The following is a 70,374-nucleotide window of genomic DNA, read 5'->3' on the forward strand; positions in this document are numbered from 1 at the left end:
TCAGTTTTGTCATCTGCATGAATAAAAAAGCAGGGTTGATTTAATAACTTTGTTAAGCAGACTATAAAGTTTTTTTTCTCGAACATGGCATGTCCATTTGTCGACAATCCCGTTGATGAGGAAGTTGTATTACTTCGCAGGGAGTTAAACATACGTCAGGAGATGATATTGAGACCCCGACTAGATGTATTTTCATTCCCAGGTAACTGCCTATTTGAGCGGTATCGTTATCTTCACAGTCTGTGAGATATGTACATAACCTTATCCATCCTCATATCACTAATGTCACCCATCGTGGACATGCTCTACCTCCGAGCAGATTCTTTGTCGCATTCCGTTTCTGGTGATGCGGAACACGTTAGTAAAGCCACTGTATGCAGAGCCGTCAGAAAAGTGTGCCTCGCTCTGAAACGTTTTTTTTTTTTAAACGTTTTTGTAGTGTTCCCTGGACACAAACCAGTGAGAGACATTAAAAAAGTTTCACAGGATTGCAGGTGAATGATGAAATAAATGATTATAAATTATAATTCTGTTAATGATGGTGCTGCAACCTCAGAATGAGATTAGTAGACCTAGGACTTTTTCGCCCGCAGGATTGCACCTAAAGGAAATAGATTATAGGTTCAATACAATTCCACCAGTTTTCAACATTAATATCATAATTGTGATTAAATATGAATACACTATTGTAACTTACGCTTTGACTCAAGCAGCAATTTTCTCCAACGCCAATTCTCGCTCTTTTACTACAGCAGCCGTGTGCTTTGTTACGAAATATATGTCCAAACTCGCTGTATGAGTATTTCCAGTTCCAGAGGGTAAAGTACGCCGACAGATTTTTTTTTTGTGGTTGTTGCCATGGTGAATTGTAGTATCATGGCTCCATTCATGCTGCCTTTTTATAGTGGTGGTGCACACGCTTAACTCTGAGTGAACCTAGTCTGAGTTGATTTGAAGTTCATGGTTAGACTCAGAGTTTGTGAAACCTCCTTCCTGAAACGATGATTGATGATCAATCTCAGTGGGTTAATGTGTCTCATCCAAATTGGCTTCAACACTTTTGTTCTGTAGACATAGAGAACACAGTGTACATCCACAGTGTGGGAAAGTGTGGCCATTTGAATGTGGGCATGGCAGGTGTGAAACCGATACTGTGTGTGTGTGTGTGTGTGTGTGTGTGTGTGTGTGTGTGTGTGTGTGTGTGTGTGTGTGTGTGTGTGTGTGTGTGTGTGTGTGTGTGTGTGTGTGTGTGTGTGTGTGTGTGTGTGTGTGTGTGTGTGTGTGTGTGTGTGGGCTGTAATACGTACTTTGAACTGCGTGGTGTGAGAGAGTTGATTGCGATATATGATCTCAACGCTAGATGGGTGAAATTCCTACACATTGGACCTTTAAAGTTGAGGAGGACAAATTATTGACATTTTTACAATTTTTTTTTTGGCGTGAAGTATTTTGTCCACCTTGACATTAAATTTGAGATGTGCTAAATTTTTTTGGAACATCTCATTGGATTTTGTTTCTAGCACTCTACTAAGAATTCCATTGTTAAGCGCAACCTCCTTCTCCTACTCAGCTCTTCAGAGTTGGGAGATCATGTGTAAACCAATTAATGAATTTTAATGAGCTATTAGTACCTGGACTCAGGAGTAGGGCTGCAACTAACGATTATTTTAATTATCGATTAATCTGTTGTTTATTTTTTCGATTAAGTGATGAATCGGATAACAAAAACAAAAAAGCATTAATTTACATAAACTCAATACATACTTACATACATACTTGTTGCTTTAGTTAATAGTTGTAACCCAAAGCAGATACAGACAAGACACACACACACACACACACACACACACACACACACACACACACACACACACACACACACACACACACACACACTTGAAGGTTATTCATTAAATTATTACCATCATTGTAGTAAGTGCAAGTTAAGTTCATTTATACAACACACACAAATATATTTGTCAACAATAACTGATATGGGACAAAGCACAGAATATATACCGTACATGACAACAGATTAAAAAATGTAATGGGCCAAAAAAGGCGAGTGAATGAAACCATGTCTTTAGTCTTGCAAACTATACCACTCCTGCTTTACTATGGTTCTTAACGAGCTAACGCTAGCTTGTCATGCTAGTCAGCTGGATAAGGAGTAAACACCAGCACCAGAAGAGCTACTGGAGGGACGTTACATTCCTAACTTCAAATCGGAACAAAAGTAGGATTCTGTTGTGACTTTACCCTGCTGTTGAACTCCCTTCCTCCTTATCAAGGACTCCAACATGTTTACGTTTTAGGTGCTGACTCGTCACCGTGGTGCGCCCGTGCCATGCCGTGTTGCTTTTGCTTATCTTGCAATTAACACATTTTCAATTTATTTAGTGTGACATGCTCCCACACCTTGGATGACTTAGGTCCTACTGATTTCTCTGCCTCCGCCGTGTGTTTCAGAACAACGTTACGGGTCTCTCCGGTCTTTCTCCGTATTTCCTCTACCCCCTCTCTGCTCTTTTTTCTTTTCTTTCGCTCCGTGCTCAACTCCAATTTTTTTTTTATCTCCATGACTGAGTGGCGTAATAGTTGCGCGACACAACGAATCGATAATGAAATTTGTTGCCAACTTTTTTAATAATCAAATTTTATCGATTTGTTGTTGCAGCCCTACTCAGGAGCATGTAGATGGTATTTTTATCTAACCTGTCGATGCGCAATTTACCTAGAATTAGGTTACAAGGTTCAAAGGATAAATCTGTATTTGAGATTATTTTATTTTAAGGTGAATTTTCTCTCGAATATCTCATATCATATCTTCCCAAAGATATCATATATTCGATTTTGGGCAAACCCAAAATAAAAGTATTTTTTGTATTGCATACCATTTTTATTGTCATTGCTTCTGTTATTCTCTGAAAAGTCAATGTTTTACTAGATATGTTTTGGTCTTATGTTGATCTCAAAATTGTGTGTGTGTGTGTTTGTTTGTGTGTGTTTGTTTGTGTTTGTGTGCGCTGCCCTTTCCTCATAAGTGGAAACTGTGAGCTGGCCAAGAGCGCTGACTAGAATTCTTTGACTGGCATCCGTATTCCCCTGCTCTGTGCTCTTAAGTGACCTCTCCTCTCTGGGATCTGGCAGTTGTTGATTTGTGTAGGAAACAAAAAAGAAAAGATTTGTTCCTTGCATCTGCACTTGCTCTTCTATCATCTATTTCTTTCTCTGTCTCTTTTTCTGATCCATGGAGATGGAAACTAACCTCTCTCCTTTTAGCAGTAACCCAAACTATGGCTGCAAACAGCCCTCTAGTGTAAACAGGTGCTGCTGTTGGGTCTGTGCTATCTACTGACTGAATGAGCCGAATGAGTGCTGGGCTCCTAGAAGCCCAGCACTGTACTAAGCTGAGAAATATCTCCTCTCGCAAAGTAACTCCATCATTCTTAAGCCAATACCAGATCAATTAGAGATTTTGTGTCCTCCAGCTTGTTTCCACCTGTATTTACAGTTGACAGCCTTTATTTTCCAGTTTGTCTGGTTTAACTCCATATGATCCTCAGCTAATGGATAAAGATGCTGGATTTTGGACAGTCAGCAGTGAGCTAATGTGTGAAATTACCGTGAGCTAATGCAGTACATTTATGTGGGAGTAACCCACCATGCATGTGCATAACTCCTACAAACACACAAGGATTATCGGTGTGTTATGTGTGCAGTGTAGGGTTTGTTTGTGTGTGTGAATGCATCCTAAGTATGTGCATGTGCTTATGCGGGTGCATGTTGATGTATGACTCAGTGGGTGTCCTGGGTATGTGACGGTGTTTACCCAAGCTGCAGCGTGGTTGGCGTTTCTCCACTAATCCAGCCTCTCTTGAGGGGCTCCTTATCCCAACCACTCAGTTTTTCCCATGCAGCCTGCTATTATATCAGAGAGAGAGAGGGTGAGCGAGAAACCGGTACACAGACTCCGTTTGCACTCTTTCACCACTCGCATCGGGCAGACGGAAATACACTTTCTCACTTTCCCTGAGAGGCTTCATGAAAATGTCATGCATCCTTCAACTCTGTCCTACCCTCCTTTTGTCTCTCCCTTTGTCATCGGATTTCTTTCCTTCTGTCGTTCTTTTTCCCTTTCTCTCATTCCACCCATCTCTCTGCAGCGCTGCACTGCTGACGTCAGCTGTACTTCTGTGCCACAAATAGACACAGGCTGATAAAAAAGCACCACTCTGCTATAAATAGCCCTGCATGTCTTTGCTTGAATTTGATCGAATGGAAATAGAGCCCGGGAGGGAGGGAGGGAGAGAGAGAGAGAGAGAGAGAGAGAGAGAGAGAGAGAGAGAGAGAGAGAGAGAGAGAGAGAGAGAGAGAGAGAGAGAGAGAGAGAGAGAGAGAGACGGAAGGGCAAAGGGGTAGAAGGACGCGAGGGCCGACGGCGCTGGCCTGGGACCCCCGGGACCTGCGGTCGGTCGCTCACTGACACATTTCCCAGCTCAGATGAAGGGCTTGGTGCAGCTTTGATATCACACAGTTCACTCCAATTGCTGGAATGTTTTGGCTTTGCATTTGGTGCAGAGGAGGAAAGGTGTTTGGCCATCTGGAAGTTTGGTCGGGATTGTTGCAAATTGTATGGCAAAAGTACAGTAGCTGAAGGTTTTTTGTAGGTTTTAGTTTTCTCAAGAGGTTGCTGTTGCAGTATTTTCAATAATGATACTATTTACGCATTAAAGGGCAGTTTTCACCCTCACCCTATTCCAAAAATTATAGCTATCTTTGACACAGTAATGTCTGAGAAGCTTGTCAAGTCTGATTTCATATTTATTTTAGTGTGAGATGAAAGATTTTTTTTTTTTATCATTTATGAACTGATATTAAAAATGACACCACCATCATTTATCTCTTTTTATAGTCCTCTATTAAACATTTACCATTCAAATTGTCATAGAAGTCCCAAACGTAAATCAAAATCAAACTACATCACGCTGAAAGTTTGCATTCTCTCTGTACTGTGGTCACCCTTTGTCAGGTTTGGCCATCTGGCTGCTGCATTGGAGGGACATCCTGTCCTCAGTCCTTTTTTAAAAAAAAATGTTATTTCTGTGATCAGCCAACCTTCAATCCAGTCATGTGAATAGGCAAAAACACTGCGCTCTATCATCTTCTTCCAGTGTTTATCACATCCGTGGGAAGTGTTCTCCTCTAAGGATCTGGTCATGTCAAACAGTGAAGGGCTAACGCGACCGGGGTAAAGCGAGATTTTCTCAAGGCATCCAATAATCCACTAGCTACACAGCCTATAGAAATGCGCAAGGTGTAATGAGTCTTTAACACAAAGACAAATATAACATCCTTATGTACACACACCGCTCTTTTGAAGCAATGAGCTCTCTCACCTCTGGCTGTCTACACCTGAGGCTACTGCGGCAGAATCATTACTTTCGCTCTGTCTCACTGGAATCGCCAACCACTACAAATATAATGCAAACTCTCCTCTGAATCTGCACTCCTGCAAATGGTCGATGTGCTCTAGTCCATCTCTTCCTTGTAATTGATTTATCCTCCAGTTAATTGTAATCACAGTTGTGTGTGTGTGTGTGTGTGTGTGTGTGTGTGTGTGTGTGTGTGTGTGTGTGTGTGTGTGTGTGTGTGTGTGTGTGTGTGTGTGTGTGTGTGTGTGTGTGTGTGTGTGTGTGTGTGTGTGAGCAGCAGTTTTTTTTCTCATTCTCAGTCCACGCACAGGTGAGTGAAACACCAGAGACTGCTGCTTGAGCGGATGTCTATTTGACAGCTTGTAATGCTCCTCGGTCAGAATACCAACAAGCTGGATGTGTCGTGTTTGTGCGTGCTGAAATAAGTACACCGGCTCAGGGGGAGACCAGCCTGCACTCTGCAGGATCAGAAATACCAGGGTAAATCCATCTTATGATGGTTTTAAGGAACACACAAACACACAAGACCATTTGTCTACTGGGGGCTTTAGCTGGGAGCCTTGGTCAAGTGCTGCTCCTAAACTGGTTGTTTGGGATTACCTGAACACTGGTCTCACACATAAAAATGAAACCCATATGCACATACCGTATCCCTAGATTCCCTCACGCACAGCTCGGGCAGGTAAGGTGAGTCCAACAAAGCTTTGTGTTGGCCTTCTTTCATGCCTTGGCAGAGACACAGAAGAGTTGGCATGCCTGCAGATTAAGCACTCTGCTCCTGGCCCACTTGATTAAAAGTTCTGTGGTCCAGAACCTCCATCGCTCCCTTCCAAAATGTAAATGTCTCCCCAGTGTTTCACACTGATGAACAGATTTGAGGAACAGTAGAATCGCCTCACAGAAACCGACTACACCCTGCATTTAGAGGGCTTGCCCCCCCCATCTTCTATATCATTACCACACACTTCTCCCTCTGTAACTACAAACAGATGTGCTGCAGTGAGGCTTTGTAGTAGGGCTGGGCGATATGGAGTAAATCAGATATCACGATATTCTTGACCAAATACCTCGATATCGATATTGTGGCGATATTCTAGGGTTGAAAATCTGTGCTTTAACAAAATATCTTCACACTTAGATTTTAGATAAATAATCATCAGTAATGTGGACATAATGTCTAAATGGGGAAAAGGCAAATAATAGAACAGCTAGAACAGTCTGGTAAGTTCAGAAGAGTACATCACTTTACTGTAATGCAGTCTTTAAAACCAGGAAAAGACAACACTTATGTCATATCACGATATTACGATATCCAAAATCTAAGACGATATCTAGTCTCATATCACGATATCGATATAATATCGATATATTGCCCAGCCCTACTTTGTAGTATAGTATTGAATGCATAGCTTTTCAGTTTGAAGGTCACATGTTTACTGTTTAGTATTAACGTCACATTTTTCTGAAGTGAAATTGTTTTTTCCCCCCAATAGGTAATAGTGGACACCCCCACCAGCCCAGTCACCAGTGGCCTACCCTTATTTTTTGTGATTACAGTAACCGCTATCAAGCAGGTAAGACACTGTCTAATGAGGCTTATGAATGTTGTTGTGATATGTATTGACATTTCCTTATTTCCTCATATTGGACCTCATTGTATTATACCCTTCTTCCCTCTCCATATAACATAATAAGTCCCCTTGCCTTCATAACTCCCTTGCTGTGAGTTTTGTATAAAGTACGTGACTAATGCTCTCTTGGGTTTTGTATTAATGTGTTCCGCTGGTGAATTCTGATTGGGGAGAAGACAAAATAGGCTCTTGGGAGAGGGAGAGAGAGGGAGAGAGAGAGACAGAGAGAATTACAAAGATACATATCAAGGGAGGGTCTATTTCGTTAACTCTGTTGCTTCCATGTCCCAGCTTTAGATGTATTGTTCTAGGATTGGCTTTTTAAGTTAGTGTACTGCTGAGGCTTTGAAATGCACAATAGTGGGTGGGCTTCCTTCCGAATATATATGGGACGCACTGATAGCGCTGAGGCCCCCTTCAGCCAGGCTTTGAAGTGGGACACCAAGACGGTCTGCCCGACTCTATTAGTCAGGCTTAGGTGAACTGTATAGTTCAACTGACCATCCGTGGAATGCCTCCCCTCCCTGTCTCCCCCTTTTCATCCACCTGGCATCATTTCTCTGCATCACTCAACCAGACACGCTCTCCTCCTGTCACCTTTCCCGATAATCCCGCTTTTTGGCTCGAGCTCTGCCTTGGCACACACTTTGGTTTCCCTCTCTACCCTCTGCTTCTCTGCACCATCTCCTCTATCTCCATCACTATCTTAAAATACTTATGAAGTCCACACTTCGCTTTATGACTTATGCTGCTGCAGCCCCAGGAATGATTTTGTTTTTACTCGACTCAGTATTATTTCATGGCATACTGTTCCAATGCACTGCTGGACAATCACTATCCCATTCTGCTGCTGCAGGCACTCTTTTTCACATAATGATGAAATACTAAATGTAAAGATTATATTTGTATGCACAGACATTCCTTTGTGTCTTACACTCTTCCGTTTTGATTAGTGAAAGGGCCTGTCAAACCTTAACTGTGTGTCAGTATGTACTGATGTCAATGCCCTGTCCATCAGAGACAGGATGTTGTACTTTTTGTTTTTGTTGCTGTTGTTGTACTGTTGTAAGCAAATAACCCAGTTCTGATTTTGATATGTTGCCGTAGGGCTATGAGGACTGGCTACGGCACAAGGCTGACAATGAGGTGAATAAGTACCCAGTGACCGTGCTGGAACAAGGCCGGAAGATACGGAAGGAGAGTGAGAAGATCAAGGTACCTTTCAGCAGCAACATCCACTGGATAAATATTTCCTTAGAGACATGACCAGGAAGAATCTGCTGGCAGCTTGGAAGCAGTTTTGTATACATGCACAGAGGAGAACATGCTTTGTATGCTGAACTGATTAGATGTTCAAACATGGGTGTGATGGTAATTCATGTAGCCAGGGTGGTGTTTGCAGGTTATTTCTCCAAATGCATCTGTTTGCTCACACAGTATTTCTAAACATTTATGAGTGTTCAAACGTTTAAACATGCGTTAAACAGTATTTTCCAATATGGAAGGTGAACCAAATGACTACTGGTTATGTTAAAGGGCCGCTAGTACTGCTGACACCACTGAGAATTAACATTAAGCTGTCAAAACCAAAACATTGTTGCTTTGTATAAAACTTTGTACAGCTGCTCCATGCACAGGAGCTCACACACGTTCACTGTAGGCTACCTCCTAGTGCTAAATGGACTACAGCTAAAATAAACATTTAGCAAGCCAAAGAGCCAGAGTTGTTTGTTAGTAGTTGGCAGACCTTACCAAAACTAAAAGGAGAGTATTGACCAATGGTCAGAATCTGCAGAAATGCACATGTTGTTCGGCCCCTGGTTAGCTCATCTGGTAGAGTGGGGGCCCATATATAGAGGTTTACTCCTTGATGCAGCGGCCACAGGTTCGACTCCGACCTGCAGCCCTTTGCTGCATGTCATTTCCCTTCTCTCTCCCCTTTCAAGTCTAAGCTGTCCTATACAAATAAAGGCCTAAAATGCCCCAAAAATAATCTTTAAAAAAAAAGAAGAAGAAATGCACATGTTGCTCAGTCATGCTATACAGTATATTAAAGTAGTAATTTGCTTGCTAACAAATTAGCCACAACAACTTGAAAGAAAATTGAATGCCATGTTAGTTTATTTTGGAGTCCTTCTGCTCCCTAGTGATACAAATGCTTCAAGCTGTGATTGTTTAAACTTCTGTCACTCAACCTGTTGGAAATCCTACTGATCTGGTGCAGAAAAGGAAAGAGAACTCAAACTGTGGTGTTTGGTTGTGTTTCTGTGATCAGGTTGGAGATGTTGTTGAGGTGGAGGAAGATGAGACCTTTCCCTGTGATTTAATACTGCTGCAGTCTAGCCGAGATGACGACACATGTTTCGTTACCACCGCAAGTCTGGATGGAGAGTCCAACCATAAGGTGAGATGAGCTGCTCTGCTTTCCCCTTTTTTCATGACAGAATGGTTAGGTTGTAATTTTTGTAAGTACAAATTAGTTTTGCATCAAAATGTTAGCTTTGAAGAATAAACTCTAAACTTGTTGTTTTTAATAAATGTGACTCTTATTAGGATTAGAAGGGAAGTGGGTATAAGATATATATCTTCTGTTATTCTTTTTTTATATAATTAATAGGAATTTTACTCAATCAGTTCTTCTCAAATATATTGAAGTTGTATTTATGACCCTTGCTTTGAAGAAGTTTCTCTCATGTGTAGTTCCTCCAAAAATGTGTTTTATGCCTCTTTTCTTTTTTGCTGTGTGAGTCACAATATCTGGGTAACTTTTGTCTTCCTATTTTCCTGTGAATGAGGGGTTTGACCTGAGCCAGTCAAGGCTCACACTTTTGTCTCTCTCTTGCCTCTTCCACTTGTCCAGACACACTACACAGTGCCAGACACGGAGAAGGATCTGGAATCTCTCAACGCTACCATTGAGTGTGAACAGCCACAGCCTGACCTTTACAAGTAGGCACTCATCATGTGTTCCCAACAGATTTACACCACGAGCATGTGTTGCCTGTGGTTTGTTGGGAAATGGATTAACTCAATGTTACTTGAAACTGTTCTGAATGACTCTAATAATAACATACATATTGTTAAGTGGAGAGGTTTTGGCAAGCCATAGTGTACTTTTGTTTGTTTCCTATTAGGATTGGTGATCGTGGGTCTGGTATCTCCAGTAATCTTTGCTCTGCCCAGCACGGAGTTTATTCCTATTCACTTGTAGGAATATCAGCTCATTCAACAGACAGCCTTTGGCTCCCCCTTGGGCTAAAGAGTAGGATTATTGTCATTTAGCCAGACATCAGAATGGTGTTCGAGAAGTGCTAGCGCTAAGTACGCCATGGCGCCAAATGCTTGCTATTCAGAGTCAATAAAACTAACAGCATGCTACTTGCTAACCACCATTAATTTGCTGGCTCCCAAGCCTTTCCTATGTACTGGCCATGGTCAGTACTTCCAGTTTTGTAAAGTAAATGAACTGAGCATGGATTTGGATTCCTCAAGATTGAATAATATATGCAAAACAAATATCATGTACTTTTTTACAAACAACTTCAGCTTCTGAGTGAGTTTGTCATTTTGTTCCAGGTTTGTCGGCCGTATGCACATCTACAAAAATGAACAGGAGACTGCAGTGAGGTGAGAGCACTCATGCACAACCATCTCAGCCCACTTTAAGTGAGAGCTAAATCAAAACACAGTTTCTTAAGCACTCATTTGTTTTCCTTTGCATCACCGACAACTCATTATTCCATTGATCCTTTATTGCAGACAAACATTAAAATTAAAACAGGCTGGCATGGCTTCAGCCACTGTTAAAGCACTCTCACAGGCATTTATCATTGACTGCTTTGTAATGATCATATAAACAAATGCCAATGTCCTTCTCAAGAACACTGGAACCTGTGTAAGCACAGACTGCAGTCATACTGTGTATTGTCACTGCGCATTTTAGAGTGGATGCCAGCTTGCCTGCCAGGTTTCCATTTAGAGAATAGTGTGTGGATTGCACAGCTTCTGTATGACTCAACTGTTTGATCTACTGATGTGATTGTGCAGGTCTTTGGGCCCAGAAAACCTCCTGCTGAAAGGGGCAACTTTAAAGAACACTCAGAAAATCTGTGGTGAGTCAAATGATATTGATTTTATTACAATAACTTACATAAGTGCAGATAGCTCACTATCTAAAATAAACTAATTCTTCTTCTTCTTCTTCTTCTTCTTCTTCTTCTTCTTCTTCTTCTTCTTCTTCTCCTTCTCCTCCTCCTCCTCCTCCTCCTCCTCCTCTTCCTCTTCCTCTTCCTCTTCCTCTTCCTCTTCCTCCTCCTCCTCCTGTTCTTTCTCAAGGTGTTGCAGTTTATACTGGCATGGAGACAAAGATGGCTCTCAACTATCAGGGCAAGTCTCAGAAACGCTCTGCTGTGGAGAAGTAAGTTTTTAGAGGAAATGATGTCCACAAGTTAAAAACATGATACCTTTGGGACTGATTCATTTGATTTCTTATATTTTTCAGGTCTATCAATGCCTTCCTTCTGGTTTACCTTTGCATATTGGTGAGCAAGGCCCTAGTGTGCACTACTCTTAAGTATGTGTGGCAAAGCAAGCCCGGGCAGGATGAGCCTTGGTACAACGAGAAAACCCAGAGAGAGAAGGACACCAATCTGGTGAGTGCATATTTTAGCAGCCCGCCTATCTTTGTTGTCAAAGCAATGAACTGTGAGTTAAGTATCTGATAGGCACCACAAACCAAGCCATACAGGAATTACCACTGCTGGGAGAAGAACAGCTATTAGGTCTTGATAGCATTGTATTAGTACACTGTATTATGTGTATTGCAAACATTACTGCACCTAGAAGACCTGTGTTCATGCGGTAAATACTTACCCTGTGGATGTGAAATCACAGTTCCATTGTATTTAAGTGTTTTACAAGCCCTAGCCTCTTCTGATCCACACTAATAAAACTCCTCTTAGCAAAATGGCCCATGCAGACCTTATTGTGACATGGTCCATTTAATTGGCTGATTACCGTGTGCCCTAACCTTCAATGAACTGTGAACATTGTGATACAACCTGGTGATTTTCATCACATCTTTATATTCGTTGTTGCGATAATCCAGGACTACTGGTCTCAATTTAAGTCAAGGTAGTCAAGATAAGATAAATATTTAGAAAAAAACTCCAACTTGAGTTTGAGTTGCTCCTCTCAGGGCGACGCTATAGAATAAAAAGATTGATAAGGGTTCTTTATCCTAAATGCAATTAGTGTGGTCAACAAACTACAGTAGACTTAAATATGAGAGTGGCTGTACACCATGGGTATGGATGCAATCACTGTTGTACAATTGAGAGATATTTGTTCTATTAAATATGATGTTTTTGTCTTGGTGGCATGTTTTGTGATTGTGTGGCATGTTGTTACAATATATTCCTGGGTGAGAGACAAGACAATTTTCCTGCTTAGGCTGGTCAATACATTTTATTCTATTCTTCTCGACTAAATATCTACCTGTGTTCTCATTTTTTTCCCAACAGTACCTAAAGATGTTCACTGACTTCCTGTCCTTCATGGTGCTCTTCAACTTCATCATTCCGGTGTCCATGTATGTGACGGTTGAGATGCAGAAGTTTTTGGGATCCTTTTTCATCACATGGGACAAGGACTTCTTTGACCCTGAAATCAAGGAGGGGGCACTGGTCAACACTTCAGACCTCAATGAGGAACTGGGACAGGTGAGGCCGACGGTCAAAATCAAATGAAACAACTTGTTTCATTTGCACAAACAACAACAACACAAATCTTGCGTGTTATTGAAAACCTGTAGTTCTTTAATTAATCCTTCCAGTCACTGAAAAGTCTTTCAAAATGACAGAATAGAACAAAATGTCCTGGAACATTGATTGAACCTGTAAAAGTTGTTAAATGGCCACTCCACCCATTATTCAAGTTTCAAGGTCTTTATCGTCATGTGCACAACAATTACAAAGAAGCAGTCCTTTGCAATGGACATCTTAGAGCTCAGGCTCCCTCCAACAAAGAAAATCACAAATGGAAAAATGGAAATCTAAGTCATAAAATACTGCTAAAAGTTAAAATATAGGGATAAAATATAACTTTTATGAAATTATAAAATAAAATATTTGTGGAAGACTGAAGAATGAAAAAACTAATGTAAACAGGGATGTAGTATGTATATGCATACTAAAGTTATACACAGAGATGTAAACAGGTGTAAAACAGTAAGTAAAGTATATAAAAGTAAACTGAAAATAAGTGATTAGCTCAAGAGTCTGTGGAAACTGCTGCATAATGTCTTCTGCGGCTCTAGAAAGCTGAGTGTGTAACCCTGACGATATTGTCAATTTTTATCAATTTCTTTTTTTAAGTAAATCTTTTTCTGAACAGTAAATATGCAGTGGCCATGAATAATGTGCATGTATTGAACAACAGCTAGCACTATACAGTTCAGTGCTTTGGAAAAGCTCAAAAGAAGATGTGATACACAAAAGTGGCAAACACCTACTAAGTGTGTAGATAGAACACAACCACTGCCACACTTTATGCCAATATTTAAAATATATTTTTACACATACAGTAAATCACTCAAATCAAATACATTAAAAGTCAGCATTTAGTGCTACAAAATAATGATTGACTTTCCCTGATTCAGGAAAAATGTTTGTTATGTTATACTGCTTGTACTGTAGCTCTCAATCACTCTCACAAATATATCTTTCTTTCTATTTAAATACTTGAAAAAAAATTACAGATGAGACCAAGGTAAGATCGAGTCCCTTAAAATGTAGTCTCCAGACTGATCTGTATATTGCTTCTGTAAAATATGAGCTTTTTTTTTTATGGCACTTCTAACTTAAACAGTGCTGCCATAGATCAGTCACACTTGGTTTGCCAGATGAATACTTCAATTAAAGGTGATGCTTTGTTAAACTGATTAATGCAGTGAAATTCTTTCTGGGAGTAATTGCTTAATCATATTGTTGGAATCTGTAAAATGGGTTTTGGAGGAGTCTGTCATGTATTTTTTTTTTTTTTAGATGCACCGATTACAACTTTCTAGGCCGTTTCCGATTTTCTTTGAGTTAGGCCAGCCGATACCGATTTTATCCGATTTAATTTTCTCTTAAGAAAAAGAGACTGTGTGCTGTCGCGTCCGTGTGTGCGTGCGTCCTTGAGAACTGTAACTCGTATAACCTATGTTGTCATTTAATTGTAGCATTGACCGGCATGAAATCGGCATATGTCAGACTGACCTGCCGGTCGCCGGTCATGGCCGAGCACGTGAAAACCGGCCAATTCTGGTCACCGGCCGGTCTATCGGTGCATCTCTAATTTTTTTTTATCACATTGCCTGCAGGTGGAGTATGTCTTTACAGACAAGACGGGCACCCTCACTCAGAACAACATGGAGTTCATAGAGTGCTGCATTGACGGCTTTCAGTACAAGTACCGGGACGCAAACTCAGAGTTGGACGGATTCTGTGTCACAGATGGACCTGTGAACAAAGTGCAGCAGAAAGCTGGCAGGGTAGGTGTTGTGGTGTCCCTCCATCTGTTGTAAAAGTCACACATTTTGCAACATATGGCCAGTACATAGCTTGCTGCTCAGAAAGACCCTGCATAGGTCACCCACGTATCGCTCCTTCACATGTCAGCATAAGCCTCAACATGGAGGAGGAGCAAAGTGCGCCTGATAACACTTTACAGACGGTTGCACTTCAACAAGCATGTTGATAAGAAGTCAATTTAGACAAATGGAGTTAAATTCAGGGCTTTATCTAAACTCCAGCTACTGTATATGGCTCCATGTGTGGCTGTAAATTAATATATTTTTAGTTTATAGTTCATGGAAAATTGTTTCACTGCTCATGTTCGTGTTGTGTTATTAGGAGAGGGAAGAGCTGTTTCTGCGTGCCCTGTGTCTGTGCCACACAGTCCAGGTGAAGGAGTCTACTGAGCAGAGCCAAGGGGACGGACTGATAGACCAGGTGGATGGCTTCGGGGTGGATGGAGAGGTGCCTCATCCACCGCAGGAGCAGAGAGGCTTTATTGCCTCCTCCCCTGATGAGGTTGCTCTGGTCAAGGGTGCCATGAGGTAAGAGATGGGCTGTTATGATTCAATGAGCTGAGCTGACGTAGCAAAGAGCAAGCACGGCGTTTGAATATGAATATCACAGAATCTATTTTGAAAATCCTACATGGTATACATCTCATTACAACATGAATTCTTTCATATAGCACATGAGTACATAAGTGGCTCATTTGTGGGGTTTTGTCTCTATCTGCAGGTATGGCTTCACATTTCTGGGTCTCGAAAGTAAAACCATGAAAATTCTCACCAGGAACAATGATGTTGAAATGTAAGTCAGTAATTTTCACAGACAGAGATTTTTAGTTTTCATTCATATATTTTTCTATTTGCATTCGCACTACAGCTTTTTTATTTAATTTCCATTTTGTACTTCCAAAAGGTATGAACTGCTTCACGTGTTGAACTTTGACCCAGTGAGAAGGCGAATGAGTGTAATCGTCAGATCCAAATCAGGTGACCTTGAGCTACTGTCAAGTTTATTGCATTGACCGTGATTTACAGTAGTGTTGGCCCTCAGCCCTCACCAAGCTTTGTGTTTGTTTGTGTCCAGGTGATACGTTGCTCTTCTGTAAGGGAGCGGACTCTTCCATCTTTCCTCGAGTCAGACAGGAGGAGGTTGAACGGATACGCATGAATGTGGAGCGTAATGCAACAGTGGGTGACATAAACAAATTGCCTCTCCAAATCCAGTAGTTTCTGTAATGTTTGAAAATGTTTGTGTGATTTTAGGGTTGGACATGTTTTAATATGATATTACAATGATTACATTATTTGTGTTTTCTTCTTCTTACATTGGGTGCTGTGTGTTTCACTGTTTAGGAGGGCTACCGGACGCTATGTGTGGCCTACAAATATCTCAGTGCAGAAGAGTACGCCCAGGCAGATGCAGGATTGAGGGAAGCTAGACTGGCTCTGCAGGACAGAGAGGAGAAGCTCATTACTGTTTACAACCAAGTGGAGACTGGCATGAGTCTAATAGGAGCTACTGCTGTAGAAGATCGGTGGGTGCTGATCAACCTGCTGATGTTTAAAGTTAACAAATGTCTTGCATTTTGTTATCTTGTTATCTTTGTTATTATCGCTGCTGTTGTCCTCCCTCTCCGCTCCCTCTTATTAAAGATAAGTACCAAGATTTTTAAGGGGCCCTTAATCTCAGAATACACCTACAATTTATAGGAGAGGCCAAAAGTTAGCAGATGCCACCAATAGACATGTCATAAACATCCTGTTCTTTTTATGCAACCTCAGTACTTCCTTTACAGTAGCATCCTTACAGCACACTTGTTCTGCCTCATGCTCTTTGCCATAGGTCACCAGATTCCTCGTAGTGTTTTGTCAGGTTTGAAGTGGCTTGTCTTATCTAATTTTACAGCCAAAAGCCTTACCTTTTTTCCCCATAGATCTTTCAAATGTAAGCTCTCACTGCCATCTTGTGGTTGACATTGGGTACTGTTCCACAATCCAAGATTATTGTTTTATAATTGCTATTGCATTAGGATGCATCCATGTATTTTTATCTGAAATATGTTTATAATAAATACATTTTCTAATGTAATTATTGTTTTCTCAAATTATTGGAGTAAAATGATCTGGATATCAAAAGATACTTCCTTTATTAGACTAGTGCTCTTTGAGAACTAATGTTGATGTCAGAATAGTGGTATTGTTCGTACTAATGTGTATGTCACACTTTTCACACACATTTCCCACAGTCCCATCTGATATCTGTCTGAGCAAAGACAGTCTTATCCTCATTTAAGTTCATTTGCAGGAGAAAAACTGCAGCTTTGTTCCGTTTTTTGTTTTACAAAGCGGTCTCCCTTTGCTTTAATACACTAGATCTCCTGTGAAATTTAAACCTGGTGTGGCTTTGTTTAGCTGGTGACATTTTAATTTTAATTTCTAGTGATAGTATTACCATCTTAGAGTTAGTGTGATTATCTTTCACTTGTGTCATAACTTAATTTGTTGTTCTTATCCCCCAGGCTTCAAGAGGAGGCAGCAGAGACCATGGAGGCTCTGCAGGGTGCAGGCATTAAAGTTTGGGTCCTAACGGGGGACAAGATGGAGACGGCAAAGTCCACCTGTTACGCTTGTAGGTTGTTCCAGAGAAATACAGAGCTGTTGGAGCTGACGGTGCGTACTTTGGAGGATGGAGGGAGGAAGCGGGAGGACCGACTGCATGAGCTCTTGCTTGAATACCACAAGAAAGCTGTACAGGATGCACCACCGGTAAAGGCTGGCGTCACCAGGTTGGTACCTTCATGATCTGAATAGAGGTTATGTGATACTTTGCTCTTGTACTAGGGTGATCATTTAACCAAACTGAATCGTATTGATGATTAAACTTGAACCCATTTCCCTGTTCTGTTTTGTAGGACCTGGTCTTCAGCAACCCAGGACTATGGTTTCATCATAGATGGAGCCACTCTATCGATGGTGCTCAACTCCTCCTCTGAATCCAACTCGAGTCGCTACAAGAACCTGTTCCTGCAGATATGTCAAAACTGCGCATCTGTGCTCTGCTGCCGCATGGCTCCTCTACAAAAGGCACAGGTCAGAACAATCAGTTAAAATGTTGTGAAATATTTTTTTCATTAAAGAATTAATATAATGGTTTTCACAACACTTTGTCGGTTTACCCTCTGCCTTGCTCCATCTTTAGATAGTTAAAATGGTGAAGAATTCTAAAGGCAGCCCTATCACCCTTTCCATTGGAGATGGTGCCAATGATGTCAGCATGATTTTGGAAGCTCACGTTGGCATTGGTAAGAAATTGTTTTGCTGAAGCTGACTAACAGATCTCTAACTACCGTCCCAACTGGAGGAAAGGGTAACCTGTTGATGATGGTAGTGTGTGATATTCGTTCTTGTCGTTTCAGGTATTAAGGGTAAAGAGGGTCGGCAGGCAGTGAGGAACAGTGATTATGCCATCCCCAAACTCAAGCACCTCAAGAAACTTTTGTTGGCTCACGGGCATCTCTACTATGTTCGCATTGCACACCTGGTGCAATATTTCTTTTACAAGGTGGGAGGAACAGACAGCACATTGACTTCATGTCATTCTTTAGGCTAACAACTTGTTTTGGATAGCCTGTATTTCCCAAAAAAAAACACACGCTAACTTGATTTGACGATTATGGGGTGGGACAGATTTAACAATCCTCAATCCTCTTAACAAATTAAACAGTTTTTTTTTTTTTTTAGATTCAACTCAAGTTAATTTATTGAGTTTTTTTTACCTACATTACAAGCACATGGAAACTTATGAATGCATTTGATGTTGTTTTTGTCTATTAGTGTGAGCATTTTCTTTTTCTCTCTTTGCCTGCAGAACCTTTGCTTCATCTTACCTCAGTTTTTGTACCAGTTCTTCTGTGGCTATTCCCAGCAAGTGAGTATGTATTGAGGCCCTTTAAGGTTCAAAAATGGTCTGAACATGAAAGGAGGCAGTATCCCTTGAATCCACACCTCCTTGTCCTCCTGAATGCCGGACTCTTTCCCTCCGATTGCCCCTCCCTCACTGCACCCTGGGATGTTTGGACTTTGATTGATATGTTAGGCTACATACTGTAGCACTGTTAAAATAGGACATGTGTCATGTGCTGCCACCATGGTTCATTGTATGTTGATATTATTCAATTGTGTGTGTATGTGTGTGTGTTGTGACACTGCTAAAATACACTGGCTAAATAATACATTATAGAAATTCAGGTTTGGATTAGATGACCTGATTACAGTTTGGAGCACATTGATGAATTCACTTTTCTTATTAATGAGACCTAAGTGTATTTTATCAATGTGTTATGGTACTGTGTTCATTTAAAAGCAGCTCCTGACATGTTCATTAATACAGATATTTTTTTACTTTTTAAGATTATTGATTATGTTTTGGTATTTTTATGTGTGAGAGGTGAGTGTGAATATTTAACTGTCCATCATGCCACATGGCCCCTGACATGGATCTTCCATAAGTACATGAAAGATGTATACAAGCTTGCTTATATGACACACTGTATGTGTAAGTATGATGGTGTGTATGAGTTTTTTCCTTCCATGATATTAACCCCTGGACCCCCTCCCCCCCGCCCTCCCCCCCGCCCTCCCCAATCCTCCCCAATCCTCCCCAGCCCCTGTATGATGCGGCCTATCTGACGATGTACAACATCTGCTTCACCTCTATGCCCATCCTGGCTTACAGTCTCTTGGAGCAGCACATCTGCATGGAGGTTCTGCTGGACAATTCTACCCTCTACAGGTAAACCTGGGAACCTTCACTTATCTGCAGTTCAATTGCTTCCTTAAAGTAAAAAGGAGTACTATTCATATAAAATGGATATGTTTTTAGATCTAAGGTCACTTTTTTGAATGGCCAGTTATTATTTTGGTCTTTAAGTTAAAAGAAATAATAAAAGATGAAATGTAAAAATGTAAAACAGTATGTCACAGAATAAAGACAAAAAGAAATTATAGCAATGACTAAAAAGGTGAAGGCTGAGCCATATGTAATTACTTTTTAGCTGTAGATTATTACTATCTACTAGCTATTTCTGCTTCCTTAACACATCAAAAAATAGGCATACCTGTCCCACATTAGCTATTTGATGTAAATATTAATTGGGAATTGTCCCTTTTAAATATTCAATTGTATTGTTGGCACTTTTGACCAGATGTATGCAGAAATGTACTGATATCAACTATAGTCATTTTCCAAGTCACTGTAATAAATGTGATGAAGCAGTATATGACTTTGTCTTTCATGATTTTCTGTAGAGAGATTGCTAAGAACGCCATGCTACGGTGGGGACCGTTCCTCTATTGGACTCTACTTGGAGTCTTTCATGGCTTGCTCTTCTTCTTTGGTGTTCGATATTTGTTCAGTAACCCAGCACTGCAGGATAATGGCCAGGTTTGATTTAATTCACCCTCTAAATACGTGTGATATTTAAATTACTTGATTAAGTATTGTCTCTTAAGTACATTTGCTAATTTATCTTAATTAAATCCAGGTTTTTGGGAACTGGTCATATGGAACAATTGTCTTCACTGTCCTCGTCTTCACTGTCACACTAAAGGTAAACCACTCCCCTGTTGTTTTTATCTTATCTTATGAAAGGGTGTATCATTACAGCAGCTGTTTCACAGGAGAGTTGGAAGCAGATATATGTTCTTGCAGAACACTGACTTTAGCAAAGTTTGTTGAATATTTAACATGTCCATTTATTGACTCTTCTCTGCCATTCTAGCTCGCTCTGGACACGCGGCACTGGACATGGATCAACCACTTTGTAATCTGGGGCTCCCTGGCTTTCTACATGTTTTTCAGCTTCTTCTGGGGAGGAATAATATGGTTAGAAAACAAACCAGGATAAGATAACCTACATAGTCATTGTAGCCGACCTGTACATTTTCATTTCTTTTCAACCCCTGTAGCTCTTTCAGTCAGTGTAAACCACAGTGTTCCCTCTCCTGCAGGCCTTTCCTGAAGCAGCAACGTTTGTACTTTGTGTTTGCCAACATGCTGAGTTCGGTGTCAGCCTGGCTGGTCATCATCTTGCTCATCCTGCTCAGCCTACTGCCAGAGATCCTGCTTGTGGTGTTCCGCAAGCCCCGTGGGCCCCACACTCGACAGGTAGAGCTGAAACACACACTTGGCCTGACACACATTATTTGCACTCTACTTACCTCTCTCTCCCCTCTCCTCTCCTCTCTATCTCTGTTCCAGATTTACGATGCTTAAACTTTACATATATCATTTTAACCATTTATTTTCTCTATGGTTTGTCATGGTTAATGGAGCCCATGCTTGATGTATTTCTAAAGGGCCGTGTTTTTGTATATGCAGAGCAATTGTTCACTGCAGAGGACTGAATCACATTTAAATCAAGACATTTACAATACACCCAGAGTTCAAGATGAGTCATCAAAATTATATATATTATATTTTTACTTTTTTAAAGGAAGAGAAAAGAGATTTTTTTAAATAATACATATACTGTATTTGACATAAACCAAGCGATAATGGGACTATTAGCACAGTGACACAGGGTTAGAATTTGGAATTTTTTCAAATCAGGCTTTAATATCCTTAGCAGTTAGTGCATTTCATTTCCTCCTGAAGACGACTTTCCCAGACAAATATTTTGTCGTTTCAATTTGCTCCCCATGAGGCTAATGTGTTTTCCAAGCAGCTGGAAATGTTTGGTGGTATGTACGGTGCTTTTGGGTGCGTTCCACACTTTATTTTTTTTTTCCTTCTTTTTTTTTTTTTTTATTGTGTCTAGACTTGTTTTATTTAGGAAAAGTAGTAAACCAAACCAAATGTTTTGCACATATTTGAGGGGAGTCTTACAGCAGTTTTGTGCAATATATATATTTTTTTTTTTTTTTTTCTGTTTGAGTGTGTATCTGTCAGATGTTAAAGTTACAGAATCAATCAAATGGCATACTGAGGAGTATTCCAGTGCAGTCTACATATGTAAATGGAATGACCGTTGTAAATATAAGTGGTACAGTGTTACTATCTAGTACTTTCTATCTAGCATTTTATTTTAGAAAACTCCCTTTGACCTTTTTTTTTTTTTTTTTTTTTTTTTTTTTAACTTGTTTTCCAACTTTTCAACTTTGTTTTCCTAACAAGTACTCTCGCTTTTGCACTTAGAGGCATTCTTCTTACCCTGTCTCACCCTCTTATTTCTTCTCTCTTCCTCTCTGGACCTGCCTCCCTAAAGATGAAACATCGCCTTCCTTCCTCTGGGACATCTACTATCTTCATGTTGTCGCAGACCGCTAGCTCTCACAGCTTCTCGTGGAGTGACTGAGGTCTCTTTTTCTTTCTGTCAGCTCTGCCTGCAGAGTTTCTGTGTCTGCCAGTCCGCTGGTTTCCTACCTGTTGTGTCCTTCCTCTCCCACTGTTTGACTCCTTTATTACCCTCTAAAGTAACTCGGGTGGCGTTCTGTGGTTTTTTACAGTCCCCACTTGGTTGGACAGATTAGGTCAGACAATTCAGATTTCAGATGAATTATTACATAAGGAATGCTATCCTTAGATGTCCTCATCTTTAAGCCTTAATTTGAGTGCTTATCTTTAGATATATGTCTATTAAATTAGAAGGAATGCAGTGGGCTGGTGTGTGTGCCCAAGCAGTATGGAGTAGGACCAGGTGTCCAAACATGCAGTCAGTTTTTCCATTCTCGTCTGTCCAGTTGTATCAGTCAGTGTTCCCTCCCAGCTGCCTGTGCTGATCCAATGCCTGCTGCTGCCGCCGCATGTCAAGTCAGGTGAATGCAGCACGTCAAAGCACCCAAACTTACCTGCATGAGGCTCAAGTCAACAACCTCATCCTGGATCCTCACCACAAACCCTGCGAGCCACTTCATTTTGTCTGTGCGTGTGTGTTATATCGTACATGCTTGTGAAAAATGTGCAGGGGTCGTAGCCTTGTATTAATAGGGAGCAATTAGTATAGAGATATAAGGTTTCTGCAAAATTATTCTTGCAAGGAAAAGGTGTATAAAAAGGCACCAGGACGGACTTTCATTGTCCACCTGTCCAGTGTTAAAGTCTTTTTGTATGTATATGTTTGTTCGTTTCTGAATATATGTTTGTTTGTGTGCAAGAGAGAGGCAAAGTGTGTGTGTTTGTCAGCGTAGTGATGTCATTGGTGTCTCTTGCCTCACCCTTCTAGAAGAAGCCGGTTCAGTCGAGCGTGGGGGGCAACCAGTCTCCCCGGTCTTCAGCCAGGCCCCTGCTTATGAGAACCTTTTCAGATGAGTCCAATACTGTCATTTAAACAGGTACCAGCCCACCTTCAGGCCATTTAAGCCAATCAAAGACCTGCTCCCCCAGCCAATCTCTCCAGCAGTTCTGGTCCCTAACTCTAAGTTTTAACAAGGGAATCAAAGGCATAATGGCATAGAGGTCACAGTCAACAAGACCCAGTGTGTTCTTCTGTGTTGTGTGAGCTGATATTGGCTGGCTGAAAAGATGCACTTTTTCCATGTCAGACTCAAGTCCTGTGTGAACATTTTTAGTTGAAATGGTGCACAACATGTGAATGCATCTCTATATACTAGGCCTAATGTTGCAAAACTTAAAAACATGCTCCTTTCAGCCTCCCTTTGGAAGCCCTGCTTACATTACCTTCCGCATGTGCTTTTAAAACCCCAATTTTCAATGTTTTTAGTCCATCTCATTTTTGTATCAGGAATGTCTGAGTGTGAGGGTTGGTGTCAGTTTGATTGGGTTTTCTTATCTGGCAGTGTGAAACAACAGAGCTGGTCTGTGATTATAACTTTCCCCAGTCTGACATTCATGTACATTGTGTGTACCGTTGTGGTTTGGTCACGGTCGTTTTGTCCTGTGTGCACGTACAATCCTGTGTTGGTGGTCGTCATCTGCTTACTTTGCTGGCAAAAAATTTATGCGTTTGTGATTGCTGAGCCTTACTCACTGCATGATGTGACATTTCCTTAACCTCAGACCATGGTGCTGCATTACATAAAGGGGATGGCAACAAAATGAATGGAAATTATCCTTGTGTAAAGCATCATTTAAAAAAAATGTAGAAGATAAACATGGAAAACCAAGATTAAATAAATAAATAAGACACTATGGAATAAATATATATATATATATATATATATATATATATATATACTTTGAGTCCATGAAAAGCGCTATATAAATTAAATTTATTATTATATATGAGAGAGCGCGCACATTATTATTTATTTCAGCAGTTTTTATGTTCAAATGAAAAAAATTTAAAGGTTAGTTTTTTTTGGCCTTTTTTGTTGCCTTTATTCAATAGCTGACAGTAGAGAGATGTCAGGTGGGGAGTGGAATATGCCTGTTATTTGATTGGCTGTTGCTTTGATATCACATAACTGGCTCTGCCCTGTTAGACTTTGCGATGAAAATTGGCATTATGAAATAAAACGGTCACTGAGAAGAACGGTTAGGGAAAAAAACATTATAAAATAAAAACTGCTGAAATTGAATAATAAATAATTGAAAAACGGTTATTGTAAAGGATCAGGATGAAATTACATTTTTATAAGGAGCAAAGTTAAAAAATTTGTCAGATTATTTTACAATTTCATGGTTTATTATATATTTTGTCTGTGTTTTAAAATTTATAATGTCTTGTTTATTAATTTGATATTAAACACTTTTAGTCTCGAATATACACACAACTTGGGTAGATGTCAAATTAGACACAATCTTCAAATAACCCATTAGATGTCCTTAAAGTCCTACTGTATGGCTGCAATATCAAGAGCACTGGAGGTGTTCTGAGGTGAAAGGGCAGCTCTCCATCTTTTTGGGCAGTTGATATTGTGTTAAATGTCTTTAGTGTTTTCATTTTGTCGTCTATCCCCTGTAAGTTGGTCTGAAATGTGTCACCTCCCTATCACTGTTGACCAGGGTCACCGATATCTGTTGCTTAACAAAAGCACAAGGCCTTTTGCAACAGCTTTCACTGTTTAACGTGCATTTCTATTCTCCCAATAGCTGTCAGAGGGTGGCCTCCTACAAACATCCAGGTAAACTACAGCGAGACAAACCTAATTTAATTTTCTGTGTCTGTTCAATGTCCCTGCTGAGCTTCAACAGATCAGTAGACTTGGATGAAATTTGGAGCATTGCCTTTACTAATTTCTGCTTGTCTCTGGTGGCGGGGAGAATGCCATTTTAGTTTTTTTCATGAATCGTGCTACGTGGCCAATCACCGCTTATTCCCTTAATTGATGGAGATTGCTAGGTGTTTTGTCCCCTTCCTTTTGTTTGCACAAGTTCGTAATGAAAACATTGAAGTAAAATCCATCTGCTTTTTCAGATTGCAGCGGTCACACCACTATCCTACAAGCACCTGAAGGAGCGCGAATAAAAGGTGGCAAGGACTCCCAACAATGGTGGCATCAGCCACTTTCAGAGTCCTGTACCAGTCAGGTCAGAGCCGTCTGCCATCATGCCTGATCTGAGAAGTGGAGGAGAAGAAAAGGAGGAAGAAAAAGAGAGATGTGCTAACTGAGGGGGAAGGGATGAAAAGGGGTTTATCAGTCTTTGACTTGACGCATCTCTGCTGTCTCGTCTTTTTTTTTTTTTTCTCTAACCCTACCACCCCCCAACCCCCACGAAAGGAGGCTGAAGAAAGTAATATTTTATTATTAAAAAAAAAAGAAGGTTGTTTTTTTTTTTTTTTTTTTTTTTTTTTTTTTTTTTTTTAAAAATTCCAAAACCAAAAAAAAGAACAAAAAAAAAAAAAAAAAAAAAACTTCCCCCCACCCCCCCCCCCCCCCAAAAAAATTTAAAAAAAAAAAATTTTTTTTTTTTTTTTTTTGAGCTGCCTTGTCAGTAGCTCTATCGAACTGCTGTGTTTTAACAAGCAGTTGTAATAGTATCCAGTCCAAGAATGGTTCACTGCATGAAAGAAGGCTCAAAAGAACGCTTCACTCCACTGATGTTCAGTCATTTTATTCTGCAAAGTTTTGGATTAAGAAATGACGATCTCATTCTCTCCAACGGTTACTCTTTGAACCGTTATTCTACTTTACAGTTATTGCGCTTTTCAACGGGTATTCTTTAAATGGTTATATCAGGAAATGCACTCATCCACGGGTCCAAGTGATTCTAGATGAAAAGTTACTGAAGGTGATTTCAGACTGTTGAAATCTCCAAAAATGAATGCTTTTCTGGTTTATAGATGATTTTATGATTATATGTTTCCAAAATAATGAATCTGCATTCTCTATTGCAGTGTTTCTCAAATGGGGGTTTACATACTTTTAGGAGTACAGCAGTGGGGTACTTGAGTTTTTTTTTGTTTTTTTTTAAATATTACAATATTGTTGTTTGGTGAATTAGACACTAATATGGCACATTGCTGTATTGTGCCTCTTAATATAGCTAGGCATTTTTTTCTACCAAAAATGTTTTATGCTGGTCAGGGGGTACTTACATTTCAAAGGGGGTACATTGTTGAAAGAAATTTGAGAACCACTGCTCTATTGATTGAAGATGTATATAGGCCATATTAACACTCAATCCAAAAAGTGTGTGTGTGTGTGTGTGTGTGTGTGTGTGTGTGTGTGTGTGTGTGTGTGTGTGTGTGTGTGTGTGTGTGTGTGTGTGTGTGTGTGTGTGTGTGTGTGTGTGTGTGTGTGTGTGTGTGTGTGATATATATTAGATATGTTAAGCAATGAAACATTGCTCGGAGCATGACCTAAATCTTCCAACCTCAGAGATAATTTAAGATGAGTAAATTAATAATTAATATATGTGCTGTACTGTATATATAGCTTAGAGACGTATGATAGCATCTGCTCAAAGCCAAAAAAGATGAACGTAATGCGATCCGATTCTGTCCACACTAGTGTGACCTTAAAGTGACAAGTGTGTGTGTGTGTGTGCGCGTGCCTCTGTGTGTTACATAAGTGCGTGCTGGATGAGAAAAGCCAGAATTGCCTGTGTGTCAAGGAAACCAGGATTACTTAAACCTTGTGATGTAGTTGGCTTAGACATTTCCTGCACTATTAAGGGAGCTGGTTTCTTCATTGCGTAGAAGGTCACTAAGGCACATGAATACATGCCTGAGCACACACACACATCAGATAGAAGAGAATAACCCACACACAAGAAACTCACGTTGTACACATAAATGCGCACATGCACTAAAGCCTAAATTAGGTATTTATGTTCGTTACCCATTATCTACAGAGTTTTGCATTTGTTTCAGGAAGGCTGAAGTTGACGTGTAAAGAACATTAACTTCAGACCTGCCGAGTTAACCTAGTTAATGCCACTGTAAGGCTCCGTGCTCCATCTCCTTCCTTCTGTTTTTGGTCAAATTTGCTGACCGACAGGAGGATGGAGTGGACTGGTTTGGCCTTTTTTTCCTTCCTTTAACTATTTCTTCTGTGCTTCACACATTCCATTTAAACATGCCATGGTTTCAAACACTTTCCAAATACTGTTTTTGTTTTTATTTTTCCAGAAACATGTATTGTCTATTTGGCATATTTATTGTTAAGTGTACTTTTACTCACAAATGTTACTTTTATGACATAAATCTTTTTTTATTGTGGAGTGGTCAGCTTTGTGCCAGTTGAGTTAGCCTGTGTTAATCCAGCCCTGATGTGAGCCTGTGCCAATCCTGTTTAATAGTCTTTGTCATACATGCAAAGACAGGCAGCCCCCCCCACCCTCCCCACCCCCCAACACACTCCGAATTTCACAGTCAACCTCTGAACCAATACCACTCCTTTTACCAGGTTATTATAACTCTTTGTTTAAACTGATGCGTACCTTCATAATCTGTCAATATGTTGATTTTATAGTTAACTACTTCACTGATCCCGGCTGAAACAATAACTCCGGTACTTTCTAGTATTGGCCTTGTATTTCACCCTACTGACTGTAGCCTGACACATCTGATACAATGCATCTGCAGAATGGCAGTCAAATGGAGATTTAAAAAAAAAATAAGTTGATGATTTATTCTTAACAAATGGAAAAATGTACATGCCTTTCAGTGTCATTTTCTACCAAGACAGCTTGTTTTTCTGATGTATGGAATATGAAGGAGGCTGTTCTTTACTCTGTGACATGTCACCTCCAGACTGCACTGTGCCAGAGACACCGGATGTTAGAGGACACACTGAAAGGGGCTGCCTGCTTTGTTAAAAAATGTAAAAACCTTTAAGTGACATCAGAGATGCTATTTTCAGAGCTAAAAAAATATCTTGGAATCTAACGTTTTGCCTGTCTAAATAAAAAGTATAAAATAATGGATTGTATTTTTAATGCAACCTTTTTCCAGCCACTTTTGTAATAAAATCAAAATGTCCACACAAAAAAAGCACGAGAGGCTCTGTGGCTGTGGACGCTGTCCCTGTCTGTGAGGGGTGGAGGTGGACATCTTCAGGCACCTCAGCAGCCCTGCACCATGCAGCAGGGACACCTCGCCACCTCCAGCCCTTTGGGTCTCCAGCCTCAACGCTCCAAACCTCCAAGCTGAATGTACCTCTTTGAAACTAGTATGTTCAAAACCTGAAGATTTTCTGTAATAAAGCAGAATGTTTTAAAGATAAACCAACGTCTTATAGTGCTTTGTTAAACCCAAGGCTATGTCAGCAGGTTCTGTCTGATGTAAGGATGTGTGTATGTGTGGGCGGCTGAGAGTGTGTGTTTGTGTGCATTTGACCACATTAAGCAGATGCTGTGCAGTAATGAGATGGCTGAGAGGCTAAGCTGGATCAGCTGAGTGGCTGCGTATCAGGACGGCGTACTGCTGCTCTCCTACTGCTCTGTGTGTGGCCTCACATCAAGCGCTGTGAGTCACTGTAGATGAGGTTTATATACATTTATATATCTGTTTTCTCCACTTGAGTCTCTGCTGTTAATGAACACTCATCCATTCAGAGTAGTTGTGGGCATAGCAGTGAGGGGGGCGGGGGGTTGAGTTGAGAAAGGCTCTATGTATCAGTATGTCCACAATGACACCCTTTCATATTTGTTCTGTTTGAATGTGATTATTGTGTATAAAAGGCTGTACTTAGCATGGGCCAAAGTTGTTGGCTAAAGGGTGTGGATACATTTTCATTTTCTGTTTACAATAGATCTATTCAACACTGTGTGTGCATCTATATTATAGTAGAGCTGAATAAAGTGGGGACGTGAACATGGCAGCCTAACAATCCAGCCTACTATAGTACAGTCAGCATTATACTGAAGGCATGGAAAACTGCAAAAAGGAGCATGAGGGAGTGTGAAGTTAAGGAAAAGTTGGGAGGGAGTTGGCAGTGTGTCAGGAGCAGACTTGAGCTCTGCTCGGTGCAGAGCTGACGCACTAAAGCCCAGAGAGAGAGGGAGGGGAGAGAGAGAGAGAGAGAGAGAGGGAGGGAGGGAGGGAGGGAGAGAGACCGACAGCAGTAGCCAGATGGAGCCTAGTTTGTTTTGAAGTAGCTGCTAAGAGCAGCAGCTACTTGTGTCGGCCAGCACTAGTGTTGTGTGTGTGTGTGTGTGTGTGTGTGTGTGTGTATGAGGGGAAAAGCTCATTACACCCTGTCTGGGCGAGGACAGGAAACCACTGTTTTCTGCTTATGTGGACAGGTCTCTTGTTGTAAGTGTGCTGCTCAGTGTGGAGGCCCTCTGTGCAGTTCAAGGTCAGGAAGATCCAACAGCAGCCTCCAGGAACTATCCCGTCTGGATCTTGGGACCCACAGAGGCGGGAGGGCACAAGTTTTCCTCTTCCTCGATTATAGGAACACTATGCAGGGCTTCAGGACTCTGAAGAGGATATGAGGCCTGAACTACTGTCAATACCTCCCATGACAGCATCAGTTCTCCCAGCCTGATCCTGTGTCGGAGACTAAGGGAATGGGCCCAGCCTCACTGCAGGGGGAGAGAGAGCCGGAGAAAGGGTCCAAGGGGGAGATGGAGGGCTATCGCTGCCTTCTGCAGGCAGGGTCCCAGCTGGAGAGCACTCTGCAGCGTGAGTTAACATGATGCTGACTGTCCTCATTTAACTTCTGTTGGCCGCTAGCAGGCTTTTCAATATAATCCTGTATGTGCTCTGAAACTGTTTCCCATTACAACTACATTTGGCATTGTTATATTCAGCAGACTGGAACCTAAAAGCACTGTAGCAGACGTCCATTGAGTTTGATTTGCTGTGCTCATTTGTAACTTCTGAGAACAATTAGAGGAGGTAGCTAGAGAACTGCACCCTCTAGGTTAGTCAGTATTATTGATGTGCCAGTTCCTGCAGCTTTGCTCCAACACCAGGCTATTGCAGGGATTATGTCAGCTATTTTAAGCCATCACAGATGGATAGATATTCATCCATAGGGATATTTTGTAGCCTGAATATCTGTAGACTGTGGGTTGTAGAGAGTGGGATAGTGATGGAAATAAAATGCATGCTGCTGATGTACTTAACCCATTTGAATGAAAAAATAGGATGTTCACAAAGCACATAATGCAGCTTTTAATATTCAGGGTATGTTGCTGTGTCATGTATTAAACTATGAGGCTAATGAACAGTCAACAGTTAAGTATTTATCCTAAAGCAGCAACTGAATTTAGTACAGAAAAGGAGAAAGGGTTATGGTCATTTTGATAAAATAATGTCATTAACATAAGAATCATCAAAAACAACATCTCCCTTATCATTTGTCAGTCATCACTCTGAAGGTATATGTCTTGCAAAAGGAGAAAGAAGGTAAGATGATGGACAGAAATAGCACCTGATGTGATTGACGACTCCATGGAGGAGCTTCCTCCAGAGGCTAATGTGATTATGTTGGGCTCTTGGCAGCCTTGAGTTATTGTTTAATTGATGGGCCTTTGCCTTTTTATGTCTCATGTGGGTTCATTGTACCTGGTCTGGGCTGTGTAGGTAACAGAAACAAGGCCACGCTGAGTTTCTATTCATACCAGGCAAGGTTGTCTTTTCTCTCTGTGTGAAATGTGAGCCTCACTCTCTTGGTTTGTCCTAATCTGCTTACAGAGGATGCAGTGGTGAGCATGAAGAACACACTGCTGTATGAAACAATAACCATAGATTCAGCATTTACTTTATGAGTAAAAACACATGATCCTTTACGTAGCTCACCTATTGCCCTCTCCCTTCTACACCACAAGTCTGTGAGCCTTCTTTGGCTCCTTTAAAAAATGTTAGCATTGCAAAAATAAACCTAGAATATACACACTACTCGTGACACAGGGCCTTATGACTGTGTTGTTAGGCAACACCCAATAGAAGAGTACAGTCTAAATCTCCCTTTTGGTGTTGTCCTGCTTATCAGTTAAAGTCTGTGTTCTACTGTAATCAAGTATTCCAGCTGGTACAGTATACCATGAACAAATATCATTTTCTCTGCAGTGACAGCAGTATGGTCAACACCACACTTTCTAATAATATTGTACGACAGAAAGCCGTGTGAATCATTGAGTCACCTACAAAGGCCATAGCGCAGGAAAAGTAAAATGTTCTGTCTTCAGTGACTGCATGTTAGCTAGACAACAGTCTTCAACATAGTCTTCAACCGAAAGTTCAATGACCTAAACTTACTGCTGTGTATGCTTTCAAACAGTTATTCACATTGCACACACTTCAACTATCTCCAACACTTCAGTTTTAACTGAAATTCATTGCTCACTTTTCAAATGACAGTCCAACTAGGTTTGTCTCTTACACTTGAACTGTTTAACTGCTTTCAGTGCGTATGCATCATAGACTGTATAATATTAACAGTCTATGGTATAAATTAACTGACTTTTCAGTAGCTTTCATCTCTTACTTTTCAGCTGACAGCTGCTTTCAGCACTAACTCTTCGCCTGTATCTATAAGTCAGTTGCTTACAGGAAACAACGTGAAGCTGAAATTTGAAATGCTTTCAGAACTGACACCTCAACTCCTTTCAGTGCTTAAACATCACTTGATTAGACATTTTAACCTGTTTACCATGTTTGCTCTTGCAAGTTTCAGCATCAATGAGCACAGAGTTGTATTTATAAAGCTGTGCCTTTCCAAGTTTTCCAAGTTGTTGATGAATTAACACTACAAAGGCTAGCAGCTCATACAGTAGCATTGGAAAAAACTCTAAAAACTATGGGCTGCCCAGCCAAATATATGTGAAGCTATTGACTAGGGTTTTACTATCTAAGCCTTTCTGGTCTAAAACCAATCTAGTTTTCCTGTATCCCAGTGGGTAAAATCCACTATTTTCTTTTACCCTTTTCTATCAGAATGCCACCCACCAGTCTAATCCCCTTAGCATTGAAAGCTTTGTTTAGCAAAATATCTCATGACCTAAAACACTATGAGGCTAGGCCTCTGTGTACTATGAACATGTTCATGTGTAAGAGGGGATTTCTGCTCTGCAAGGGATTACTTGTTTCTGCTTTTTGGGTCTTTAGTTAATATTCAGACAGAAGTCACGTTCAAACAGCCTCAACATGTGTGGGTTTAATATACTTCCAACCTATTTATATTGACGTCTTATGGTGCCTATAAAATGTATACACACCCCTTTGACATGCCTCATTTTGTAGAGATTTTCCCCACAATAATCACTGTTTAAAAAAGCCAAATAAAAAAAACATGATTCAATGTAGTAAAATAATAAAAAGCAAAAAAGTACATGGGTGAATGCTTTTTATAGAAGCTGTATGCAATGAATTCAGTGCGGATGGTTATCACTGTTTGGACAACAGAGATAAGCTCCCAGCCGTCAGCTTTGTATGCAGACTGTAAGGATTGCTCTTGGAGTCTAGATCTGTTATTGACTGGCACTAAATCTCTTTTTCCATTCACACTGGCAAACATTCTTCTTTCTCCATGTGTAAGAGCAGAGGAGTAAACAGAGGTTATTTGACTTTCGCCTGTGCACACCACCCTGCATGTCATCTGGAAAGGACATCATGCCAGCTCAAAGAAAACCACAGCATTTCCTACTTTGATAACCTTTAACTGTTTAGAATGAGTGTGTATAAGTGAGTTATTTATGCTAAACAGTACTTTATTCATTCCCTTGTTTGATTGACGGACTACAAGGCATTTCATTTGGCAGTGTCCTTAAATGAATTCCATCATGGGCTGTGCTGGAAGTTGGGCAGCATGAACAGAGAGTACAATATCTCCACACGTTTATCAACATATTCCTTGATTCCTTGATCAAATACAGTAGAGGTCCGCAGTGTGTGTGCTTGTGTATCAGTGTTTTTGTTTTTGTTTTTTTTACATCAACTGCTCCAATAATTTGTTTAGCAGATTATGTCATTGGCTTCTTATTTATGAGCTTGAAACTTACTCATTTACATTACATAAACACATACATTTCACAAGCTCACACATTCTTTTATATAAATAATTTAAAGCACAATATGCCTTTATATTGCACTTATCCCAATGGAAAATGTTAACAACATGGCATCTATTTATTTAATACCTGTCTCAACTTGGCGCATGGTATAGATACTATTCCAGTGTGACGGTAACTTTACCCAGCGTCTGTGTGTGCAAAGTACAGCCATTGGTCCTGCTCTGGCCCAGCTTGGCTCAGCTCCTCTCTGTTACAGAGGCATATCAAATATTCAGCAGTTACCAGTAGAGCTCATTACTTATTCCCTGACAGCCTGACGGACACTGGATAACAACACCTCTCCTCTCTCTCTGTTTCTTTTTCCCTCCCTCATCTTTTTTAGACTGTATTTCTAATTCTCATAAATCCATTATGGATGAGGAAACAATGAATTGTGAGCAAATTGACTGCCCTGTTGATCTGTTGCATTAACTGCTGAACATTTAGTTTAGTATGTCTTTAATAAGCAAGTGCCTTAATACTGCTTAGTTTTCGTTCCTACAGTATGTCTGTTGTTAGTTCTTGTTTGGGAGAAAGCTGGAAAGTTATTTTAAAGTGTCCCTAACTCTGCTTAAGATCTTCCCCTATATGCATTAAATCTACTGTAAATTAAATGTGAGCATATGTAAACAGTCTTAACGTGTCGTTGTGTCTGCTTTCTACACATGTGGTTTGTGTGTGTGATTCTTGGTGCACCAAAGCGCATATGAACTGCATTGACTGCTCTACAAGAGACTGTGTGCATTTATTGGCCACTCAGACAAGAACATCAAAGGCACCAAGCATGAGACACCGGGCTATCTGCCAGTTAACTTCACACTACACCAACATCACTTCAGATGCTGTACCGTAAATGAGATAATGCATTTTAATTATGTCATTGTCAAATTTGCACCAGATGCAGGATTTATATTATATTTATATGCTGCCACAGTAAGGCAGCATATATACAGTATCTGCTGATTATTGTCATGGAATAGCAACAATCTATTTTCAGATTAAAGCTGATAGGTACGAGTCTCTAGCTTTTAAATGTGAGCACTTTTATGTCAAAACTCCAGTGACAAATGCTTCAGTGTGGTCTTCACCGTGGAAAAGCCTTTGAAACATTATTTAGGCCAAGTGACTTCATCAGACTGTGGTTTTGTGTGTTTTAGAGACTATGAAACAGCTCTCAGATTCACAATTATTCTTTTATTTTATGTGGACTGACATTCTTCAACTTATTGTTTTAATTAAAGTAAAGTTTGGTTTATAGTGGAGACCCTCAGTTTTCTAGTGCACACCAATTCCCTTAGCCGTTATAATTTGTGTGTGTTCTTCCAGAGGTGACTGTCCCTGTAAGCTTGAAGGAGGTGGGAGGCTACATAGAGAAACAGGTGGCATACCTGTCAGGTGAGGCCTTGTTTAGTCATATCTCAATAAGAGTCTTTAGTGACAGGTGGTGTCCCACCTGTACTAATCTCAAAAATAAAATTGATTGCTTATATCTTTCTTCCCAGGGGGCCGTGGGGAAGACTCCAGTGTCATCATCACCCTCCCAGAGTGCTCCGCTTTCAGTGACATTCCCGAGGAAGCTTTAGCCAAAGTCTTTACATACCTCACACTCATCCCTCGGTGCGTCCTCTTTCGTCTATTTCTGTTTGATTCTCTCCCTCTCTCTGACTGTCTGCAGTGCACCAAAAACCCAACGCTTGTATTCTAAGCACAGCTGGTCTTTACTGCTCCATAGTGTCAAATGTCCTACTGATGCCCTCTATGTCCAAACCTCTTTTTCTCTCCCAATAGATTAGGAAAGTTTACATTGTGTCATGCCATTGCAGTGAATTTTGAATGATAAAGAACTAATGTATGTAGTTGTAAAAGCACCTATAAATGACATGATTTGACTAATTAATCTGCTCTTGACTGGTCTTATCACCAAATCATCAATAATTGCACAGAATGTCATTACAGCTGTATACAATTGCCTAATGTTTCTTGCAGAACCAGACAACCTGGAGTAAAATTTATCATCATTTTAGACCGAAGACTGGATACATGGGCCTCTATCAAAACTGCGCTTGCCAGAATAGCAGTGAGTTTAATTTTTTATTTCATCAAGGCCATCTGTTTAGACATCATGTATATGACCGATCGTTGCTTGTGAGCTGCAAAATACAGTAGCTGTGTGCATATGCTACTGATTTATTTATGAATCACTGTCCATGGTGCTGAAAACCTGAGCAGTACCTGGACGGCACCTATCAGCTCAAACTACTATTTTTTGTGTACATACTATCAAAGGGATTTTAGGCTTCGTGTATAGTTCCATGTGGTGTGTAGTTTGAAGAGAAGCGGAAACGCTGTCTACTGCATATTGCTGCAAATGAATGAGTAAGCAAAAACTGTGTGATGACGCGGGGTGATGAGGATGAGGAGGAAGGCGGGCGGGAGGGAAACATTGCAGTCAGCGCTGCCACCCTCCGTATGAGAGGCAGCAGCGGCTGTGGTCAGGCAGCCGGCGTCAGCTGCATATCTTAGCTTGGCACCGATTTCCACCGGACGGACGGGAACTTGCATTTAACAGAGATGGCTTCTAACACCATGTATGATTGCTTTTACCGGCAGGGAATGCCGAAGATCCGCCGGAGCCCGGTAATGAGCTGCTGATTAGTTTTATTCACCGTGTGAAGAGTTTGGGGTGAAGTTTTTGGGCGGGCAGGGTGAATGCGGCAGTGGCACCGACTGCTGTGCGGTGTGTAGCACTGCGGTGCAGAGCGCACATCTGCTTAGTCATGCGACTGGCTGTGTGTGAAACCTCAACAGACTTGATGTGTGGCTTTTGAATGCATGTTTATCCTGAAATCAGAAGCTTGAGTTATTGACCCTTCGTGGTCGAGTCAGGATAAATGAATTGCAGAAGTTGCGTCACACCCAAATGCATGCATTATTGGCGATACAGTATTTCAAGACAAGGAAACAATAGGTATATTACAAGACAAAATACATAGGAGGCACTATTGCATATAAATCCTGCTGCAGAGGATGATTTTACATCACTTTACCTATGATGTAAATGTGAAAGTCTGAATTGAGATTTTTTGTTTTAGATACAATATCAAATTCCTTTATTTTACTTTATTTTTTACAATACAGCTGCAGTAGGCTTGATTAGATATATACTGCTGTAATACAGTCCGTGGGTCTTGAGTATGATGTGAGAACTGAGCAGAAATGTCTACACAGTCAGGCAAGGACCTCAAATGACTTGAAGATGAAATGCAGCATATGACGTGTGTAAATGGTGAACTGACTGAACCATGAATCCATTAGGCTGACAGTAATCGTCTGAGTGACAGAATGGTTGAGACCTGAAGTCTCTCCTGTTAGATGTGGAGGATTAGAGCTTGTTAATGCTTTTTCTTCTCCGCTCATATCTCTTCCTCTGCATACATTGAATACAAAGTTTTATACCGAATCCACCTTCATATGTAGCATCATCAATATGACAGTGAACCTCTCTTCCCTCTTCAAGGCCTCCTTTCCTGGGAACCTTCACTTGGTCTTGGTGCTCCGACCCACAAGCTTCTTCCACCGCACTGTTACTGATATTGGCTTTCGCTTCAGCCAAGAGGACTTCATGCTCAAGATGCCAGTAAGGCAGCTCCTCCTCAGTTACCAAACATGTCCCACATCACAACAAGGTACACCTCGTTCTTGTTACAACCCTGATCTCCATGAGTCAAAATGTTCTGTGGTGGACACAGCCAAGAAAACATGTTGATTTCAGTTTTGAAACAAATACTATCATAAAGTGGGTTATCCTAGGATGTTTCTAATATTCTGGTGATCTAAGTACTTTAATTTGTAAATTATAGGTAAAAAATATCTGATGTTTGCCATGCCATTTCCAAAGACTGTGGCTATTATGAGCAACCTCATGGACATGCTAGTGGTTCTAATGACCCTTTAATGACCAGTCATACCTCCTCCCTTATGGCAAAGAGATGTACCCAAACTATTTTTCAATTTAATAAATGAAAATGAATCAATTATGTATTTCAAAAACACCAGGTAAAGATATACATACAAGGGAAGACATGATTATGCCACTCTTGTAACTTTGCTAAAAGCACAAAGTGTTCTTTGTGAGGTCACAGATTTTGTCTGCACCTTTAGGTGGTGATGCTGAGCTCAGTCACAGACCTGCTGCACTACATCGATGAGAACCAGCTGACTTCAGAGTTTGGAGGCACTTTGGACTATTGTCATAGTGACTGGATTGTTTTACGAACAGTAAGCTACATATCAATTCTGAAACATACTGGGACCAATGAATATACAGTGTCATTCTTCATCATCTCCCTGTTTTTGAGGTTCACCTCTACGACTGAGCCAATATGCTCATGAACATATTGGCTCAGTCAAGGATGATACTGTATATTTATTGGTCTCAGTATATATATATATATATATATATATATATATATATATATATATATATATATATACATATATATATATATATATATATATATATATATATATATATATATATATACATATATATATATATATATATATACTGGGATATATATATATTACCAGTTTGATAAAGCTACTGCTTGACATTTTATTTCTGAGTTTTTAAACCTTTCCAGTGTGTTGGATGGTTGTGCTGTGTCTCCTTCCTATATCTTCACCCTAGATACTGATGTGTCTTGGTGTATGATTGCTGTCAGAAATCCACCAAGGGCTCTATATCTTAAGGACACTGAGACACAGATTGTTCTCCTTTCACGGGTCTCTGTATTTTTTGCTTCCACTACAGGCTATTGAAAGTTTTGCTGTCACAGTCAAAGACATTGCACAGATGCTACAGGGCTTTGGCACCGAGCTGGCAGAGACGGCGCTGTCTGATGAGGGGAAAGCCATCGAGTATCTCCTTGAGTCTCACACTGACAAGTACAGGAAACTCAAGGTGAGCTTTAAAATGTTTTCATACAAGATGCAATTATTCATTTATTTACCGCAATGATAACCCATTTTTGTTTTGCAAAAGGATCTACTTGCATTTTATGAAGTACTATTCTGAATACTGCTCATTTATTATGTAAATATTGCTCTATTTGACAGGATGCAATCAGGTCCGTGTCAAAGGAAGGTCGTCATCTTCTCGCAAGCCTGGAGAGCTCGGGAAAGGAGAATGACTCCCAGTGGGATGTGAGGCTGGACTGGGAGACAGTACAGAGGTAAGGCTGCTCTCTTTGATTTAAGAAAATGCTCACATTTATAGCCGAATTGTAAACCTCAAATACTGTACTAAGCACTTTACAGTGAATGATGGCAATGTCACTCTGTTTTTTAGGCTTCTTGCACAGCTCAGAGACATGGAATCAGCCTTCGATGGCTTCTTTGAGAAGCATCATCTGAAACTCCATCAGTACCTACAGTTGCTTAGATACGAACAAAGCTTTCAGGAGGTAAGGACTCCATATATTTATCATGTTTACATGTATGTATGTTTTTGTGTGTTTGTGCCCATATTTTCATACTCCCCAGAGGATAACATCATCATTTTAGGCACTTCATGAGCTATTGCCTTTTGCAATTCCCAGGCTCAAGTTTTAACGTAGGTTGTAATGCCTCTAGGAGCCACCAGGTTGGCTTTAGACTGGTGTTGTTTTACTCTTAGTCTGTGCGTATCTGATGGTGTGTGTTTTTTGTCTAGATGGAGTTGTGTCTGGAGCATCTGACGGCTCAGGAGAGGGAGCTGTCCATATCTGTTGACACTCTAGTCCAAACAGAACAGGCTCTCAAAAGGTTGGACAGTCTAGAATCAAATGCACAGGTCAGTGTTAGCAATATTTGAAAATGACAGCACTTATACAGATGCATATAGTGGTTGCAGTGTGTCCAAAATAATGGACTCATTCCTTCTTGTATTTCTTTGTTGGCTCAATCAGGAGGTGATGTCTCGAGCTCAGATCATCATCCTTCACGGACACCAGCTATCAGCTGGTCACCACTATGCCATGGCTCTTATTATGCAGCGCTGCAACGAGCTTCGCCACTACTGTGATACACTCAATGCTGCTCTAAAGACCAAACACACTCGTCTTCTGCAAACACACCAGCTGCTGCTTTGTCTTGAACAGGTATTGAGGCGTGTATCTACACACACACACAAATACACATCAGCACTCACAGATATTTTTTTTTCAGCTATACACGTGTGTTCTCCATCTTCAGGCCCACACTTGGTGTGATGATGGAGCGTATCTGCTGGCCAATCAGCTGATAGATAAGTACCAGTCTAAGGAAGGGGCCCAGGCTGCTTTGAGGGACATTGAGCAGTTTCTGGAAGGGGCCCCGTCTATGCTTAGCTTAGGACCTGACATCCTGGCCATTGAGTACGAGGCTGTCCTCACACCTCAGCTGCAGGTCAGTGACCACAACAATAATTTTTTAACTGAAAATAATTTTGAGATTTTTAGACCATCCACACCAACTTGTGAAGCTATTTATTTAACCTTGAAACTAACATATAAACCTGTTTATAAAACTACATGTGTCAAGCATACACAATGACCTTGTTACAATCATTTCCGTGTTTATGTTTCTCAATACCAGCACTTTTTCTGGATTTTACATCACAATTGAATTTCCTACCTCTGTGTCCTTCTCTCTCTCTGGTAGGCCCAGATAGGGAAAACGCTTGAGAAGCATGTAACAGTGCAGCAGATGATCCAGAGCCGACAGACTTCTCTAAGAAAGCTGGCTGATAAACATGTGCGACCGATCCAACTGGTGGCCCCCAGGCCTGAAAACCCACCACGTGCCAAGTCCCCCCTCTTCTCCCCCAAACATGGTACAACACACACACACACACACACACACACACACACACACACACACACACACACACACACACACACACACAGTCATGTCTCAAGAGAAATATTTGAAATAGAGATTGTGTCAGCTCATTCATGTACGCTTGCAGAAAGAATGATCTTTGTTGCAGTTGAATTAGTCTTGCATTGCCAGACCTACCTCCACAGCGCAGTTGAATAAACAACATTTGCCTTTAGTTAGCTGCCCTAGTTTGCAGCATGTAGAGAAGGCTTTCTTCAAATTAACCATCTCCCTACCACCCTCCCATGTTTCCCAGGCACAGTATCGGGTCTTGTCCCAGCCCTCATGGCCTGGTACCAATCCCTCCCCTCGCCCCCTCCCCCCGTTGCATCTTTCCTTTAGGGACCATGGTTAAATTAACACATCACAGTAGGCCTAAGGTGTCCCTGAATAGGCTTTGGGGTTAGCAGGCCACCTTTATAAACAAGCTGGAGCAAGGGTAGAAGGTATAATCAGTCCACTGGGAAGTACCTGACAGCTCTATTAGTCAGGATAGCTGCTATAAAACCATATGTGGTTCATATACATTAAAGAACCTTTCATCTCCCTTTGTGTCTCAAGGGACATTGCACAAAGCTAACCATATACAGTACAGTGGTACCCAATTAATATTGTATGTGTTATCTGGCATGTTTTTCTTTTCATTTGAACGTATCTATTGTATCCACTGAATGTGTCTCAATCAATTGGGGCTTTTTCTATGTCCATTCATTTCTTATGAATGGAAGCCATACTAATGAGAGTAATAACAAGAAAGAGAATGAAAGTGATTGTGAACCCCAGGTGATACTAGGGACAGCAGCCATTTAAGAGAGAAGATGAAGGGAAAAGTGGTTAGCTTTGATCGATTGGATTCTGTACATGTATATGTGCACGTATGTATGTATGTATGTATGTATGTATGTATGTATGTGCACACTTGCATGCATACCACTGATGAATGTAACATGGCACATGCGAGGGCTCAGTTGAGCTTGAACTATCATGTAAGGATTCAGCTGCTAGGATCAAAAGCACACTGACAGTCGTGCCAATCGCTGCTTTGGATCTTTACATACTGGTTCCAGGCCGAACCTTTAAAGTTAGCATTGATTACCTCAAATGCCAATCATGACTGATACATGTCTTTTTTAAGTTACTGGGGAATAAAAAGGTCATAAAAGAAGGGCAAGCAAATCTCTTTGAGGCTATCGTGTTCGCATTGTGCACACGGTCAATAAATAAAATATTGTTTTGATTTAGTGTGTGTGCTTAATTTAACTAATTAAATCTCCTCAATATGCCTCATCATATTATATAGTAATATACTGTATGTGAATTACACTCATACACTTTGATGAACTGCTGCTGCTGCAGCTGATGATCTGGCTTTTACAGGTGATGGTTTGAAGTTTACTTTCGACCTCTCCCTGCCTGGGAAGAGAGCATCCCGAAAGAGCCCCAACCCTAGAAAAGTAAGGAAAAAATGAAAAGCTTTTTCTTTTTTTTTTTTACTTCCTTTCACTTTCACAGATGCATTGAACCCCCCAAATGTTTATTATCTTATCATTTCCGTATCTACCTCTTCCTGTTTGGTCCAATAATTTGTTTGGTATATTAACATTTTCTCTAAATCCAATTGGAAGAGTCAGTGTTGTGGATCTTTTGTGTGTTCAGATAGAGGTGATCCACGACTACCAGGAGAGCCGGAGCTGCGTTTCGTACAGTCTGGATGGAGAGGACAGCCCTGATCTCTTGAAGCGGTGAGAAGAAGGCATCTGACCACCCATCTGTCTGTTCTCAGTACTGCTCTTGATGCCGTTGACTTTGTGATTCTCTTTGTTCAGTGCTAATAATGCCCTCTGGCTCTCTCTCTGTCTACTTATCTGTGTCTACTTCTGTATGTGTGTGTGTCGCAGTCATGTCATGAGGGAACTCATAGAGACAGAAAGAATCTATGTGGAAGAGTTGCTGTCAGTTCTGCTGGTGAGAGAACACACTTTCTCCCCCTATTTTCACACAAAAATAGTAACACTTTATGGTTAATTCTCCCATGTGTGTACTGTATGTTTGTTATTGATTAAATTACTCCTTATATTTCCTTAATTGTGTTGCTATGATTAAATATTGCAGGGTTACAGGGCTGAGATGGACAACCCAGCTCTGTCAGGGCTTCTGCCTCCGATCCTGCGCAGCAAGAGAGACATCCTCTTTGGAAACATGCCTGAGATCTACAACTTTCACAGCAGGCAAGTGATCAATGCCTCACATCACATGGGACCTCTTTGAAATACAAAGATAAGCATGTATGTTAAGTATGCAAAAGATTCGAAAAACATTGTCATAAGGAGAGAAATGTGGTTCCAACGTGACTGTTAGCTTTACATTGATTTGGTGGTCAATCAGTGTATAGCTTAACTGATTTAGAAAAATAATTTTGTTATCAAGTGTTACCTTTGAGGAACGGCACTTAGCGATACACAGTCCTACCAATGGTGTCACACTATTCCACTGATCTACAGGTGGCGGTAACACTCTAAGACATGCAGAACAGTGCCAGCAAAGGCAGAGAAAAAGAAGACTGCAAGCTAGTAAACATGGTTGTAAACAATGCACTCTTCATGTTTGTTAGACCTCAAGGATACACAAAATATGTTTTGGGTGACTAACACTGAATGTAAAAATCATTTTTATTTGTTTACAAGAAAAACTCCACAGGGCATCTTTAACATTGCAAATGCACCAAGGAGTTTTTAAGTGTTGGGTTTCTATTCTTGCCGACAGAGTGTGCCTTCCTGCTCATTTTGTTGATTTTTAGAGCCAAATACACCATGCTACCTGGAAATAAGTGTTTGGTACTGAGAGATATTCATTGATTTCTAATGTTTCTCTAGCGAGATCTTGTGTATATGCTAGAGTTACAAACCAGAAAGCTATCTAGGGGAAAGGGAAGAACATAAAACCAGATGGATTTGTTCAATTAAAGTTATTTATTGAATGGATTGGTCGTAGGTAAATTTACAAATGACAAAAAAACGACTGTTTGTACATGCAAAACACTTAAAGGATTAGTCCCATGAAACAGGCGCTGGCTAAGGTCCTAACAGCCAGTTATTGTATTAAGGCTGATGCATGGGAGGGTTTGGGTTAAGATGATTGAGATCTAATTCTTGGCCTTTGACCTTTCTGGGAATCCAGGGTTTTCCTTCAGGACCTGGAAGGATGCCTGGAGGCTCCTGAAAGTGTGGGAGCTTGTTTTCTGGAGCGGGTAAATTGTTAAATGTTATGTTGCGTAGCTTCTTTATATTTTGATTATTCTTGCATCATTTGTTTCCAAAATTTTCGAACAGATGTCTCTTTCCTGTCTCCCCAGAAAGAGAGTTTCCAAATGTATGAATGCTACTGTCAGAATAAGCCACGCTCTGAGGCGCTGTGGAGACAATTCTCAGACTGTGGCTTCTTTCAGGTCAGTTTTGCCATGATTTCACTTTCAAACTGCTATTTTGTTTGATTCATTTACTGTTTTAGTTCCATGCAAGATAGGTTTACAATATTTCAAGTACTGTTTGTTTTATACTAAACTTCTACTGTTAATAGAAACTGAGTAATACAGCTAGGTAGTTTTACAGTTACAATTAAAAAGCCATCATTGACCAACTTTTTATTCATTGTGCTTGCATTTGTCTTCCTTGTGAAGGAGTGTCAAAAAAAGCTGGAGCACAAACTGGGCCTGGATTCCTACCTGTTGAAACCAGTCCAACGCCTCACCAAATATCAGCTGCTGCTTAAGGTTAGACAGGGGGTGGTGTCATACCACAAACATACAGAAAAAGTTGATCGCCTTCATCATGTATGTGAGACAGAAGATTTTAGTACATATTTGTCATAAAATTGGCCTTAAATGTGTAGTTCCAATCAGCAAATACAGCAAATAATATCTTAAGTGTATTCAAAAATTCTCTACCAGGATAAAAATAAATAAAAAATCAACATTCAGAACTGCTGTCCCAAACATGTAGCAATTCATTCAGATTCCCCTCTTTATTTTATGTATTCACCACTAGAGTGCACTGTTATAGCTACTGTGTTTACTGTATGTGTGGTTTTGCATGAATTTGTGTTTGTGTTGTTTTGTTTGTGTGTTCAGGAACTTCTGAAACACAGCCCAGATTGTGAGGGGACTTCAGAACTGCAGGGGGCATTAACAGCTATGCTGGACCTGTTAAAATCAGTCAATGACTCTATGCATCAGATAGCCATCACAGGATATGAGGTGGACATTCTCATTTCCTAAACTTGAATTAACGTTCTCTAACGTACTTTTTTACAGAGAATATGTTAACAACAAAGGCTCACACATAAATTCCTCTTTCCATCATATGTAGGGTGACATTTGCGAGCTGGGCCGTGTGTTGATGCAGGGTTCGTTCAGTGTGTGGATCAGCCATAAGAAAGGGCCCACACGCATGAAGGAGCTAGCTCGCTTCAAGCCGATGCAGAGACACCTCTTCTTGTACGAGAGAGTTCTGCTCTTCTGCAAGCGGAGGGAGGAGCAGGGAGACGGCTGCGACAAAACCCCCTGCTACAGCTTCAAGCACTGTCTCAAGGTTGGTCTGTGTCTTTGTTTGGTTGCGTCTTAGATGAATACACCAGTCTTTTTGGAACATCGGCCAATATTGGTTAAAATCAGTGGTGGAATATAACCAAGTGCACATACTCAAGTACTGTACTTTTTAGGGTACTTGAGTGTTTGCATTTTATGCTACTTTATACTTCCACTCCACTACATTTTGGAGTCAAATATTGTACTCCACTACATTTATTTGGCTGCTTTAGTTACTAGTTACTTTGCAGATGTAGATTATTAATACAGAATAGAAATCAAATAATACATTATGATGTATTATTATATGTTTAGTTACCCAGCAATATATAAAGTAATTCAAATTAGCCCAATTTTAGTAGCTGCAACATTAAAGTGATAAACACATTAATGCAGCAACAATTCAGTAATTCAGTAATTCAATATATATGAATCTGAAATATGCCATTCTACACAATGAGTACTTTTGGTACTTTAAGTATATTTTGATGCTAATATAGAGTATTTTTACACTGTATTAATGCTGGTTTTACTTAGACCTGAATGCTTCTTCCACCACTGGTTAAAATATGTTAAAATATGTTTTGACCATGAATACCAAAATCAAAAAATGTCGTTAGTGGATCACTTATTCCAGTACTGTGTGCTGCTATGTAAGCATACAGTACTGTACAATATGTGGAGTGACTAGTGATGTCTAAAGTGTGAGAAAATGGCATGTTGCTCCAAAGCAAATTCTAAGTAATTTTAAATGTATTGTTATGTCAGTTTGTCAGTGGGAGGTAGGTAAAGTTAATATAAAATATCACGAGGAGGGTTATTAAATACAGAATACTTTTGTGGATAAACTACATAAACTCAGACTTGTTTTTACATAAGAACAAACTATTGCTGTGCCTGAAATCACTCTTTATTTGATACCTATCAAGCTATACTTACATCCTACCATTTTATCTGAGTGTCAGAATGCTAAGTGTGAAATGTATGCACAATGTAGTGTCCATAGCATACTGTTCTACAGTACAATTTTCTGACTTTGATGTGTAAATTACAGTTATACAACATTACACTTGTCACAATGATGATTTAATCGTTTAAAAACTCAATTTACTGCTTACTATAGAGTACACTATTGGGTATTTAATATGTAGACAGCAGCGAATGAGTAAACAAGAAGACAAGAAAGTCATTTTAAACACAGCTTATGTAGAGTTAAAAAAACACAATGCTATGAATGGATACTGATGGTGGTTTCCTAATTGACACATCCAAAAAAACGGTTGGCGTAACACTTATAACTTAATATGACAACGGTTTATTACTTGGTTAAAGTTAATCACATATAATCACTCATTACCCCTGGCACTAACATGATCTATACTTAGGTTTAATCAAGTGAATGATCTACTGGAGACACTTAGTTGATGTCGGCGTCTGTGTTGTTACCTTTAAACACGTGTAAGTTGCCCAGCTGGCCACAAAACCTGATGTACTGTATTGTTATGAGACTTCTTTTGTTGTATGTGTTGATGTGCGGAGGGTGTCGCAGCAGGTGTCACACCAACAGCTGCTGCTCTTGATTTATTATTGAGGATGTTGGGAGGAAGCAGTCGCACAGCGGAGGTGTGTGTGGGTGTTTGTGTTCTGACAGGACAGATGTGTTAAATGATGTAAGTCTGATGTACCATGTGCTGTTTGTGCTGCTCATCCTAATGCTGTGTGTGTGTGTGTCGGTGTAAACAGTGTATGTCTCTTGGCAGATGACTGCTGTGGGGATCACAGAGAACGTCAAGGGGGAGGTGAAGAAGTTTGAGATCTGGTACAGTGGCAGGGAGGAAGTGTATGTGGTTCAGGTAAGGAGTCGAATGAAGTTTAATGCCAGCATTGCCAGTAGTTGATATACAGTACGTTGCTGATAGTTTATTACTTTTACAGTAGTTTTACACTCTTTTAACTAGAGCTGCAATGATTAGTCAATCGGCAGAAAATTAATTGGCAACAATTTTGATAATTAGTACCGTTCTGCTTTTATAAACTGTACTGTAAATAGAGGTTTAACAAAAAGAAATGGCAACATTTTAGCTGCAAACGTAGATAGAAATATATACAGTACATAATGCTGTAATCCACTGACCATCTGTTTTAATGTTTCTGTTGTCTCTCAGGCTCCTACATTGGAGGTGAAGATGGCCTGGCTCAATGAGCTACGCAGAATCCTGACTAACCAACAGAAGCTGCTCAGAGGTCTGTGAATAACAGAAGTTAATCTGGGAATGAGAATCTAAGTGTATCTAAGGTCCACTTACTTGCTTCTGTGCTTTGAACTGCATCACACGGCCCAAGAGCACGAGAGGTGGTTGAAAGCTCTGAAAATGTACTATTCTCAACAGTAGACAGATGTTTTCACAATCTGCACATCTCACAAAAAAACATACAAATATGCAAAACAAATATGGTGGAAATATGGTCATATATAATCATTCAAGCCCATACCTGTCTCGCCACATTTACTTGAATGCACGTATACACACGCTCACGTATATACACACACACATCTATACGTAGTATTCAGTGAGGTATTTTATTTAGGTCTGCTATGGTAGAAGGGACAAAGCTCCTGTATCTACGGCCAGATGGAAGCAATGTGAAGTTTGGATTATGGGTGGAATCTCTATCTCTGCCACTTTTAAAGAATAAACATACATGTTTAAAAGTAAAGTTAATATTCAAGTTGAAAATCAAATGATAACCTGCACTGATAATAAAATACATTAGCTCCTTTCTCTTTTCACAGATGAAGCATATCAACATGGCCAAATGGTTGGACACATACCGCTTTCTCCACCACTCTCTGAGAGGTCAGTGTTTACTGGTTGTTTACTGATACAGTATTTGCAGTCGTGTGTTAGGTGCATGACTGTAGGCTATAGTTGCACAAACACAAAGCACTTTCAAGCACAGCTTGAGTGAAAGTGATGATATCATTTCACGTTGCCCTGGTAGAAGCTTTGTGTGTTAGTGGTGTGTGAGAACAGGCGCAGGCCCAACTCTGTCCACTGCTGTCTGGTTGCCTATCCCCACTCCTCCCATCCCCCACCTGCAGGGGCATGCGGCCGTCCAGAGGGGTACCTAGGGGCTGTCTGCCGGGGCTAGACTTTGTCTCGCTGTCTGCTGATGTGTTTCTGTGCCTGCGTTCCCGGAGCCCCCGTCCCCGAAGCCCCCGGCAACGGCCCCGGCCACGCCCCGGCCACCGCCCCCAGCGCCACTGACCTGTCCTAACGCTCAGTGGTAAACTCAGCCTGGCTCACCTCGCCTTGTCCTGGCATGACCATCCCAGCCCGGCTTGGGGACCAAAAACCCAGGGCTGCTGTGTTTGCATACTGATCGTCACCTGCACCCACTTTTTATAACCTCCATTCTGGTTCATAACTGACCCCCACACTGCCTCCCCACTTTGAAAGGCCTGTGTCTAGCTGCTCCTCCATTGCATTTCTAACATGGTATCGAAAAACAATTCCTCTTGCTATTTTGCATGTAATACAAAGGGCAGACAAAAAGACGAGTTTTGGTTTTCATCCCATGATTTTAAATAATTTCCACACGGCTGGTTTTATAATAGGGCTGGTTTTTTGAGATCTAATCAAGCTACATTTGCTTTCCAGGAACATTCTTACTTAGCATTTAATAATGGAGTGACCAAATCTCTAAATTTGGATCTTGATAAATCGAGACCAGAGCTTCCCTTGTGTTGACACATGCTGTGTTACTTCCTACTTTTACAGAGAAGCTTGCACATGGCTGATCTGTGCTCTGTGCTGCTGTCTGGCTAGCGCCTGAATGGCTGTGTGAAAAAAACAGAAACAGGACAGAGTTGTTCCTTGACACTGATCTGGGGCCAGCTATGCTGCTGGATGTGTGGATCAGATCTGACCCTAGATTGTGTGACTGAGGATAACATCTATCCTGAGCTTGTCTGCTGACTGTGTTAAGCATTTGGTGACGCTTTGGTGTTATTTTGTGTTGTTCCCCCAGCAAGCAGCAGAGGGTGTCAGTGAGCTCGGAGGACACTGAGTCAGGGAGGAGCAGTCCAGACCCCCAGCCTCACTCCCCTAAACACCAGCACAACCGCAAGAGTGAGTAAATCTAGTCCACACACAGCTATGCCACAATCAAGTACTGTAGATACTTAGAAACTAAATCACAGAAAATGTTATGGGAATTAATGCCAATCATACATGCTTTGCACAGAATTGTACTGCTGTTGCTGATTTTCTTCATAATTTCTAACTGATGTAGATATTTGACTTTTCCCCCCTCAGCAGTTCAGGTGTACTTTAACCTGAAGAACCAGGTACATCAAGGAATTTTGGGGAAAAAGGTCCAACCACTGAGATTAGCTTTTGATTCTACGTTCTTGTTTATTTCCCAGTAAGTGACAAAGGGGTCTTTATAATCGATATAGTAACTAAGTATCTACATGGTGCCTTTAAGGTGAAGTGTGTGGAGAAATGCGTTCATGAATACCTGTAACAGCCTAATGTGTGTTTCACAGGTTGGCCCGGAGCTCATCACTCGGTAGACATCTGCGAGGGTCTGGAGAAGTGGTCTGGAGGTCGGGACACCTTCCACCCATCTGACACAGAGGAGGAGGTTTTGGTGCAACTGGTGAGACCGACAGTGGTGGAAGAAGTACTAGGATCTTTGACTTAAGTATAAGTAGCAATACCATTTTGAGAAAAACTCAAAAAAGTCCTGCGTTCAAAATAACACTTACTTAAATGTTCAAAAGTATTTGCATCAAAATATACTCAAAGTTTTAAAAGTAAAACTACTCATTATGCTAAAAAAAATATTTAATCATATCACTGGATTATAGTTATTGATGCATTGATGCAAAATCAGTCAATGTAGTGAAGTAAAAAATATACAATAGCCTTTTTGCTTCCAAAATGTAGTAAAGTATCAGAAAGTGGAAATACCCAAGTAAAGTACAAATACAAGTACAGTACTTGAGTAAATAATAGTACTTTATACCACTGGAGACCGAATACAGTCACATTATGCCTGAGCCAAGTAGCTGTAGCTCGACTTCAGATGGTTCAAAATGCTGTAGCTTGTCTTACAACAAAGATTAAGAGCAGGGAGCACATTCATTCAGTGTTGGCCTTTTATCACTGGCTACCTATCAAGGACTCTACATGGTAAAGCCCCTAACTAGTGTATATTTCTTTTTGTGTCCATATAGTACTTTAAAGTCTCTCAGGTCAGCAAACTAATGTCTATAGGATGTTTCCAGAGTCAAGTTTAAATGTAAAAACAGCATGCATCTCTTTACCACCAGGTCATCCAATTTAAATGAAATACTTTCTTTAAATACATTTTATCACACTATCATTACCTTTATGAACTAATATTATATACTGTATATATATATATATCTATTTATCATATATATATATATATATATCTATATCTCATATTTTCACCCTTTTGTTTTACGTTATTTGTGTTTTAATTCTATGTTGTGGTTGTTGTTCATACTATCCTGCCTCTTTGATATTTTGTGCTCAATATCTTAACTATATAAATAAGACTTTACTTACTTTGTTCCTGACAGTTTTCCTTTTGTGCTAGTCTCCAGGCAGATACAGGGCTCTGGCTGACTGCCTTCAAAATGGACCAGACAGCATTATCATCAAATGTGGAGACGTCATCCAACTGCAGTGTGAAGACAACAAGGGACACTGGTGAGTTCTCAGCCTGTCAATGTGGCTTAGTGATCAGCCAAACTATCCCATATGTGAAAGGGTACAGCATATGGCAAAAGTAGCTTTTACATTTAAAAGCAAATGTAAAGCTGAACATGGTAACAGAGTTTATTTATCTAATTCCTCCCCCTTTTTCCTTCTTACCTGTTCCTGACTTTCCTTCATCCTTCAGGCTGGTGAAAAACCTGAGTCGGCGACAGGAGGGCTTCATAGCAGCTGCCAGCCTGCGGCTGATTCTAGTAGACAGCAGTCGAGCACACTCCTCCAGACTAGGGGGTAAAGAAAAGACATGGACTTCCAAGATGACAATACAATGTTGAGCCATAGTATTTCTTTTATTTGATTATCTTTTTTAAAGTGTGTATATTTTCTTGTAGACCCAGGGAACCTGAAGCCGAGAAAGCTCAGCTCCCCGTAGAGAAGAAAGCACAGAATGTGAATCTAATATGTACCTGTGGATGATGAACAGAAGGAAAAGGTTGAGCCATAGCTGTCTCATAACTGATCAGCCACCCACTCCTCACTCCTTGGTGACGTCTGCTTTCTCCAGCACAATCATTAAAGAGAAATATGTGGGACTCTAGATACCTGATTTTCTTCCAGGTTATGATTGACAATCTACTGGGCTGGTGTTTTCTGATAGTGAAGGTGTGCTGTGGCACCAGTGCAAAGGCTCAGGAACTGCTTAGCCCTCTTGGACAATCAACAGCCGATTTTTGGACCCCGATTGGTCTTCCTCTTTTCTGATTGGTGTGGAGAATCTTCCATTTGTAACACACATAAAGTCAGGATGTGAGGTTGCTGCTGTAGCAGTTTGTCATTTCTCAATCTGTGAAACCCTTCCTCATTCCAGCTAGTATTCGGGATTCTAGTATCTCCGAATGTTTGTTCCTGTTTGTCTTAGTGTGTGCTGGATGGATGGTAACCCAGGATTTTCCTGAAACATTTCTTAAAACAGAGACTTTTGTACATATACTGTATCATTTTTAACATTTATTGTACCTCAGTGTTTCATCTTTGTGTAGTTAGTTGACATTTGTCCATTGAATTACTTCATTGTATTTTTCTTACATCTCATTCCTTAAGGCACCAATCTTCTGTATAGTCTAGGAGTTATAATGCCAAAATGTGCCATGCCATAATGCCTTTTTTATTCCTGCTCTTTTGGAGTCTCTTGTATGTACTGTTTGCAAAATCAAATACTCTGTTATTGCTTTAACCTGACCTCACAGATATTCAAAAGGCACTTTAATAAGGTGGATAGACGTGAGAAACAAAAAAATCCGCCTACTGTCTACTGAATGTGTGCTTTTCTTGTCGCTTTACCTCTCTTACGGTGTATTTCCTCTTAGTCATGCTGTTATTTCCTTTGTTTATTCTTGAATGTATGATGTGTTAGGGAGTCAGGGGAGACATAACCCTCTGCATGCAGACAGCAGTTGACATGTCAGTGATGGTAATGTAAGACATAAGCGGACATGATGAATATTGATGGCAATGTATTCCTCAGTGTAGAAGAAACAGATAGAGAGAGAGAGAGAAAGGGAGATTATCCTCCATGTACCCCTCCCTCACGAAGGCAGATGCTTCCTCCTCACCATTACAGCTCAGTAAATCTCAAATTCCCCATTAAAAGGGATCATACGGCCAACATGAAATATACCCTCTGTGTCGAACTCTTAATTAAATATTGATCGCAGACTTATATGATTTTACCACGTCAAATCGAGGCCCCAGTCGGAGGCCTGCCTTTGATTCGCTGTTTTTGATATGGAAATGAGTCTATAAAGCAGCAGGAGCTGTTCCGCACTACGCATTTCCTATGTTGTTTGTTTATGTATTTTGCTGTCATGTTGTTCCTATATATTGAGAGGTATCTGTGCAGCTCCGAATGAAATTACATCTCTATATTTTTTACAGGAGCTACGCTTGACAGCACATCCAAACCCCATTTTATTTATTTTTTAGCTTATATGATGAAGTCAGATGGTTTCTTTGTAACTTTAATCCAAAATGCTGCAGATTTTGCACAGATTTTCCTGGTTGGAAAACAAAACAAAACAAAAACCTGCTTAAAATATGTGTGTGTCCTGATGAGCCAAGTAGCCTGAGCTTGTCGCTGAATGTTTCTTTAATTAAGATGAAAATGCATGGCAACTGAACAATGAGCAGGTTTGTATTGTTAGACAGTCACTGTCCTAAACTGGCTTAGCAATAATTGTTTTAGTAATTGAAATAATTCAATACTTGTTTTAACATGGTGATATGTTTGGCTGAAAACTAAGGCTGTTCCTTTTCATGCACCCTGATTTACTCTATTAATTATGTGTTCTTGTTTTAATGGAAGCCAATTAACATAATAAAGTTGTGCAGACTTTTCTCTTTCTGTGAGTTTTTGTTTACATATCACTTGAAGTAAGGATTTCTAAAGCTCCATTTTGTTTCTCTGCTACACTACTTGGGTAGTGACAGTGCACTCAATCAGTGCGTTGTAGCTATGACAAGAATTTACTTGTTTCATTTTGTTTAATACAGAAGCACATACCAAATCATGAAAGTGTCTTTAAAACATTTTAAACATACCCATATACCTAACCTGTACATTCTTTATAATGTAGACTGCTTCTGTAATTATTGGTATGGTGGAATTTAATAGTCATTCAGTCAATATAAATTAAAGTTTTTTTTAGTTATGTATAGCTAACGTATATCCTCTGAAGTTGAAATAGCAAAAGCAAAAAGTAGATTTGAACATTTGTTAACCAGTTATAGTTTTAAAATCTATAACCTTTACATTTCAGGGTCAGGATCTTCCATATCAAATACTGCCCTGTGTTTAGTGAATCCCATAACATGGTTTATCCAGCGGTAATAAAGGGATATCCGGGTGTACACACCATATTTCCCCTGCTTTGCACATTCTTCCCCCCAGCTCACAATGCCCGTAAGGAACCAAGTGTCATGAATACTGTTTGTGTGGGGACCTCCACTGTCCCCCTGACAGGCATCTTTGGCCTCATTATAGTACCCTGCGCAAAACATGAAGTTACTGATCCTGGCACTGCTGCGCCGCTTACACTCTGTCCGATCTGTGAAGGGTACCTCAACTTTCTGCAAAGTGTTAGCCGTGAACCCATGGAAGCGTGTTCGCCCCCAGCCGCTGACCGTGGCTGGGGAAGACTCCTTCATTAGGGCCTCAACAAAAGCGTTGGGCCCGATGCAGATGGGTCGGACAGTTGTGGAGAAGGTGATGGGGCTTTTGAGGTACAGCAGGGCGATGTCATGGTTGTACAAGCATACACTGCTGTTGTAGAGAGGGTGCACATGCTGCTTCAACACATCATAATCCTGCTCTGTGCCCTCGTTGATGTAGATGTTGTGCTCCCCTGCAGGTAGAGATATTACATGTATCACTTATTGTATTGATCTGTATACATTTAGTCTAAAATAAAATACATGCAGTGGTATCTCAAAGTAGTTGGCAAAATAATTTTCTTTGGAAGTGTAAAACATGACATGAAATTAAGAATTTCAAGGACTAAAATACACAAAACTTTACACTATAGGGCTGCCATAATGATTATTTTATTATCAATTAATCTGACAATCGTTTTCTTGATTAATCTACTGATCGTTTGGTCCATACATGTACATTTTGGAAAATGGTAAAAAAAAAAGGCCCGATACATAAAGGTAATGTCTTGAAATTGCTTGTTTTGACAAAACAACAGTCCAAAACCCAAACATATTCAGTTTACTAACACATAAGACAAGCAGCAAATACTCATAACTCAAAAGCTAGAACCAATTATGTTTTGTCTTTTTTGCTTGACCTAAACAATTAATCATAAATCAACGTACACAACTAGTTAATTAACGGATCAATTAATCGACTGTTTCAACTCTACTTTAAACTGGGCTCCATCATGCTTTAGCAGAGGTAAAACTAATCTGTGGCAGTGAATCTTACCTACTCGGACGAAGAAGGCGCCTTTTGCCTCCACCAGGCAATGAGCAGCAGTGATAACCCACTGTTCGCTGACAACGGAGCCCCCACAGAATATCTCACCACTGGGACGCGCTATCAAGGCTACCTGAATAAAAGACGGAGAAAAGCTGTGAATCGCTACAAGACAGTGAACATACTACAGCTGCTGTGTCTTCTCCCTCATGTATTTCAATAACAAAGCCTCACATGCATCAAATACCGTACTGTACTTCCATAAAATACCTGCCATGGGATCTCTCCTGGGATAACCACCTTACCACCTACGATGCGTTTAAAAGGCCTAAGTGGCTCCTCAGTGGGGACCTCAGTGGGGATCTCAGTGTCACGGTACACCCACAGGGGCAATTTCTTTCGTGACTGTTTTTTTACAGAATCATTTGTGGCAGGAAAAGGCACAGAGGTTCGGGCTGGAGTTGAGGAAGGGGATGCAATAGTGGTGATGTTGGTCAGTGAAGTGGTGTACCACAGGCTTGCATTTCCACTGCCGAACAGAGACCTTCTGGATACTGCACTAACCTCTGTCAGGGCAGTTCTGCCACATGGAAATTCAACTGGTGATGTGAGAAAGGAAGAGTCACATTGTGGAAGTTAAGAGTTATTATCAAGGTATTTAGCAGGTGATTCATTACAACTACATTGATACCTTCTGGTTCACATTTAACTCCGTCATGCATCAGCCTGTATCCCCTTGCACAGGAACATTTTGCTCCCATGGTTCCCATTGATTCACAGAAGTGCATACAGTGTCCGTTATTTACATCACACCTTTTTTCTATAACTGAAGAGAATAAACACACATTATTGATTAAAACCCATCTTCTTATTACACACTGTCGTTCGTTGCCATAAAGTATGAGTTCCTGTTTGTTTTGTTTTTCAATTCTCAAACATCTATTGTGTGAATACTGAATGCTTTTTTGCACAGAACAAGCGCATTCGAAAGGGATCTCTTGATGGCCGGTATGGACAGGGGGAACAATTACAACAACCACAATGTATCAATGTGCATATGGGCACATACCTATTGTTTTAAAACAGACTTCAAAAAAATGTGAACCTATCCTTTAAGGGCGCCTACTACACTAGTGTCCTTTTATGACTTTTTTTATGATTATTTGTGAGATACTATACTATGACTTTTTATGACATACTATACTATTATTTTTTGGGACTTTTTATGACATACCATACTATGACTTTTTTGTGACTTTTTATGACATACTATACTATGACTTTTTTATGACATACTGTGCTAAGACTTTTTGTGATTTTTATGACATACTATACTATTACTTTTTATGACATACTGTACTATGACTTTTCTATGGCTTTTTATGACATAATATACTATTACTTTTGTTTCAAAATTTCCGACCCACTATACTATGACTTTTTTTCGACATGCTATACCATTTTCGACATGACTTGTTTTAAAATGTTTGACTATGACTTTTTTTTTTATTTACAACACACTATGAATGTAAATGGACTGTATTTATATATATTATATTAATGACTACTCAAAGCACTTCTACATAGAGCAACCATTCACACACATTCATAGGCTGTGACCGAGGATGCCGTACAAGGTGCCACCTGCGCATCAGATAAACATTGACACACATTTACACTCTTAAACGCATTGGGGGCAACTTGGGGTTCAGTGTCTTTCCCAAGGACACTTTGACATGGAACTACAGGGCCAGGGATTGAACAACAAACCTTCCGATTGGCAGGCAACCACTCTACCACTGAGCCACAGCCACCCCTTTTGTTTCATAATTTTCAACATACTATACTATGACTTTTTTTTCAAAATTTTCGTCCTGCTATTCTATGACTTTTTTCTACATGCTATGCTATGACTTTTTTTTTCAAAATTTACAACATATTATACTATGACTTTTTTTCCACATGCTATACTATGACTTTTTCAAAATTGTATTTTTCAAAATGTACGATATACATGACTTTGACTTTTATTGACTATTATTGCCACTGTTCATTACACCCCCAACCGGCCCTGTCAGACACTGCCTATCAAGAGTCTGGGTCTGTCCGAGGTTTCTTCCTAAAAGGGAGTTTTTCCTCGCCACTGTCGCTGTCGCTAATGCTTGCTCTTGAGGGAATTACTGTAATTGTTGGGGTTTTTGGAAATTATAGAGTGCGGTCTAGACCTACTCTATCTGTAAAGTGTCTCGAGATAACTCTTGTTATGATTTGATACTATAAATTAAATTGAATTGAATTGAATTCAAAATTTTTCAAAAGTTTTTTTCAAAAGTTTTGACATGATATAATGAGTTTTTTTTTTTTTTTTTTTTTTTTTTTTTTTTTTTTTTTTTTTAAAAAAAAATTATTTTTTTTTTTTTTTTTTTTTTTTTTTTTTTAAAAATTTTTTTTTTTTTTTTTTTTTTTTTTTTTTTTTTTTTTTTTTTTTTTTTTTTTTTTTTTTTTTCTATGACTTTATCCAAATTTTTGACATGTTATACTATGACTTTTAAAAAAAATTTGACATGCTATAATATGACTTTTTTTTTTTTAAATTTACAACATACTATACCATGCCTTTTTTCGACATGCTATACTATGACTTTTTGTTAAAAATTTTCTACATGCTATACTATAACTTTTTTCGACGTGCTATACTATGACTTTTTCAAAATTTTCGACATACTGTACTATGACTTTTTTCTAAATTTTCAACATGCTATACTATGACTTTTTTTTGACATACTGTACTATGACTTTATCCAAATTTTTGACATGCTATGCTATGATTTTTTTTTATTTACGACATACTATACTATGACTTTTTCGACATTCTATACTATGACTTTCTCAAAATTTTCGACATGCTATACTATGACTATTTTTCAAAATTTTCAATATACTATACTATGACTTTTTTCAAAATTTTCGACATGCTAAACTATGACCTTTTTCTACGTGCTATACTATGACTTTTTTTTTTCAAAATTGTCGACGTACTATACTATGACATATTTTTCAAAATCTTCGAAATGCTATACTATGACTTATTTTTCAAAATGTTTTGACATGCTATACTATGACTTTTTTTTGACATGCTATACTATGACTTTTTCAAAAATGTATGACATACTATTTTTTTTTTTTACTCAATTTACTATGTCTGATATGTTGTTTGTATATTTATTTCTTGTATGAAATTCTTTGGTGAGCCAAAGAAACATTTCCACCCCAGTGAACAATAAAGATTTATTCTATTCTATTATAGGACTTTCTTTTCAAAATTTTCGACATGACTTTCTTCAAAATTTTCGACATGCTATACTATGACTTTTTTTTCGACATTCTATACTATGACCTTTGCAAAATTTTCAACATGCTATACTATAATTTTTTTTAAAATTTACAACATGCTATAATATGACTTTTTGGAAAAATCTACGACATACTATACTATGACTTTTTCGACATTCTATACTATGACTTTTTCAAAATTTTCGACATGCTAAACTATGACTTTTTTCTACATGCTTATACTATGACTTTTTTCAAAATTGTCGACGTACTATACTATGACATATTTTTCAAAATTTAAAACATACTATTCTATGATTTTTTGTCAAAATCTTCGAAATGCTGTACTATGACTTATTATTCAAAATGTTTTGACATGCTATACTATGACTTTTTCAAAAATGTATGACATACTATTCTAGGACTTTTTTTTTTTCGACATTCTATACTATGACCTTTGCAAAATTTTCGACTTACTATACTGTGACTTTTTTTTTCTAAATTCACAACATACTATACTATCACTTCTTTTCAAAATTTTCGACATACTAAACTATGACTTTTTTCCATATTTAAGACATGCTATAATATAACTTATTTTTCAAAATTTACGACATACTATTCTATGATTTTTTTCAAAATTTTCGACATACTATACTATGACTTTTTTTCAAATTTTCGACATACTATACTATGACTTTTTTTCGACATACTAAACTGTGACTTTTTCCACAATTTTCTATATGCTATAATATGATTACTTTCTAAATTTAGGACATACTATACTATACTTTCTTTGGACATTTTTTATGACATACTACACTACACACTACGTTTTGATAATGTCATTTTACGGGAGCTAGCATTTGATTGAGAGCCACACAGGAAAAGTTCACACATGAAATTAAATTTATATTTTTCATCTCCCATCTCCCCTCTGTCCACTGAAATCACTTACTTAGCTAACAGCACAGGCATTGTTGACAGAAAGTAATCCCATCCACACTTGCGAGGTGCCACTAGTTGCCATGCAACCACTAGCTTTCTGACAACTTTCCACAAGTTGTCATTCTTAACCTGACAGACACTTATTTGAGAGGCGCAGTATAACGCAGTTGCAGAGTAGTGTATTGAATGTGAAAGTGTTGAAATGGACCAGTGATGATTAAATATAATGCATGCATTTCGTGTCACGTCTAGGGGCCGCACAAAATGTATCTGAGAGCCACCATTGGTCCATGGGCCACACAAAACTATGTACTACACTGTCAAATAAATGTGTGATTTAGGTAAATGCAGTCAATTCTCATAGAGAGGGCACTTTGACTGCTGTTTTTAGAATATCCAAAAAGACAAACAATCTAATTTTGGGACCTAAAACAAGACTGGTGCTGGATGCCAGCCATTGATTTAACAGAAGAAGGGAAAAAGGTGTCTAGCTGTTTATCCTTTGAGACTGAGATCTGATCTGATCTTATATTCTCAGAAACTTTGGATCATGTATCATCAAAAATCTAATTTCTTTTGATCCCATTTATAAATAAAGCCACAAGACTTTCACTTACCAATCTCACAGTTATTGCCAGTGAAGCCAGACGGACATGCGCAGGTGTAGTAGCCGATGTGGTTTTTGCATGACCCATGGTTCAGACATGGGCTTGATTTACACTGATTGCCATCTGAAGAAATCCAGACACAGTAACTCTAATGACCTCATTTTGTATAGTACGTTTATAAAGCAATGTTTACTCAGGGAAAAAAGTAGAAAGAAAAACATCTTTACATAAAGGCATGTCTAAAATACAGGTCGGCATTACAGGATGAAGTGGGTACTCTGATTGCAGAGTTGGAGAGAAAATGATCGCAACAAACACATTAGACAAACAAAGACACAGTCACAGTCGGTTTGTGTTTGGAAGAAGTCTGTTATTAAAGACATTCTTACCTTCATATGCCTCCCAGAATTCCATCTAAAATACAGAGTAAAGTCTCCGGTTGAGAACAGCCAGCAAAAACAAGAATATGTACTGTATAAATTAAAAACAAGATAAATACATAAATAAATACCCACTGTCTTTTGATCATTCTCAAAGATCTCCCTGGCCTCTTCCAGGTTACATACTTCCTCCATACACTCTCTCTCCAAGTTGTCTCGCAGCAGCTCCTCAAATAAACCAGTGTTGTGGCGTTTGTGTCTCTGCAGAATACTGTCGGCTGCCTGACCGGACAGGAACACTGAGCCTGAGGCTGGAGCTAGGGTTAGAGTGAGCAAAAGGAAAATATAGTTAAACATAGTTAGTGTTTAACTGTCTTCATCTCATGCACCACAAAAACAAATATGTAAAGTATAGAGGTATTCTTTTCTGTATAAATAAAGTTAATAAAAAGGACGATCCTCCACCTGGCACATATACCGACAACACTCTAAAAGTAAAACTGCACAACTAAAATAAACCTCAAGTCAGAGAGAAATTATTTGTGAGCATCATAAAGATGAAACATAAAATACCTCCATAGCCCAGCTGAAAGTCCAAAAGTAGCAAACAGAAGCCAGACAAAGAAACTAGTGCCATTTCAAACAGCTGTGGTATCCTGACACACACTGACACACACACACACTGACAAAACACACTGACACACACACACACACACACACACACACACACAACACACACACACACACACACACACACACACACACACACACACACACACACACACACACACACACACACACACACACACACACACACACCACTCCAAAGTACAAAGCTCTGTTTGCACATGACATGCACATGTCACGATTAGTTTAATGTTTGTTCAAAGAAAAACATCCTGACTCTGTCTGAAAACTGGTGTGAAATAGCATAACATCTCAGCAGTCCGGTTTTCACCCTCCAGTAACCATCAGCTACAGTTTAACATATTCTGAAAAGACCAAATCAGTTGTGCAGTGGTCTACAGTGTAAATTCTTTATTTCATTACAACGCTAGCCATAAACCAAACACATGAATTGTTTCTATTTAGTTCTCACAACTGGATTGCCTATTTACATAAAGAACTCAGGCTTGTATCAATGAGAAGCTTTAAAAGCATTATACTCAACAAATGTGATTTTTTAAATACACACACAAAACAATGTTGTCCTATTTGTGTTTTTTTTACTAATCATATCACAATATTCTATTTTTTAACAACTTTACATAAGAGAAAAAACGCATTGAGCAAACTAAGCACTGCACAGAATTCAATATTTCCATTTATTTTTCTTTCTTAAAATCCTCACTCTATCTGTAATATACATGTAACTATTTGGTTTAGTTTGTAAAAATGTTTTATACATTCAATTATTCTTCATTGTATGTCCTAAATATGTGTTACTCTGACGCTGTCCCTTTATATCTTCTTCAATGTGAATTATTGTGATCTATGCAGATATTTTGATTTTTTAGATTGGGCTTGTATTAGTCTGATAATAGTTGTGGAATGAATTAACCTAAATTAACTTATGAAGTTACATCTAATTAAAGTCATGCTTTTCATGATAAATCCAGCTTCTGTGTCCAGATAAAATGCACTTTGGAGTTTTCACCACAAGATGGGGTACATACACCTCAGTCATTCAACTTAACACAACAAGACAGTAATAGAGATGGGGGATGAGATTATAAACCAAAAACTGCGTACAGCATTGTGTGAAGCGGCTATTAATAGTTCAATCAAAATATTTTCAATAATTTGGCTATATTTAACATTTGGCCTTTATTGAACTGGGTAGGGCGCAAACAACTGCAGTTGTTGTGACTCACAAGACAATAATACACTTAGTCAGTGTAGAAAAAGAAAAAGATGATGATGCAGTGGTCAAGGGTGATATGAAGCTTGTACTGATTCAGCGCACCAGCTCAGGATTGAACTCGTTTTGTGATCTGGCGTATAAGATGCAACCCATCACTGGTTATGAAATCCCCCCAGAGGGAGTCCAAAGTCTTATCGAGTGTTGGCAACCATTGACCGGAGGCATTTATATTTCATTGAATCGTTCAGAGGTTGAATAATTTATTCACTTGAGTAATTAACACTGTCTGCTCAATACAAGAGCTTCTCTGTCATTTCTAGCCAGGATGAGTTTCAAAGTAAAGTAGTTAAAGTGCGTGGAACAGTTTTCTGGGGTAAAGATTTTCATAGGTATTGCAACTATAGTCCTAAACACTGCTCTATGCACACACTTGCACTGCCCTTGTTGAGTCATATTTCTAACTGTAAGTCTAATTCTGAGCCTTGTGGAGAGGCTGTGGGCTTGGTAACCTCAATGGCATACTTTCCACACAGTCTCTCAGCCTACAGCAGACATGTGCCTGGGCTTAGGAAATAGCAACTACGTTTTTTGCTATTTGCACTGAGGTGATGACTTGTGAGCTGAGCACGCTAACAAGACTGTTGAGATGGACAGATGAGCAGTGTGGATGCATGGATGGATAGAAGGAAGTAAAATTGTCTGTGACTGACTAGTGATTTATGAAGATCTCCCTGACATCTATTTCTTCTCTCTTTCTTTGTCAGCACTGCACATCTGGGGAGGCTGTGTCAGCTCCAATTAGATTAGTCACTATAGTTGGGGATCAAGTCAGGGCCTCGCAGATAATAACAACTTTGATGCTTGCTCAGTGCTATTGATTGTTACCGCGCAGTATTTTCTGGGCTGCAGGCAGCCCATACCTCAGTGTTTCACCAGGGACACAGTCTCATTTGCAGAGGGCTTGTTTTCCTGTGTCAAAAACCTTCTTCTGTAGTTGTGAGTTAGAATGTTTGTAGAGCTCAAACGAAAGCAGCGTGACTTGGGAAAGTCTGTCCAACGACAAATAAACAGTAATAATTTAATTCTTTCTAGTCAATCTTGTGATATTTAAAGGCACAATCAATGATCTAAATATAACCCCCAAAGGATAACACATTACCCAAAATAAAAATGATCATTTTCAAGTTGACAAACAGGGCTTTTAATGTGAAAAGTAAATTAATTACAGTGTTGGAGAGTTTTTAAATGGTGACATTTGAATGATGCAATGTTAATGATAAGAAAAAATCTTGGGGCAACAGGGAAGGAGTTTATTTAGATCAGCCGTTCCTTCCAGGTTTTATGGTGGGATGACTTGAGCTCAGGGCTTCTTCAGGCCATTACATGTAAATGTTAAAATTGTCATGTGGGCTTATTTATAGCTAAGCTAAGATATCTGTACATTTGCTTGGTGACATGCAAGCACTCTGTCTATCTAGTTTATGATCACCTTTTTTGAGCTAGTTTGGATAATACGGCCACTGGCAGTCTGAGAAAGAGGAGCTGCTGTCGAGAACATTACAGGAACTGAAGACTTAATAAGCAGTTAGACTTTGGATTCATCGCAGATTGTGGATGCTTCCAAAGTGAGTACAGCATGTCGCCAGGTGCAGGTTAGTGAAATGTTGTTATGTGAACTCTTCATGAGACACGGACAGAAACTCACTGGGAAACATATTATTAGGTATTAGATTATGCAGTAGAGAGATGGTGTAATTAAATTCACTCAGTATGTAAAAAAAATGTAAAACAGAAGCTCACAGAAAAGAAAGTAAAAGAATAGTTTTACATTTTGTGAATAATACTTTCTTGCCGAGGTGGATGAGAAGACGACGATACGACTCTTAGACATAAGATTGGTATTGATCTTCTTATCTACAGTAACTGGCAAAAAAGCGAATGAGTGTAATTCTCAAAATGTGAAACTATTCTTTTAAGGTTCCCTGACTTGGAATGATTTGGTATCTCATCTCTCAGGAACAAGAAGTGTTTAATCTGTCTGAAAACAGTCTAGGTTACGGCCATTTTCAGAAGGAAGTTGAACTTTCTTCTTGTTGATATACATCTCTGAAACTATTATCATGAACATGGTTTACTTCAGTAGTATTGAAACATTAATAATAATAATAATAATAATAATAATAATAATAACTTTTATTTATATAGTGCCTTTCAAGAAACCCAATGCCACTTTACAGAATTACTGTGACTAAGCTAAAGGAGGTTGTTGGCTGTGGTAAACGGGTGATGTTTCAGGAGTTTATTTAAATATGTCCAGGGATGTAGAATTTTGGATATCTGCAGGGAGGGTGTTCCAGAGGGATGGGGCTGCAACACTAAAGGCTCTGTCTCCGAAGGTACACAGTCTGGTGTGGGGAATGGAGAGCAGGCCTGCGTCTGAGGACCGCAGGTTTCGGGGTTGGGTGTATGGATGGAGGAGGTTGGAGAGGTGCTTTGGGACCAGGGCATGTAGGGATTTGTAGGTGAGAAGGAGGACTTTATATGTGATGCGGGACTTAATTTGGAGCCAGTGAAGGTGGATGAGGATTTGGGTGATGTGCTGCCAGGTCTTGGTGTATGTGAGGACCCTGGCTGCAATGTTTTGGACATACTGGAGCCTGTCTAGGGTTTTGCTGGGGACCCCTGTCAGGCCTCCATTGCAGTAGTCCAAACGGGAGGTTATGAAAGCATGAATGAGGGTTTCTGCCACGGAGTCGGAGAGTGAAAGGCCCGGAGTCTGGAAATGTTTTTGAGATGAAAAAAAGGCTGATTTGGTGATGGATTTGATATGAGTATGGAAAGAGGGTGGAGTCCAGGATTACACCAAGGTTGCGGACCTCAGAGGATGGGCAGATGCACCCATCAACATCAGGATGAGATCTCCAACCTTCTAGAGCAGCGCCTTGGGGGCCACAACCAAGAACTCTATTTTGGGCAGGGAGCTATACTGTGCTGGCAAATAAAGAGAAATGTGACATCCGTTTGATATCCAAAGACTGAATCCACACTTGTGTTACTGGGCGTTCCTTACTACACTTCAGTCTTGCCAGCTTGTACAGTAATATCCACAGGGAGCTCCTGTGATGTGAGCTGTTAAAAGAAGCACTGTTGGCCACAAAGCACTGCTGCCCTCCATCACCCCCTCCTCAAGATAAAGTCATTGACATTAATGTGATATTTGATAGAGTCTTGCTCTGTTAATTACAGTAGTACAGTCATTTCAGTAATTTAAAGGCCTGATGCTTCACAACCATTCCCCCCACTTGCCCACATCCATCCGCACCTATAGCCAAACACTCTGATATCTTAACAATTGGACTAAGAGGTAGAGTTTGTATTTACAGGCTCACAACACAACCATAGTCCAATAGTCTTAAATAAACTGTGCCTTTCAGATGAAATCCTGCCAGGAAAACTTAAAAAAGAAAGCATATTTAAACCAATGATGCATTTGAAGTTTGTACTGCAAATGGCAGTAGTTGAAAATGTTTTATTCTGGCATATACAATTTCATATTTTGTTGATTTTTTAATTATGATCACTTCCTGTATGAGCTGGAACACTTCCTCAAATCCTTTACTCGAGTATAAGAAGAAATAACTTGACTGAAAATCATAGTACTCAAATGGCAGTAAAAGGCACCATATTAAACTTATTTAACCAGGTAAGTGAGTCAGTGACCCAGTAGTTGTTGGTCTAATTAGTTCATAGGTTTATCTAAATTTGTAAAAGCATAATTTATGGATGCATCCATCACAAATGAAGATGACTTAAAAAAAAGCAAGTGCCTGGGTTTGTACAAGTAAATGTACTTAGCCATTGGCAATAGTGACCCAGAAACCCATTTCCTTTAGAAATGAGAGCTCAAGTCCACTCCTGGTTCTGTGAGCCGTGATGCAGCCGAGCTGACAGACGCTGCCGGCTCGGGGATGTTCAGCCACCGTTAATGAAAAGTGGAGCTCCCATCCCTCCTGGTCAGAAAGTGCCCGCAAAGCTCACTGTTTTCCTGCTGAATGTCAAAAATGAGTTTGCAAAAAGCTACATAGGACAGAGCCAATGAGGTGGAAATGGGTCAAAATAATTTTTCACAATAAATAATCCATTCCAACTTTGCAAACTTTACATAGTAAAACAGGCTTCAGGTGCTGATAACTCACCTGCCAGTGGACTTATGAGGACTTCATCACCAGAGGTAGCAGAGTGTCAGCTGCACCAAACACATGTAGATCATTTGTCCCACAGCTGAAATATACCCTCTATACTCTGTGACATGAGGGATATAAAAGTGCAATCTGGGGAGCAGCCAAGTCAATTATGAAGTGTTATAGGGAGACGTGACAGAAATACTACATCCTGTCACACCTTTCAACCTTGACCTCTTTAGATTAGATTAGAACTTGCTGACCCCATTCTGACCTTTATGTGCGAACCTATTGACACTTGTGTGGTCTTCATTTTCATTTTCAATCCTTGGCTTTTAATATGCTGAATTTGCTGCTAATATTCATTATACTCACTTATGATGACAACATGTGAATATTTTATTTGCTTTGCTTGATGCCCAACACATATGACACTGACCTCTCCTGCATAATGCTGCATAATCTTAACCTCTTAACCTCATAACAACTTCCAAAGTATGAACAAGCAAATTAAATCTTTTTTTAATAGTTTCCATGTTTCCTCTATTAAAACCCTCCTTACACAAAGAAACACAGCAATATTGTTTACGGTGTGAATCATAGCCATGTGATAAAAATCCATCCAATCCACAACTGAGACTGCACACCACAGCACAAGGACTACACACAGATTAAGCAGTGGTGGAAGAAGTTTTCTCATCCTTTACTTAAGTAAAAGTACTAATACCACACTGTAAAAATACTATGTTACGAGTAAAAGTCCTGCATTGGAAATGTTACTTAAGTAAAAGTATGTAAGTATCATCAGGAAAATGTACTTAAAGTATTAAAGGTAAAAGTACTCAATGCAAAACTACTAACTAAAGCTGACAGATGAATGTGGTGGAGTAAAAGTACAATATTTCTCTCTGAAAATGTAGTGGAGTAGAAGTAGAAAGTGGCATGAAAAGAAAAGAAAAGAAAAGACTCAAATAAAGTACAAGTACCATAAATGTGTACTTAAGTACAGTACTTGAGTAAAAGTACTTAATTAATTAATTAATTTTCCCTGTAATGTAGCCTACAGTATATATATGCACTACTGGTCAAACGTTTTAGAACACCCCACTTTTCCCTTGAAAAGTGAAAGCAAAGCTACCTACATATATATATATATATATATATATATATATATATATATATATATATATATATATATATATATATATATATATATATTTACACTCACCTAAAGGATTATTAGGAACAACTGTTAAATTTCACATTAATTAAATTATCTAATCAACCAATTACATGGCAACCACTTCCAATGCATTTAGGAGTGTGGTCCAGGTCTAGACAATCTCTTGATCTCCAAACTGAACATCAGAATGGGAAAGAAAGGTGATCTAAGCAACTTTGAGCTTTGCATGGTTGTTGGTGCCAGACGGGCTGGTTTGAGTATTTCACAATCTGCTCAGTTACTGGGATTTTCACTCACAACCATTTCTAGGGTTTACAAAGAATGGTCTGAAAAAGGAAAAACATCCAGTATGTTGCAGTCCTGTGGGCGAAAATGCCTTGTTGATGCTAGAGATCAGAGGAGAATGGGCCGACTGATTCAAGCTGATAGAAGATCAACTTTGACTCAAATAACCACTCGTTACAACCGAGGTATTCAGCAAAGCATTTATGAAGCCACAACACACACAACCTTGAGGCGGATGGGCTACACCAGCAGAAGACCCCACCAGGTACCACTCATCTCCACTAAAAATAGGAAAATGAGGCTATAATTTGCACAAGCACACCAAAACTGGACAGTTGAAGACTGGAAAAATGTTGCCTGGTCTGATGAGTCTCGATTTCTGTTGAGACATTCAGATGGTAGGAGTCAGAATTTGGCGTAAACAGAATGAGAACATGGACCGTCATGCCTTGTTACCACTGTGCAGGCTGGTGGTGGTGGGGGTGTAATGGTGTGGGGGATCCCTTTCGTCTTCAGAACTGCCTTAATGCTTTGGGTCATTGATTCAACAAGGTGCTGGAAGCATTCTTTAGAAATGTTGGCCCATATTTATAGGATAGGGTCAAACACAGTATTAGTATGGTGTTCCTAATAATCCTTTAGGTGAGTGTATGTATATGTATATATATATATATATATATATATATATATATATCTATATATATATAGATATAGATATCTAATAAAAAGGAAAAACTCAAGGTAAATTTCTTTGATAATTTATTTTTTCAAAAAAATCGAAAAGCAGTTGAATCAGGTCATACATTTCCTCAAGGGTACACACAAATATATATATATATATATATATATATATATATATATTATTATACCATAATAACTGTGTTATTCTGCTCAAAAGACATGTAGGAGCTATTCCTGCTTCTGGTCATGGTTGTGCTTGTTAATTTGAGATGCAAGACTGGCAGATGACAGTGAGTAACAATGAGAAACAATGTCACAGGAGCAAAAAATGCTCAGAAATGGCTTGGTGTAAGGAGGGTTGAGTAAATGTGATTAATCCCACCCATATTACATACAGGCACAAGTTCTGCAACCACTCCTCGACCTCCAGTTTGTATCCACTGTTATCAGCACCAGCCTGATTACCTTATCAACCACACTGAGAGCTTGAATCAGGCTGACACCTAACAGTGGCAGACGAGTAACACTGCTGCACGATATTGGAGCATTAATCTCCCTCCAACACCAAATCGTCTGTCCCAAAGAACGATTTTTTAGGACTGACTGTCATACTGGCTCCTCCAAAAATATCATCTTGGTTGGATTTTTAGTCCGGCCATGTTGCAAATCAAGCAGCTCCTTCACTATTGGTCGGCTGATAGTCTGTCATCCTATGCAACTGATGGCTATTATCCATGCGAATGGAAATTGATTTTGAACTGACTTCCATTAGGAATGTACACTTCCAGCTCTATGTACATAATTTCCTTAAAATAGCATATCTGGGTAAAGAGATGTCATGGGCCATTGGAAAAACTTGTCAAAAAAAATCCACCTATCACTAATCAAGAGGGTTTGACCAAAGGTTTTGCAATAGTAATAATATAATCTTTGTGGAATTTACATGAACATGTAGCGTGGAGAAAAAAACATTACTTACAGTAGCATGGCTCTCATAAATGTTTCATGAGGTGATGGTGCATTTTCTAGCAGAAATCCTGCAATCAGCAGACAAACAGAAGTGATTTAGAGTTATTCTGTGGCATTGGCAGACACAGCCAGTGATGTGATATTAGAGGTGACAGAGTGTGAGTCAGGAGTTTGTTTGTGCTGTACCAACCGGGCTGCAAGGCTTTGCTTTAAACAGGCTGGGGGGGGAGGGAGGGGGGAGGGTGTAAACCTGTACAGCAATGCCCAGCTGGAAAGGTCAAAGGGGGCTCAGGCCATGGACACAGTGGGAACACAACCCACTGACATTTACACTCTCTCTAACCCTCGCTCTGCTCTCTATACCTCATTCCCAACATGCACATACCCTGCTAGTGAGTCAGATATCTACCTCATTACCACACTTCCGTATAACTCATTAGGTAAGGTTAGAAGTCACCAGAACTCCTGGAGCCTTATGATGATATTACTCTCTTACTAATCATCTCAAGCATAACGATGAAAAGAAGATATTTTGAAAAGAAGATATTTGAAGCTGGTATTAAAACCATTGCCGATTCAGCTGGAAGAGCATTGGGGTCTGTTGTTAACAAACTTAAAGGTCCCATGGCATGGTGCTCTTTGGATTCTTTTATATAGGCCTTAGTGGTCCCCTAATACTGTATCTGAAGTCTCTTCACCAAAATTCAGCCTTGGTGCAGAATTACAGCCACTAGAGCCAGTCCCACAATGAGCTTTCCTTAATATGTGCCATTTCTGTGTCTGTAGCTATTGAGGTGGAGGATGGGGGTGTGGCCTTGACCAACTGCCACTTTGCTCGTTTGAAAGCCATGATTTCTCTTTCTCATGGGTGGGCCAAATTCTCTGGGCGGGCAAAGCAGAGAAAGGGGAGGTAACCTTGCTCCTTATGACCTCATAAGGAGCAAGATTCCAGATCGGCCCATCTGAGCTTTCATTTTCTCAAAGGCAGAGTAGGATACCCAGGGCTTGGTTTACACCTATCGCCATTTCTAGCCACTGGGGGACCACCACGAATATTAATATTAAAAAACCTCATAAAGTGAAATTTTCATGCCATGGGACCTTTAAAGAGTTTTAAGTTTGCTCCTATTTGGGCTGTTAATGATTATATGGGTTGGATTTCTGGTTCAATAAGGAGAAAATGTGAAATGATAAGGCTGTGGAATTGTTTGCTTAATATGTCAGATAATTGGACTAATAAAAAGGTGTTTCTCTGGGCCAAAGCACACAACTTTCCGTGGACTAATGACATTCATGCTGTTTTAAAGGTCCCATGACATGAAAATGTATTATATAAAATTAATAATAATAATGAAATTATTAATTCATTCATTCATATTTTCATATCAAATCAATAAAATTGTTCCTTGAGATGGGGCTATTTGCTCATGTAATGTGTTTATGATTTGCAAGTGTTGTGTGTTGTGTGTATGTGTGATGATGCTAGTTTTGGTAGGCTAAGGAAGTATGCAATCACTCACTCGTATTGTTCCCCTCACCCTTCCCCCAACCCCAATTTCACTTCCTTGACCCCTCTGCTACTAGATGGTCAGCTCCTATCGATTCACAGTCTTCGTGATTCTGGTCTGGTGCTAAGGTAGCCACTATCATAAATAAGATCCTGCACCCACTCACTGCCAGTGAACCCTAATGAGC

At 39.7% G+C, this 70,374-nt stretch overlaps 3 protein-coding genes across 16 annotated transcripts in view; 2 read left to right on the forward strand and 1 right to left on the reverse strand.

Annotated features, from left to right (window-relative positions):
• The window catches only part of atp11c (ATPase phospholipid transporting 11C), a 49,870-nt gene extending 24,622 nt beyond the window's left edge, over positions 1-25,248 (forward strand). Inside the window, exons 4-31 of one of the 9 annotated variants that reach the window (XM_039812611.1) lie at positions 6,929-7,009; positions 8,174-8,281; positions 9,342-9,470; positions 9,927-10,015; positions 10,643-10,693; positions 11,114-11,178; positions 11,402-11,483; positions 11,568-11,718; positions 12,589-12,786; positions 14,430-14,600; positions 14,962-15,167; positions 15,361-15,432; positions 15,544-15,617; positions 15,715-15,818; positions 15,984-16,165; positions 17,150-17,416; positions 17,543-17,720; positions 17,830-17,932; positions 18,047-18,192; positions 18,499-18,558; positions 19,295-19,422; positions 19,938-20,073; positions 20,174-20,239; positions 20,411-20,514; positions 20,640-20,796; positions 21,896-21,986; positions 24,682-24,713; positions 25,007-25,248. In XM_039812611.1, coding sequence (XP_039668545.1) covers positions 6,929-7,009; positions 8,174-8,281; positions 9,342-9,470; positions 9,927-10,015; positions 10,643-10,693; positions 11,114-11,178; positions 11,402-11,483; positions 11,568-11,718; positions 12,589-12,786; positions 14,430-14,600; positions 14,962-15,167; positions 15,361-15,432; positions 15,544-15,617; positions 15,715-15,818; positions 15,984-16,165; positions 17,150-17,416; positions 17,543-17,720; positions 17,830-17,932; positions 18,047-18,192; positions 18,499-18,558; positions 19,295-19,422; positions 19,938-20,073; positions 20,174-20,239; positions 20,411-20,514; positions 20,640-20,796; positions 21,896-21,985 — 3,198 coding nt within the window. In that variant the 3' untranslated portion in view covers position 21,986; positions 24,682-24,713; positions 25,007-25,248. Of the gene's footprint in view, positions 1-6,928; positions 7,010-8,173; positions 8,282-9,341; positions 9,471-9,926; positions 10,016-10,642; positions 10,694-11,113; positions 11,179-11,401; positions 11,484-11,567; positions 11,719-12,588; positions 12,787-14,429; positions 14,601-14,961; positions 15,168-15,360; positions 15,433-15,543; positions 15,618-15,714; positions 15,819-15,983; positions 16,166-17,149; positions 17,417-17,542; positions 17,721-17,829; positions 17,933-18,046; positions 18,193-18,498; positions 18,559-19,294; positions 19,423-19,937; positions 20,074-20,173; positions 20,240-20,410; positions 20,515-20,639; positions 20,797-21,895; positions 21,987-22,852; positions 22,968-24,681; positions 24,714-25,006 lie in introns of those variants that run through there. The other 8 variants (XM_039812607.1, XM_039812609.1, XM_039812608.1 and 5 more) reach the window with 8 other exon arrangements.
• Positions 25,249-29,092: 3,844 nt separating this feature from the next.
• On the forward strand, positions 29,093-52,666 carry mcf2a (MCF.2 cell line derived transforming sequence a). 6 transcript variants are annotated; one of them, XM_039812617.1, is made up of 30 exons: positions 29,093-29,662; positions 34,363-34,431; positions 34,539-34,653; positions 35,023-35,113; positions 36,554-36,673; positions 37,198-37,314; positions 37,850-37,999; positions 38,155-38,270; positions 38,387-38,501; positions 38,750-38,869; positions 38,985-39,176; positions 39,271-39,462; positions 39,718-39,889; positions 41,314-41,390; positions 41,593-41,678; positions 41,835-41,901; positions 42,049-42,164; positions 43,114-43,183; positions 43,289-43,381; positions 43,613-43,705; positions 44,063-44,188; positions 44,301-44,522; positions 46,279-46,371; positions 46,684-46,762; positions 47,313-47,376; positions 48,551-48,651; positions 49,071-49,183; positions 50,153-50,265; positions 50,459-50,562; positions 50,645-52,666. In XM_039812617.1, the coding sequence occupies exons 1-30, from the start codon at positions 29,548-29,550 to the stop codon at positions 50,746-50,748; spliced, it is 3,405 nt and encodes a 1,134-aa protein (XP_039668551.1). In that variant the 5' UTR covers positions 29,093-29,547; the 3' UTR covers positions 50,749-52,666. The 6 variants fall into 6 exon arrangements, with proteins under 6 accessions (XP_039668551.1, XP_039668552.1, XP_039668553.1 ...); XM_039812618.1 differs by having other exon boundaries at positions 50,664-52,666; XM_039812619.1 differs by lacking the exons at positions 50,459-50,562; positions 50,645-52,666 and adding an exon at positions 48,838-48,946.
• On the reverse strand, positions 52,276-60,202 carry f9a (coagulation factor IXa). The gene is made up of 8 exons (XM_039812624.1): positions 60,090-60,202; positions 59,652-59,833; positions 59,526-59,550; positions 59,146-59,259; positions 54,939-55,073; positions 54,518-54,846; positions 54,257-54,380; positions 52,276-53,672 (listed from the first exon to the last, which is right to left on the reverse strand). Exons 1-8 carry the CDS (start codon positions 60,151-60,153, stop codon positions 53,077-53,079), a joined length of 1,569 nt encoding a protein of 522 aa, XP_039668558.1. The 5' UTR covers positions 60,154-60,202; the 3' UTR covers positions 52,276-53,076.
• Positions 60,203-70,374: the final 10,172 nt, after the last annotated feature.

The sequence above is a fragment of the Perca fluviatilis genome, chromosome 10, assembly GCF_010015445.1.
Source record: "Perca fluviatilis chromosome 10, GENO_Pfluv_1.0, whole genome shotgun sequence".
NCBI lineage: Eukaryota > Metazoa > Chordata > Actinopteri > Perciformes > Percidae > Perca > Perca fluviatilis.

Coding starts and splice junctions, on each gene's coding strand:
- mcf2a (XM_039812617.1), top strand. CDS start 29,548: ATGGGCCCAGCCTCACTGCAGGGGGAGAGAGAGCCGGAGAAAGGGTCC. Junction 46,372..46,683: donor AGGAAGTGTATGTGGTTCAG/GTAAGGAGTCGA, acceptor GTTGTCTCTCAG/GCTCCTACATTGGAGGTGAA. Junction 48,652..49,070: donor ACACCAGCACAACCGCAAGA/GTGAGTAAATCT, acceptor TGTGTTTCACAG/GTTGGCCCGGAGCTCATCAC.
- f9a (XM_039812624.1), bottom strand. CDS start 60,153: ATGGCACTAGTTTCTTTGTCTGGCTTCTGTTTGCTACTTTTGGACTTT. Junction 59,834..60,089: donor CTTTCAGCTGGGCTATGGAG/GTATTTTATGTT, acceptor CTCTAACCCTAG/CTCCAGCCTCAGGCTCAGTG. Junction 59,260..59,525: donor ATTCTGGGAGGCATATGAAG/GTAAGAATGTCT, acceptor GGATTTCTTCAG/ATGGCAATCAGTGTAAATCA.